This window comes from Acipenser ruthenus, chromosome 40 (assembly GCF_902713425.1).
Source record: "Acipenser ruthenus chromosome 40, fAciRut3.2 maternal haplotype, whole genome shotgun sequence".
Classification (NCBI taxonomy): Eukaryota; Metazoa; Chordata; class Actinopteri; order Acipenseriformes; family Acipenseridae; genus Acipenser; species Acipenser ruthenus.
This window is the reverse complement of record NC_081228.1, coordinates 8,056,399-8,128,487: the sequence shown is the minus strand read 5'-3', so window position 1 is coordinate 8,128,487 and position 72,089 is coordinate 8,056,399. Positions and strand designations below refer to the sequence as shown.

Sequence of the window (72,089 nt, the reverse complement as noted above, 5' to 3'; positions counted from 1 at the left end):
CAACTCCCAGAGTGTATTACTAAACAACTGCAACTCCCAGAGTGTATTACTAAACAGCGTGACTGCAACTCCCAGAGTGCATTACTAAACAGCGCGCCTGCAACTCCCAGAGTGCATTACTAAACAACTGCAACTCCCAGAGTGCATTACTAAACAACTGCAACTCCCAGAGTGCATTACTAAACAGCTGCCACTCCCAGAGTGTATTACTAAACAGCGCGCCTGCAAGTCCCAGAGTGCATTACTAAACAACTGCAACTCCCAGAGTGCATTACTAAACAGCGTGACTGCAACTCCCAGAGTGCATTACTAAACAACTGCAACTCCCAGAGTGCATTACTAAACAGCTGCCACTCCCAGAGTGCATTACTAAACAGCGCGCCTGCAACTCCCAGAGTGCATTACTAAACAACTGCAACTCCCAGAGTGCATTACTAAACAACGCGCCTGCAACTCCCAGAGTGCATTACTAAACAGCTGCCACTCCCAGAGTGTATTACTAAACAACGCGCCTGCAAGTCCCAGAGTGCATTACTAAACAACTGCAACTCCCAGAGTGTATTACTAAACAACGCGCCTGCAACTCCCAGAGTGCATTACTAAACAACGCGCCTGCAACTCCCAGAGTGCATTACTAAACAACTGCCACTCCCAGAGTGCATTACTAAACAACGCGCCTGCAACTCCCAGAGTGCATTACTAAACAACTGCAACTCCCAGAGTGCATTACTAAACAACGCGCCTGCAAGTCCCAGAGTGCATTACTAAACAACTGCCACTCCCAGAGTGTATTACTAAACAACGCGCCTGCAAGTCCCAGAGTGCATTACTAAACAACTGCAACTCCCAGAGTGCATTACTAAACAACTGCCACTCCCAGAGTGCATTACTAAACAACGCGCCTGCAAGTCCCAGAGTGCATTACTAAACAACTGCCACTCCCAGAGTGTATTACTAAACAACGCGCCTGCAAGTCCCAGAGTGCATTACTAAACAACTGCAACTCCCAGAGTGCATTACTAAACAACTGCCACTCCCAGAGTGCATTACTAAACAACGCGCCTGCAACTCCCAGAGTGCATTACTAAACAACTGCAACTCCCAGAGTGCATTACTAAACAACTGCAACTCCCAGAGTGCATTACTAAACAACTGCCACTCCCAGAGTGTATTACTAAACAACGCGCCTGCAAGTCCCAGAGTGCATTACTAAACAACTGCCACTCCCAGAGTGTATTACTAAACAACGCGCCTGCAACTCCCAGAGTGCATTACTAAACAACTGCAACTCCCAGAGTGCATTACTAAACAACGCGCCTGCAACTCCCAGAGTGCATTACTAAACAGCTGCCACTCCCAGAGTGTATTACTAAACAACGCGCCTGCAAGTCCCAGAGTGCATTACTAAACAACTGCAACTCCCAGAGTGTATTACTAAACAACTGCAACTCCCAGAGTGCATTACTAAACAACTGCAACTCCCAGAGTGCATTACTAAACAGCGCGCCTGCAACTCCCAGAGTGCATTACTAAACAACTGCCACTCCCAGAGTGTATTACTAAACAACACGCCTGCAAGTCCCAGAGTGCATTACTAAACAACTGCCACTCCCAGAGTGCATTACTAAACAACTGCAACTCCCAGAGTGCATTACTAAACAGCGTGACTGCAACTCCCAGAGTGTATTACTAAACAACTGCAACTCCCAGAGTGTATTACTAAACAGCTGCCACTCCCAGAGTGTATTACTAAACAGAGTGACTGCAACTCCCAGAGTGCATTACTAAACAGCGCGCCTGCAACTCCCAGAGTGTATTACTAAACAACTGCAACTCCCAGAGTGTATTACTAAACAACGCGCCTGCAACTCCCAGAGTGCATTACTAAACAACTGCAACTCCCAGAGTGTATTACTAAACAACTGCAACTCCCAGAGTGCATTACTAAACAGAGTGACTGCAACTCCCAGAGTGCATTACTAAACAACTGCAACTCCCAGAGTGCATTACTAAACAGCGCGCCTGCAACTCCCAGAGTGCATTACTAAACAACTGCCACTCCCAGAGTGTATTACTAAACAACACGCCTGCAAGTCCCAGAGTGCATTACTAAACAACTGCCACTCCCAGAGTGCATTACTAAACAACTGCCACTCCCAGAGTGCATTACTAAACAACTGCAACTCCCAGAGTGCATTACTAAACAGCGTGACTGCAACTCCCAGAGTGTATTACTAAACAACTGCAACTCCCAGAGCGTATTACTAAACAGCTGCCACTCCCAGAGTGTATTACTAAACAGAGTGACTGCAACTCCCAGAGTGCATTACTAAACAGCGCGCCTGCAACTCCCAGAGTGTATTACTAAACAACTGCAACTCCCAGAGTGTATTACTAAACAACGCGCCTGCAACTCCCAGAGTGCATTACTAAACAACTGCAACTCCCAGAGTGTATTACTAAACAACTGCAACTCCCAGAGTGCATTACTAAACAGAGTGACTGCAACTCCCAGAGTGCATTACTAAACAACTGCAACTCCCAGAGTGCATTACTAAACAACGCGCCTGCAACTCCCAGAGTGCATTACTAAACAACTGCCACTCCCAGAGTGCATTACTAAACAGCGTGACTGCAACTCCCAGAGTGTATTACTAAACAGCGCGCCTGCAACTCCCAGAGTGCATTACTAAACAACTGCAACTCCCAGAGTGCATTACTAAACAGCGCGCCTGCAACTCCCAGAGTGCATTACTAAACAACTGCAACTCCCAGAGTGCATTACTAAACAACGCGCCTGCAACTCCCAGAGTGCATTACTAAACAACTGCCACTCCCAGAGTGCATTACTAAACAACGCGCCTGCAACTCCCAGAGTGCATTACTAAACAACGCGCCTGCAACTCCCAGAGTGTATTACTAAACAACTGCCACTCCCAGAGTGTATTACTAAACAACTGCAACTCCCAGAGTGCATTACTAAACAACTGCAACTCCCAGAGTGCATTACTAAACAACTGCAACTCCCAGAGTGCATTACTAAACAACTGCAACTCCCAGAGTGCATTACTAAACAACTGCAACTCCCAGAGTGCATTACTAAACAACTGCAACTCCCAGAGTGCATTACTAAACAACTGCAACTCCCAGAGTGCATTACTAAACAACTGCAACTCCCAGAGTGCATTACTAAACAACTGCAACTCCCAGAGTGTATTACTAAACAACTGCCACTCCCAGAGTGCATTACTAAACAACGCGCCTGCAACTCCCAGAGTGCATTACTAAACAACTGCAACTCCCAGAGTGCATTACTAAACAGCGCGGGACTTTATTCATGCATCAAGTCACAGTTAGAATACTGTGTTGACATGGTGGTATAAAAGAAGATTAGAGAAGTGGACGATATCTAACACCAGTAACACAGAGTCCCGATACTGAGATTTATATGAGGTGGAAAAAAGGTGCTTCAGGCAGGAAAGCTGCAGCATTGAAACAGATCCAGATGAAACAATCAGTATTGCATTTAATTTGCAAAAATAACGAATGATAATGCGATTAAAAAAAAAAATAATTGAACAAGTCAATGCTCTATCCAGAACCCTGGTTAATGGAAGAAAAGCAATATATAGGCGACAGGTAAGTGTGTTCCAAAATGTTAAAAGCTGAATTTCACACGGTGATCCTTATATACAGAGAAATGAGTGTTATTGAGAAAATCTAATACAAGATGTCAGTAGTATTTAGAATTGCGCTTTATAAAGTAATATAACATTATTCTATGAGAACTTATTTTATGTTTCGGGGGGGGGGGGGGGGGGTTGTTGTTCAAGCAAATGTAGAACAAAAACAAACAAAAATCGGCCACATGACAACCAAGTGCTGCTTGAATCCTAATTCAGGTTTTAGTTAATTTATAAATTTACAGAACATTACAAATACAACCAGCATACTGTTGCTGATAAAAACACAGAATTCTCACTAGAAAACAGACAACCAATCAACAAAACACTCGTGTACTTACTGCATATAGAAATCCGTGCTTTGACACTTTCACTCTCGTTATTCTGTTCCCCTGTTTTTTCCATCCCTGAAAGAAATCAAGATAATGTTTATCATGCACTTGAGAAGCAAAGCTACCTTTGTACAATACACTGTAATCTTATCATCACCCCCGCTACCCTGGGTCATTATGTTAATGGAGTAAATATAATACTTTCAATTTCCCTTCTATGAAAAACTTTCCAACATTTATATATATATATATATATATATATATATATATATATTTATATATAAAAAAAACTGTGGAATTCGTGCTTCAGTTAAAGACGAAATAAATGGATCATAATGAAATAAAGTCAGGTTAAACTGTTTGCCTTACTATACATTTAGAATGTTTTGCTATTTATGAACAGACGGTTCTGCAGAGTAGATTTTTTACTACATAAGTAAATACATTAGAAATTAACAATGAGATACTCACCCACACCACTCAGTCGCGCTACACTCCTATCAACACTTAGTACTGGGACTCGAGTCTCGCACTTGCAAGGTGCAGCTGATGTTCTGCTGTCAGAGCTGCTGCCGAGTGTGATATACTTCAGGGCGGGGAAGCAAAATGACTTGACACTGCACATTTTCCCTTGTCATGGTTTTAGATCTATGTTAAATCTTGAAATGCTAAGCAGCTATACATCTGTAGTGTTGTTCAAAAAGCATCCTGCAATCCCAATACTTACTATGATGTGTTGGGTGGCACTAAAAGGACCACAGCTGATCTCAAACAGTTTGGCTCAAAATCTGATCCTAATCTGATTCTAGACAGTATCAGATTGAGCTAAAAATGATTGATTGTTTAACAAAAAAAATAGGCAAATCACTGTCGTGAGTATGGACTGTCAAAAAGCATGATTGGAACATATAAAAAAACAGAGCACTTGTCTATAAAGTCGACACTGACCAAGGACTGTCGCAAAAGAAATGAAGAAAATCTGATGACAAAGATGCAGTCTTTTTGTGGTTCCAGCAGCAATGGTAATCCTGCATGAGGATCGATTGTGAAAAAGAAAACATGCTGGCAAAGCAAATGCATCCTGAAACAACATTCAAAATTCATCTGATGGTTGGCTGTGTCAATTTTAAAAAAGGTCCCGTTCATGCGATGACGAGGCTGTAGATAGCTTTCTCCCAAAACTAAAGCAACTTTTGATAGAAGGAGGTTATACGCTGGAGCAGATATACAATGGGTTGTCTTGGAAATGTGTGCCTGACAGGACATTGTCCCATAGGGGAGATACAGTGAAGGGATATGAAGTGCCAGAGGAAAGGGTGACGTTTCTGGTCTGTACAAATGCAAGTGGAAGTCACAAGATGACCCCGCTTTGCATTGGAAAGTCACGACAGCCACGATGCTTTCATCACATTAATATGAAGTCACTTCCAGTGAGTTACAAGAACTCCAGAAAAGCCAGGATGACGGGGGACATTTTTAAACATTTTTTTAGGACTTTGTCCCTAGTGTGAAGAAACATCAATGTCCAGCGCATCCAGATGGGAGAGCCCTGTTACTCCTGGATCAATGTCCAGCGCATCCAGATGGGAGAGCCCTGTTACTCCTGGATCAATGTACAGCGCTTCCAGATGGGAGAGCCCTGTTACTCCTGGATCAATGTCCAGTGCATCCAGATGGGAGAGTCCTGTTACTCCTGGATCAATGTCCAGCGCATCAAGATGGGAGAGCCCTGTTACTCATGGATCACTGTCCAGCGCATCCAGATGGGAGAGCCCTGTTACTCCTGGATCACTGTCCAGCGCATCCAGATGGGAGAGCCCTGTTACTCCGGGATCAATGTCAAGCGCATCCAGATGGGAGAGCCCTGTTACTCCTGGATCAATGTCCAGCCCATCCAGATGGGAGAGCCCTGTTACTCCTGGATCAATGTCCAGCGCATCCAGATGGGAGAGCCCTGTTACTCCTGGATCAATGTCCAGCGCTTCCAGATGGGAGAGTCCTGTTACTCCTGGATCAATGTCCAGTGCATCCAGATGGGAGAGTCCTGTTACTCCTGGATCACTGTCCAGCGCATCCAGATGGGAGAGCCCTGTTACTCCTGGATCACTGTCCAGCGCATCCAGATGGGAGAGCCCTGTTACTCCTGGATCAATGTCAAGCACATCCAGATGGGAGAGCCCTGTTACTCCTGGATCAATGTCAAGCGCATCCAGATGAGAGAGCCCTGTTACTCCGGGATCAATGTCCAGCGCATCCAGATGGGAGAGCCCTGTTACTCCTGGATCAATGTCCAGTGCATCCAGATGGGAGAGTCCTGTTACTCCTGGATCAATGTCTAGCGCATCCAGATGGGAGAGCCCTGTTACTCCTGGATCAATGTCCAGTGCTTCCAGATGGGAGAGCCCTGTTACTCCTGGATCAATGTCCAGTGCATCCAGATGGGAGAGTCCTGTTACTCCTGGATCAATGTCAAGCGCATCCAGATGGGACAGCCCTGTTACTCATGGATCACTGTCCAGCGCATCCAGATGGGAGAGCCCTGTTACTCCTGGATCACTGTCCAGCGCATCCAGATGGGAGAGCCCTGTTACTCCGGGATCAATGTCAAGCGCATCCAGATGGGAGAGCCCTGTTACTCCTGGATCAATGTCAAGCACATCCAGATGGGAGAGCCCTGTTACTCCTGGATCAATGTCAAGCGCATCCAGATGAGAGAGCCCTGTTACTCCGGGATCAATGTCCAGCGCATCCAGATGGGAGAGCCCTGTTACTCCTGGATCAATGTCAAGAGCATCCAGATGGGAGAGCCCTGTTACTCCGGGATCAATGTCAAGCGCATCCAGATGGGAGAGCCCTGTTACTCCTGGATCACTGTCCAGCGCATCCAGATGGGAGAGCCCTGTTACTCCGGGATCAATGTCAAGCGCATCCAGATGGGAGAGCCCTGTTACTCCGGGATCAATGTCAAGCGCATCCAGATGGGAGAGCCCTGTTACTCCAGGATCAATGTCAAGCGCACACGCCTGCAGAGACAAATCAACATTTGGAGTTTACATTTTTTTAATTGGAAATTTGTTGATGAGCTTTTAAATTTTTTCATATTTGACTGACTTTGAATGTTCCATTTCAATTTGGGATTTGGGTTTTTTTGCAGTGTTAACGCAGGTCACATGGATGCTTATCACAAACTGAGTAATTCTAGTTGGATTCACAATCTCATTATTATTATTATTATTATTATTATTATTATTATTATTATTATTATTATTATTATTATTATTATTATTATTATTATTAACTCAATTTATTCAAGGTGACTTGTGGCAGGGCAGGGCCCTGCCTGTAAATAATATTATTGTATGGTGATTTGGTGGTGGTTGGCAGGGATGGGGTTAATTTCCTATCCCTGCCAAAATACATGTAAGAATGTGGCTGGAGCTAATTGAGTAATTGATAATTAGGCTCCAGCCACATGGTATAAAAAAGGGGAAATTCCTTTGTTTGGTGGAGGTGTTTTGGGGTGGTTGGTTGGTTGGTTGGTTTGTTGGTTGGTTGGTGCTGTGTTTTATTTTTGAAAAAGAACTATAGTAAAAGCGAATGCTCAGCCTACATGTTTGTATTTTGTTTAAACCTTTTGTTTTGGCCCTTGCGCCAGTTATTTTGTAAGTTTTATGGTGAAAGTTTTGTTATTGTTTAACTGTTTTGTTTTTGCTCTGTGAGCGTGTTTTGTTTGAGTTTTTGATTTACTTTTGTTGATTAAACCGCGCAGCAGCGCTTTAACTGCAGTTCCTTGTCTCTGAGTCTCTTTGCCTGTCGAATAACATCTGGGCCCACGCCGCTACCCTGTCACATATGGTGTCAGAAGTGGGATAGCGCCCCCTAGAGACTCGGAGCGGGACTGTAGTTTTAAAAAAAAATGGGAAAGAAGCAACAGCAGAAGCAGCAGCGCGGGGCTGGTCGCAAGCCTCACCGTGCATCTGGCAAGGTGGACGTCTGCATGACCTGCTTGAGGGGGGAGGAGTGTTGTTTTGAAGTTGGCGAGGTCAGGCACGTGTCGCCCGACTACTACCACTCCCCACCTCAGGAAGAAGAGGCGGAACCAGAGCCACAGCCACAGGAGGAGGATGGCTGGGAAGCCCTCCTCCACAGCATGGGTGTACAGTATTGTTGCTGCATCTGTGGGGAGTGGGGCCATTTCCCAGCTAACTGCCCCCTCCCACCAGAAGAATGCCTGCTGCCTCTGCATCCACCACTGCCACCAGCAGAGGGAGAGAGCCTGCTGGTCCCGCCTCTGCCAGCAGAGGGAGCATGCCTGCTGGTCCCCCTGCTGCAGCCAGAAGGGGAGGAGCCCCTGCCACCTTCGCAGCCAGAAGGGGAGGAGCCCCTGCCGCCTTCGCAGCCAGAAGGGGAGGAGCCCCTGCCGCCTTCGCAGCCAGAAGGGGAGGAGCCCCTGCCGCCTTTGCCATCAAGAGGAGAGGAGCAGGAGCTACCTCTACCTCCAACACCACCATTGGGTGAAGTGGAGCTCCTGCTGCCGCCTTCATGGCCAGGGGCTCTTCTCCCACCGTCGCCATCGCCTGGGGTCACTGCAGGCATCGCTTTGCTTGGGGTCGCTGTCAGCCCTTCATGGCAGCAAGGAATACTGTGGCCGGAGCCGCACAAAGGGGAGCTACCGGCTACGAAGAAGTGGGGGGAGGTGACGAGACCATTCCACCACAGCCCCGACCACCACCCCACCACCAGCCCGGCGCCTGGGGGTTGGTTCCCTCAACCTGGGCTCCCAGACACCCAGGCTGCATGTCTGGACCTCTGGTCGCTGGGCCTGACTCCCAGGTCGCAGCACCACCAGGCACAGGAGGTCGTCTGGTCTCCTGCTCCGCTCCCCCTGGTTGCCCAGACGTCGCTTCATAATCGCCTGGGCTCGCACCTCTGCCTGGGGCTGCAACCGACTGCTCGCCTGCCTGCGCTCCTGACGCCCCATCCACTACGCCTGGGTCCCCTGTCGCCGGGTCTCGGTCCCGCCAGGAAGGCACCGGACTATGGACTAACCCTCCCTCAAGGATGGGAGAGGAAAGACAATAGGGGACTTGAGGGAGGGTGGATGGCTTTCAAAGGGGGGGGGGACCATGTGTGCTGCGCACAAGGTGGGGGGGAAATGTGGCAGGGCAGGGCCCTGCCTGTAAATAATATTATTGTATGGTGATTTGGTGGTGGTTGGCAGGGATGGGGTTAATTTCCTATCCCTGCCAAAATACATGTGAGAATGTGGCTGGAGCTAATTGAGTAATTGATAATTAGGCTCCAGCCACATGGTATAAAAAGGGGAAATTCCTTTGTTTGGTGGAGGTGTTTTGGGGTGAGTGGTTGTTTGGTGATGCTGTGTTTTATTTTTGAAAAAGAACTGTAGTGAAAGCGAATGCTCAGCCTACATGTTTGTATTTTGTTTAAACCTTTTGTTTTGGCCCTTGCACCAGTTATTTTGTAAGTTTTATGGTGAAAGTTTTGTTTTTGTTTAACTGTTTTATTTTTGCTCTGTGAGCGTGTTTTGTTTGAGTTTTTGATTTACTTTTGTTGATTAAACCGCGCAGCAGCGCTTTAACTGCAGTTCCTTGTCTCTGAGTCTCTTTGCCTGCCGAATAACATCTGGGCCCACGACGCTACCCTGTCACACGACTTCATTAACTTACTCCGACAGTTTATAGTTTGTTTTGATTGACTTTCTGCTGTAGCAAACACATAGCTTGGACCTCCACAGGTCTGTTAGAATGAGGGTGTGCTGTAGTTGATTTTAGGCATGGGGGTGTCCCCAGGATGCCGTTGAGAGCCACGGCCCTATCACATGAAGCTTTCATTTTGCACAGGTTATCCGCCTCCTAGCGTCTGCAATGGACTACTTTAATCTGAACCCAAGGGTCGTCTTCCTCTCCAGAGCGCGGTTAATTGTAGTATTGAAAACGTTTTCAAAAGTCCAACTAAAAATACAAATAGTTGTACTCTCCAGTTGCCAGTAACAAACAATTTAGTCTTATCAGTTCAATTTCTAAGTCCAAAGGCTTAGCTTGTATTTATTATCACATTGTTTTATGGCAGCTATATAAATGGCAGACAAAGTAGAAAGATGTTACAAAACTGAAAGTTCATGAATTCATGAATAATCATTTATGACGATCTACATGTAACAATACCATGTGTGTTGTCCTTTAGTACAATCAGACCCTGGTATTCTGCTTGGCACTGTACATTAAAGATGAAACAAAACAACAATAAAAAGATTTCTTTTAGCAGAAATCAGCCATGTCTAAGAAAGTTAATATTTGTATTGTTTTTCTGCTGGCAGTCCTGTGCAATGTGATATTTTGCTGCATTAGATTTTGATAAATCAATGTTTTTCCAATGTTTTCTTAGAGAAATCAAGGGAAGTAATAGCTTTTAATAGTGATGAGATGCAGAAAATGTGTAAGTGTGACAGAGAGGCCTATGAGAGACGTGCTTCAGATCGTTGTTGCTTTGATAGAACAGTTTTCTAAATCTTCCACATATATTTATCATTACGAATGAACTTTTCTGTTCATTGTATTTCATAGTTACAGAACGATGCACTTGCAATCACACCAGTTACAATCTGGCAGGGTGAAGCGTGTATGGTTGATATATACTTTTGGCAGGGTGAAGCGTGTATGGTTGATATATACGTTTGGCAGGGTGAAGCGTGTATGGTTGATATATACGTTTGGCAGGGTGAAGCGTGTATGGTTGATATATACGTTTGGCAGGGCTGAAGCGTGTATGGTTGATATATACGTTTGGCAGGGTGAAGCGTGTATGGTTGATATATACGTTTGGCAGGGTGAAGCGTGTATGGTTGATATATACGTTTGGCAGGGTGAAGCGTGTATGGTTGATATATACGTTTGGCAGGGTGAAGCGTGTACAGGTTGATATATACGTTTGGCAGGGTGAAGCGTGTATGGTTGATATATACGTTTGGCAGGGGTGAAGCGTGTATGGTTGATAAATACGTTTGGCAGGGTGAAGCGTGTATGGTTGATATATACGTTTGGCAGGGTGAAGCGTGTATGGTTGATATATACGTTTGGCAGGGTGAAGCGTGTATGGTTGATATATACGTTTGGCAGGGTGAAGCGTGTATGGTTGATATATACTTTTGGCGGGTGAAGCGTGTATGGTTGATATATACGTTTGGCAGGGTGAAGCGTGTATGGTTGATATATACGTTTGGCTGGGTGAAGCGTGTATGGTTGATATATACGTTTGGCAGGGTGAAGCGTGTATGGTTGATATATACGTTTGGCAGGGTGAAGCGTGTATGGTTGATATATACGTTTGGCAGGGTGAAGCGTGTATGGTTGATATATACGTTTGGCAGGGTGAAGCGTGTATGGTTGATATATACTTTTGGCGGGTGAAGCGTGTATGGTTGATATATACGTTTGGCAGGGTGAAGCGTGTATGGTTGATATATACTTTTGGCGGGTGAAGCGTGTATGGTTGATATATACGTTTGGCAGGGTGAAGCGTGTATGGTTGATATATACGTTTGGCAGGGTGAAGTGTGTATGGTTGTGTGGAAGGGTGAGGGTATTCACTGACACGGGAGACAGAAGATTTTATTTGGAAACACCGCACAGGTGCCCAGATTTATTTATTTATTTTTTTTTCTGCTACTTGTTTTATTTACTTTAGCCCGCAGAGGGCGCTGTTGTCCGTGGTCTGGATACTGTCGACAGTAAACCAGGACCACGGGGTTACCAACACAGGTATCCCAGTCCGTGCACCTTCAAGTGCTCCAAAATAATAATGAAAACAGAAGGCGAAAGAAAAAGGGAAAATAAAACACAGTAATAAAACTACAAACAAAAGTGCTGCTTATGCAGTGCCCCCACTGCCGCTAAGCCGGTCAGCACGGGTCTCCGTCCTACACTCCGCTGTGCTTATACAGTGGGGTTGGCCAGGGTTCCCCGTATATCTATACACGTCCCCGCGGGTACGTAATTATTTCTTTTATTTATTTCTTTTCTAAATTATTTTTACAGACGGCTGTCCCCTCAGTCGGGCTCGCCTGCTCCTTATTTCACGCTGACCTCTTCCGCCAGCGACACTGTACTTTCCCCAACCCGGCCACCCGAGTGCATAACCAAGCCAGTTCTTATGGGCCGAGCAGTCTCCCAGGGCCCGCCCCCCAGCCACTCAGAGAGAGGGAAAGCACACACACACTCTTCCCCACCTCTCCGTGTCATCGCCATGGCCGACAGGCGGATCCCACGAGACTGCTGCCCTCCACCTGCAGTAATACGGATGTGCCAGACAGTCAGTCCAGATCTCCCCTGTTACAGGTTGATATATACGTTTGGCAGGGTGAAGCGTGTATGGTTGATATATACGTTTGGCAGGGTGAAGCGTGTATGGTTGATATATACTTTTGGCAGGGTGAAGCATGTATGGTTGATATATACGTTTGGCAGTGTGAAGCGTGTACAGGTTGATATATACGTTTGGCAGGGTGAAGCGTGTATGGTTGATATATACGTTTGGCAGGGCTGAAGCGTGTATGGTTGATATATACGTTTGGCAGGGTGAAGCGTGTATGGTTGATATATACTTTTGGCAGGGTGAAGCGTGTATGGTTGATATATACGTTTGGCAGGGTGAAGCGTGTACAGGTTGATATATACGTTTGGCAGGGTGAAGCGTATATGGTTGATATATACTTTTGGCAGGGTGAAGCGTGTATGGTTGATATATACGTTTGGCAGGGTGAAGCGTGTATAGGTTGATATATACGTTTGGCAGGGTGAAGCGTATATGGTTGATATTTACTTTTGGCAGGGTGAAGCGTGTATGGTTGATATATACGTTTGGCAGGGCTGAAGCGTGTATGGTTGATATATACGTTTGGCAGGGTGAAGCGTGTATGGTTGATATATACGTTTGGCAGGGCTGAAGCGTGTATGGTTGATATATACTTTTGGCAGGGTGAAGCGTGTATGGTTGATATATACTTTTGGCAGGGTGAAGCGTGTACAGGTTGATATATACGTTTGGCAGGGTGAAGCGTGTATGGTTGATATATACGTTTGGCAGGGTGAAGCGTGTATGGTTGATATATACGTTTGGCAGGGTGAAGCGTGTATGGTTGATATATACGTTTGGCAGGGTGAAGCGTGTATGGTTGATATATACGTTTGGCAGGGCTGAAGCGTGTATGGTTGATATATACGTTTGGCAGGGTGAAGCGTGTATGGTTGATATATACGTTTGGCAGGGTGAAGCTTGTATGGTTGATATATACGTTTGGCAGGGCTGAAGCGTGTACAGGTTGATATATACGTTTGGCAGGGTGAAGCGTGTATGGTTGATATATACGTTTGGCAGGGCTGAAGCGTGTATGGTTGATATATACTTTTGGCAGGGTGAAGCGTGTATGGTTGATATATACTTTTGGCAGGGTGAAGCGTGTACAGGTTGATATATACGTTTGGCAGGGTGAAGCGTGTATGGTTGATATATACGTTTGGCAGGGTGAAGCGTGTATGGTTGATATATACGTTTGGCAGGGTGAAGCGTGTATGGTTGATATATACGTTTGGCAGGGTGAAGCGTGTATGGTTGATATATACGTTTGGCAGGGCTGAAGCGTGTATGGTTGATATATACGTTTGGCAGGGTGAAGCGTGTATGGTTGATATATACGTTTGGCAGGGTGAAGCTTGTATGGTTGATATATACGTTTGGCAGGGCTGAAGCGTGTACAGGTTGATATATACGTTTGGCAGGGTGAAGCGTATATGGTTGATATATACGTTTGGCAGGGTGAAGCGTGTATGGTTGATATATACGTTTGGCAGGGTGAAGCTTGTATGGTTGATATATACGTTTGGCAGGGTGAAGCGTGTATGGTTGATATATACGTTTGGCAGGGTGAAGTGTGTATGGTTGATATATACGTTTGGCAGGGTGAAGCGTGTATGGTTGATATATACGTTTGGCAGGGTGAAGCGTGTATGGTTGATATATACTTTTGGCGGGTGAAGCGTGTATGGTTGATATATACGTTTGGCAGGGTGAAGCGTGTATGGTTGATATATACGTTTGGCTGGGTGAAGCGTGTATGGTTGATATATACGTTTGGCAGGGTGAAGCGTGTATGGTTGATATATACGTTTGGCAGGGTGAAGCGTGTATGGTTGATATATACGTTTGGCAGGGTGAAGCGTGTATGGTTGATATATACGTTTGGCAGGGTGAAGCGTGTATGGTTGATATATACTTTTGGCGGGTGAAGCGTGTATGGTTGATATATACGTTTGGCAGGGTGAAGCGTGTATGGTTGATATATACTTTTGGCGGGTGAAGCGTGTATGGTTGATATATACGTTTGGCAGGGTGAAGCGTGTATGGTTGATATATACGTTTGGCAGGGTGAAGTGTGTATGGTTGTGTGGAAGGGTGAGGGTATTCACTGACACGGGAGACAGAAGATTTTATTTGGAAACACCGCACAGGTGCCCAGATTTATTTATTTTTTTTTTTTTCTGCTACTTGTTTTATTTACTTTAGCCCGCAGAGGGCGCTGTTGTCCGTGGTCTGGATACTGTCGACAGTAAACCAGGACCACGGGGTTACCAACACAGGTATCCCAGTCCGTGCACCTTCAAGTGCTCCAAAATAATAATGAAAACAGAAGGCGAAAGAAAAAGGGAAAATAAAACACAGTAATAAAACTACAAACAAAAGTGCTGCTTATGCAGTGCCCCCACTGCCGCTAAGCCGGTCAGCACGGGTCTCCGTCCTACACTCCGCTGTGCTTATACAGTGGGGTTGGCCAGGGTTCCCCGTATATCTATACACGTCCCCGCGGGTACGTAATTATTTCTTTTATTTATTTCTTTTCTAAATTATTTTTACAGACGGCTGTCCCCTCAGTCGGGCTCGCCTGCTCCTTATTTCACGCTGACCTCTTCCGCCAGCGACACTGTACTTTCCCCAACCCGGCCACCCGAGTGCATAACCAAGCCAGTTCTTATGGGCCGAGCAGTCTCCCAGGGCCCGCCCCCCAGCCACTCAGAGAGAGGGAAAGCACACACACACTCTTCCCCACCTCTCCGTGTCATCGCCATGGCCGACAGGCGGATCCCACGAGACTGCTGCCCTCCACCTGCAGTAATACGGATGTGCCAGACAGTCAGTCCAGATCTCCCCTGTTACAGGTTGATATATACGTTTGGCAGGGTGAAGCGTGTATGGTTGATATATACGTTTGGCAGGGTGAAGCGTGTATGGTTGATATATACTTTTGGCAGGGTGAAGCATGTATGGTTGATATATACGTTTGGCAGTGTGAAGCGTGTACAGGTTGATATATACGTTTGGCAGGGTGAAGCGTGTATGGTTGATATATACGTTTGGCAGGGCTGAAGCGTGTATGGTTGATATATACGTTTGGCAGGGTGAAGCGTGTATGGTTGATATATACTTTTGGCAGGGTGAAGCGTGTATGGTTGATATATACGTTTGGCAGGGTGAAGCGTGTACAGGTTGATATATACGTTTGGCAGGGTGAAGCGTATATGGTTGATATATACTTTTGGCAGGGTGAAGCGTGTATGGTTGATATATACGTTTGGCAGGGTGAAGCGTGTATAGGTTGATATATACGTTTGGCAGGGTGAAGCGTATATGGTTGATATTTACTTTTGGCAGGGTGAAGCGTGTATGGTTGATATATACGTTTGGCAGGGCTGAAGCGTGTATGGTTGATATATACTTTTGGCAGGGTGAAGCGTGTATGGTTGATATATACTTTTGGCAGGGTGAAGCGTGTATGGTTGATATATACGTTTGGCAGGGTGAAGCTTGTATGGTTGATATATACGTTTGGCAGGGCTGAAGCGTGTACAGGTTGATATATACGTTTGGCAGGGTGAAGCGTATATGGTTGATATATACGTTTGGCAGGGTGAAGCGTGTATGGTTGATATATACGTTTGGCAGGGTGAAGCTTGTATGGTTGATATATACGTTTGGCAGGGTGAAGCGTGTATGGTTGATATATACGTTTGGCAGGGTGAAGTGTGTATGGTTGATATATACGTTTGGCAGGGTGAAGCGTGTATGGTTGATATATACGTTTGGCAGGGTGAAGCGTGTATGGTTGATATATACGTTTGGCAGGGTGAAGCGTGTATGGTTGATATATACGTTTGGCAGGGTGAAGCGTGTATGGTTGATATATACTTTTGGCGGGTGAAGCGTGTATGGTTGATATATACGTTTGGCAGGGTGAAGCGTGTATGGTTGATATATACTTTTGGCGGGTGAAGCGTGTATGGTTGATATATACGTTTGGCAGGGTGAAGCGTGTATGGTTGATATATACGTTTGGCAGGGTGAAGTGTGTATGGTTGTGTGGAAGGGTGAGGGTATTCACTGACACGGGAGACAGAAGATTTTATTTGGAAACACCGCACAGGTGCCCAGATTTATTTATTTATTTTTTTTTCTGCTACTTGTTTTATTTACTTTAGCCCGCAGAGGGCGCTGTTGTCCGTGGTCTGGATACTGTCGACAGTAAACCAGGACCACGGGGTTACCAACACAGGTATCCCAGTCCGTGCACCTTCAAGTGCTCCAAAATAATAATGAAAACAGAAGGCGAAAGAAAAAGGGAAAATAAAACACAGTAATAAAACTACAAACAAAAGTGCTGCTTATGCAGTGCCCCCACTGCCGCTAAGCCGGTCAGCACGGGTCTCCGTCCTACACTCCGCTGTGCTTATACAGTGGGGTTGGCCAGGGTTCCCCGTATATCTATACACGTCCCCGCGGGTACGTAATTATTTCTTTTATTTATTTCTTTTCTAAATTATTTTTACAGACGGCTGTCCCCTCAGTCGGGCTCGCCTGCTCCTTATTTCACGCTGACCTCTTCCGCCAGCGACACTGTACTTTCCCCAACCCGGCCACCCGAGTGCATAACCAAGCCAGTTCTTATGGGCCGAGCAGTCTCCCAGGGCCCGCCCCCCAGCCACTCAGAGAGAGGGAAAGCACACACACACTCTTCCCCACCTCTCCGTGTCATCGCCATGGCCGACAGGCGGATCCCACGAGACTGCTGCCCTCCACCTGCAGTAATACGGATGTGCCAGACAGTCAGTCCAGATCTCCCCTGTTACAGGTTGATATATACGTTTGGCAGGGTGAAGCGTGTATGGTTGATATATACGTTTGGCAGGGTGAAGCGTGTATGGTTGATATATACTTTTGGCAGGGTGAAGCATGTATGGTTGATATATACGTTTGGCAGTGTGAAGCGTGTACAGGTTGATATATACGTTTGGCAGGGTGAAGCGTGTATGGTTGATATATACGTTTGGCAGGGCTGAAGCGTGTATGGTTGATATATACGTTTGGCAGGGTGAAGCGTGTATGGTTGATATATACTTTTGGCAGGGTGAAGCGTGTATGGTTGATATATACGTTTGGCAGGGTGAAGCGTGTACAGGTTGATATATACGTTTGGCAGGGTGAAGCGTATATGGTTGATATATACTTTTGGCAGGGTGAAGCGTGTATGGTTGATATATACGTTTGGCAGGGTGAAGCGTGTATAGGTTGATATATACGTTTGGCAGGGTGAAGCGTATATGGTTGATATTTACTTTTGGCAGGGTGAAGCGTGTATGGTTGATATATACGTTTGGCAGGGCTGAAGCGTGTATGGTTGATATATACTTTTGGCAGGGTGAAGCGTGTATGGTTGATATATACTTTTGGCAGGGTGAAGCGTGTATGGTTGATATATACGTTTGGCAGGGTGAAGCGTGTATGGTTGATATATACGTTTGGCAGGGCTGAAGCGTGTATGGTTGATATATACTTTTGGCAGGGTGAAGCGTGTATGGTTGATATATACTTTTGGCAGGGTGAAGCGTGTACAGGTTGATATATACGTTTGGCAGGGTGAAGCGTGTATGGTTGATATATACGTTTGGCAGGGTGAAGCGTGTATGGTTGATATATACGTTTGGCAGGGTGAAGCGTGTATGGTTGATATATACGTTTGGCAGGGTGAAGCGTGTATGGTTGATATATACGTTTGGCAGGGCTGAAGCGTGTATGGTTGATATATACGTTTGGCAGGGTGAAGCGTGTATGGTTGATATATACGTTTGGCAGGGTGAAGCTTGTATGGTTGATATATACGTTTGGCAGGGCTGAAGCGTGTACAGGTTGATATATACGTTTGGCAGGGTGAAGCGTATATGGTTGATATATACGTTTGGCAGGGTGAAGCGTGTATGGTTGATATATACGTTTGGCAGGGTGAAGCTTGTATGGTTGATATATACGTTTGGCAGGGTGAAGCGTGTATGGTTGATATATACGTTTGGCAGGGTGAAGCGTGTATGGTTGATAAATACGTTTGGCAGGGTGAAGCATGTATGGTTGATATATACGTTTGGCAGGGCTGAAGCGTGTATGGTTGATATATACTTTTGGCGGGTGAAGCGTGTATGGTTGATATATACGTTTGGCAGGGTGAAGCGTGTATGGTTGATATATACGTTTGGCAGGGCTGAAGCGTGTATGGTTGATAAATACGTTTGGCAGGGTGAAGCGTGTATGGTTGATATATACGTTTGGCAGTGTGAAGCGTGTACAGGTTGATATATACGTTTGGCAGGGCTGAAGCGTGTATGGTTGATAAATACGTTTGGCAGGGTGAAGCGTGTATGGTTGATATATACGTTTGGCAGGGTGAAGCGTGTATGGTTGATATATACTTTTGGCGGGTGAAGCGTGTATGGTTGATATATACGTTTGGCAGGGTGAAGCGTGTATGGTTGATATATACGTTTGGCAGGGTGAAGCGTGTATGGTTGTGTGGAAGGGTGAGGGTATTCACTGACACGGGAGACAGAAGATTTTATTTGGAAACACCGCACAGGTGCCCAGATTTATTTTATTTATTTTTTTTCTGCTACTTGTTTTATTTACTTTAGCCCGCAGAGGGCGCTGTTGTCCGTGGTCTGGATACTGTCGACAGTAAACCAGGACCACGGGGTTACCAACACAGGTATCCCAGTCCGTGCACCTTCAAGTGCTCCAAAATAATAATGAAAACAGAAGGCGAAAGAAAAAGGGAAAATAAAACACAGTAATAAAACTACAAACAAAAGTGCTGCTTATGCAGTGCCCCCACTGCCGCTAAGCCGGTCAGCACGGGTCTCCGTCCTACACTCCGCTGTGCTTATACAGTGGGGTTGGCCAGGGTTCCCTGTATATCTATACACGTCCCCGCGGGTACGTAATTATTTCTTTTATTTATTTCTTTTCTAAATTATTTTTACAGACGGCTGTCCCCTCAGTCGGGCTCGCCTGCTCCTTATTTCACGCTGACCTCTTCCGCCAGCGACACTGTACTTTCCCCAACCCGGCCACCCGAGTGCATAACCAAGCCAGTTCTTATGGGCCGAGCAGTCTCCCAGGGCCCGCCCCCCAGCCACTCAGAGAGAGGGAAAGCACACACACACTCTTCCCCACCTCTCCGTGTCATCGCCATGGCCGACAGGCGGATCCCACGAGACTGCTGCCCTCCACCTGCAGTAATACGGATGTGCCAGACAGTCAGTCCAGATCTCCCCTGTTACAGGTTGATATATACGTTTGGCAGGGTGAAGCGTGTATGGTTGATATATACGTTTGGCAGGGTGAAGCGTGTATGGTTGATATATACTTTTGGCAGGGTGAAGCATGTATGGTTGATATATACGTTTGGCAGTGTGAAGCGTGTACAGGTTGATATATACGTTTGGCAGGGTGAAGCGTATATGGTTGATATATACTTTTGGCAGGGTGAAGCGTGTATGGTTGATATATACGTTTGGCAGGGTGAAGCGTGTATAGGTTGATATATACGTTTGGCAGGGTGAAGCGTATATGGTTGATATATACTTTTGGCAGGGTGAAGCGTATATGGTTGATATATACGTTTGGCAGGGCTGAAGCGTGTATGGTTGATATATACGTTTGGCAGGGTGAAGCGTGTATGGTTGATATATACTTTTGGCAGGGTGAAGCGTGTATGGTTGATATATACGTTTGGCAGGGTGAAGCGTGTACAGGTTGATATATACGTTTGGCAGGGTGAAGCGTATATGGTTGATATATACTTTTGGCAGGGTGAAGCGTGTATGGTTGATATATACGTTTGGCAGGGTGAAGCGTGTATAGGTTGATATATACGTTTGGCAGGGTGAAGCGTATATGGTTGATATATACTTTTGGCAGGGTGAAGCGTGTATGGTTGATATATACGTTTGGCAGGGTGAACCGTGTATGGTTGATATATATGTTTGGCAGGGTGAAGCGTGTATGGTTGATATATACGTTTGGCAGGGTGAAGCGTGTATGGTTGATATATACGTTTGGCAGGGTGAAGCGTGTACAGGTTGATATATACGTTTGGCAGGGTGAAGCGTGTATGGTTGATATATACGTTTGGCAGGGTGAACCGTGTATGGTTGATATATACGTTTGGCAGGGTGAAGCGTGTATGGTTGATATATACGTTTGGCAGGGTGAAGCGTGTATGGTTGATATATACGTTTGGCAGGGCTGAAGCGTGTATGGTTGATATATACTTTTGGCAGGGTGAAGCGTGTATGGTTGATATATACTTTTGGCAGGGTGAAGCGTGTATGGTTGATATATACGTTTGGCAGGGTGAAGCGTGTATGGTTGATATATACGTTTGGCAGGGTGAAGCGTGTATGGTTGATATATACGTTTGGCAGGGTGAAGCGTGTATGGTTGATATATACGTTTGGCAGGGTGAAGCGTGTATGGTTGATATATACGTTTGGCTGGGTGAAGCGTGTATGGTTGATATATACGTTTGGCAGGGTGAAGCGTGTATGGTTGATATATACGTTTGGCTGGGTGAAGCGTGTATGGTTGATATATACGTTTGGCAGGGTGAAGCGTGTATGGTTGATATATACGTTTGGCAGGGTGAAGCGTGTATGGTTGATATATACGTTTGGCAGGGTGAAGCGTGTATGGTTGATATATACGTTTGGCAGGGTGAAGCGTGTATGGTTGATATATACGTTTGGCAGGGTGAAGCGTGTATGGTTGATATATACGTTTGGCAGGGTGAAGCGTGTATGGTTGATATATACGTTTGGCAGGGTGAAGCGTGTATGGTTGATATATACGTTTGGCAGGGTGAAGCGTGTATGGTTGATATATACGTTTGGCAGGGTGAAGCGTGTATGGTTGTGTGGAAGGGTGAGGGTATTCACTGACACGGGAGACAGAAGATTTTATTTGGAAACACCGCACAGGTGCCCAGATTTATTTATTTTTTTTTTTTTCTGCTACTTGTTTTATTTACTTTAGCCCGCAGAGGGCGCTGTTGTCCGTGGTCTGGATACTGTCGACAGTAAACCAGGACCACGGGGTTACCAACACAGGTATCCCAGTCCGTGCACCTTCAAGTGCTCCAAAATAATAATGAAAACAGAAGGCGAAAGAAAAAGGGAAAATAAAACACAGTAATAAAACTACAAACAAAAGTGCTGCTTATGCAGTGCCCCCACTGCCTCTAAGCCGGTCAGCACGGGTCTCCGTCCTACACTCCGCTGTGCTTATACAGTGGGGTTGGCCAGGGTTCCCCGTATATCTATACACGTCCCCGCGGGTACGTAATTATTTCTTTTATTTATTTCTTTTCTAAATTATTTTTACAGACGGCTGTCCCCTCAGTCGGGCTCGCCTGCTCCTTATTTCACGCTGACCTCTTCCGCCAGCGACACTGTACTTTCCCCAACCCGGCCACCCGAGTGCATAACCAAGCCAGTTCTTATGGGCCGAGCAGTCTCCCAGGGCCCGCCCCCCAGCCACTCAGAGAGAGGGAAAGCACACACACACTCTTCCCCACCTCTCCGTGTCATCGCCATGGCCGACAGGCGGATCCCACGAGACTGCTGCCCTCCACCTGCAGTAATACGGATGTGCCAGACAGTCAGTCCAGATCTCCCCTGTTACAGGTTGATATATACGTTTGGCAGGGTGAAGCGTGTATGGTTGATATATACGTTTGGCAGGGTGAAGCGTGTATGGTTGATATATACTTTTGGCAGGGTGAAGCATGTATGGTTGATATATACGTTTGGCAGTGTGAAGCGTGTACAGGTTGATATATACGTTTGGCAGGGTGAAGCGTATATGGTTGATATATACTTTTGGCAGGGTGAAGCGTGTATGGTTGATATATACGTTTGGCAGGGTGAAGCGTGTATAGGTTGATATATACGTTTGGCAGGGTGAAGCGTATATGGTTGATATATACTTTTGGCAGGGTGAAGCGTATATGGTTGATATATACGTTTGGCAGGGCTGAAGCGTGTATGGTTGATATATACGTTTGGCAGGGTGAAGCGTGTATGGTTGATATATACTTTTGGCAGGGTGAAGCGTGTATGGTTGATATATACGTTTGGCAGGGTGAAGCGTGTATGGCTGATATATACGTTTGGCAGGGTGAAGCGTGTATGGTTGATATATACTTTTGGCAGGGTGAAGCATGTATGGTTGATATATACGTTTGGCAGTGTGAAGCGTGTACAGGTTGATATATACGTTTGGCAGGGTGAAGCGTATATGGTTGATATATACTTTTGGCAGGGTGAAGCGTGTATGGTTGATATATACGTTTGGCAGGGTGAAGCGTGTATAGGTTGATATATACGTTTGGCAGGGTGAAGCGTATATGGTTGATATATACTTTTGGCAGGGTGAAGCGTATATGGTTGATATATACGTTTGGCAGGGCTGAAGCGTGTATGGTTGATATATACGTTTGGCAGGGTGAAGCGTGTATGGTTGATATATACTTTTGGCAGGGTGAAGCGTGTATGGTTGATATATACGTTTGGCAGGGTGAAGCGTGTACAGGTTGATATATACGTTTGGCAGGGTGAAGCGTATATGGTTGATATATACTTTTGGCAGGGTGAAGCGTGTATGGTTGATATATACGTTTGGCAGGGTGAAGCGTATATGGTTGATATATACTTTTGGCAGGGTGAAGCGTGTATGGTTGATATATACGTTTGGCAGGGCTGAAGCGTGTATGGTTGATATATACGTTTGGCAGGGTGAAGCATGTACAGGTTGATATATACGTTTGGCAGGGTGAAGCGTGTACAGGTTGATATATACGTTTGGCAGGGTGAAGCGTGTATGGTTGATATATACGTTTGGCAGGGTGAAGCGTGTATGGTTGATATATACGTTTGGCAGGGCTGAAGCGTGTATGGTTGATATATACGTTTGGCAGGGCTGAAGCGTGTATGGTTGATATATACTTTTGGCAGGTTGAAGCGTGTATGGTTGATATATACTTTTGGCAGGGTGAAGTGTGTATGGTTGATATATACGTTTGGCAGGGTGAAGCGTGTATGGTTGATATATACGTTTGGCAGGGTGAAGCGTGTATGGTTGATATATACGTTTGGCAGGGTGAAGCGTGTATGGTTGATATATACGTTTGGCAGGGGTGAAGCGTGTATGGTTGATAAATACGTTTGGCAGGGTGAAGCGTGTACAGGTTGATATATACGTTTGGCAGGGCTGAAGCGTGTATGGTTGATATATACGTTTGGCAGGGTGAAGCGTGTATGGTTGATATATACGTTTGGCAGGGGTGAAGCGTGTATGGTTGATAAATACGTTTGGCAGGGTGAAGCGTGTACAGGTTGATATATACGTTTGGCAGGGCTGAAGCGTGTATGGTTGATATATACGTTTGGCAGGGTGAAGCGTGTATGGTTGATATATACGTTTGGCAGGGGTGAAGCGTGTATGGTTGATAAATACGTTTGGCAGGGTGAAGCGTGTATGGTTGATATATACGTTTGGCAGGGCTGAAGCGTGTATGGTTGATATATACGTTTGGCAGGGCTGAAGCGTGTATGGTTGATATATACGTTTGGCAGGGTGAAGCGTGTATGGTTGATATATACGTTTGGCAGGGTGAAGCGTGTATGGTTGATATATACGTTTGGCAGGGTGAAGCGTATATGGTTGATATATACTTTTGGCAGGGTGAAGCGTGTATGGTTGATATATACGTTTGGCAGGGTGAAGCGTGTATAGGTTGATATATACGTTTGGCAGGGTGAAGCGTATATGGTTGATATATACTTTTGGCAGGGTGAAGCGTATATGGTTGATATATACGTTTGGCAGGGCTGAAGCGTGTATGGTTGATATATACGTTTGGCAGGGTGAAGCGTGTATGGTTGATATATACTTTTGGCAGGGTGAAGCGTGTATGGTTGATATATACGTTTGGCAGGGTGAAGCGTGTACAGGTTGATATATACGTTTGGCAGGGTGAAGCGTATATGGTTGATATATACTTTTGGCAGGGTGAAGCGTGTATGGTTGATATATACGTTTGGCAGGGTGAAGCGTATATGGTTGATATATACTTTTGGCAGGGTGAAGCGTGTATGGTTGATATATACGTTTGGCAGGGCTGAAGCGTGTATGGTTGATATATACGTTTGGCAGGGTGAAGCGTGTACAGGTTGATATATACGTTTGGCAGGGTGAAGCGTGTACAGGTTGATATATACGTTTGGCAGGGTGAAGCGTGTATGGTTGATATATACGTTTGGCAGGGTGAAGCGTGTATGGTTGATATATACGTTTGGCAGGGCTGAAGCGTGTATGGTTGATATATACGTTTGGCAGGGCTGAAGCGTGTATGGTTGATATATACTTTTGGCAGGGTGAAGCGTGTATGGTTGATATATACTTTTGGCAGGGTGAAGCGTGTATGGTTGATATATACGTTTGGCAGGGTGAAGCGTGTATGGTTGATATATACGTTTGGCAGGGTGAAGCGTGTATGGTTGATATATACGTTTGGCAGGGTGAAGCGTGTATGGTTGATATATACGTTTGGCAGGGGTGAAGCGTGTATGGTTGATAAATACGTTTGGCAGGGTGAAGCGTGTACAGGTTGATATATACGTTTGGCAGGGCTGAAGCGTGTATGGTTGATATATACGTTTGGCAGGGTGAAGCGTGTATGGTTGATATATACGTTTGGCAGGGGTGAAGCGTGTATGGTTGATAAATACGTTTGGCAGGGTGAAGCGTGTACAGGTTGATATATACGTTTGGCAGGGCTGAAGCGTGTATGGTTGATATATACGTTTGGCAGGGTGAAGCGTGTATGGTTGATATATACGTTTGGCAGGGGTGAAGCGTGTATGGTTGATAAATACGTTTGGCAGGGTGAAGCGTGTATGGTTGATATATACGTTTGGCAGGGCTGAAGCGTGTATGGTTGATATATACGTTTGGCAGGGCTGAAGCGTGTATGGTTGATATATACGTTTGGCAGGGTGAAGCGTGTATGGTTGATATATACGTTTGGCAGGGTGAAGCGTGTATGGTTGATATATACGTTTGGCAGGGTGAAGCGTGTATGGTTGATATATACGTTTGGCAGGGTGAAGCGTGTATGGTTGATATATACTTTTGGCAGGGTGAAGCATGTATGGTTGATATATACGTTTGGCAGTGTGAAGCGTGTACAGGTTGATATATACGTTTGGCAGGGCTGAAGCGTGTATGGTTGATATATACGTTTGGCAGGGTGAAGCGTGTATGGTTGATATATACGTTTGGCAGGGTGAAGCGTGTATGGTTGATATATACGTTTGGCAGGGTGAAGCGTGTATGGTTGATATATACGTTTGGCAGGGTGAAGCGTGTATGGTTGATATATACGTTTGGCAGGGTGAAGCGTGTATGGTTGATATATACGTTTGGCAGGGTGAAGCGTGTATGGTTGATATATACGTTTGGCAGGGTGAAGCGTGTATGGTTGATATATACTTTTGGCAGGGTGAAGCATGTATGGTTGATATATACGTTTGGCAGTGTGAAGCGTGTACAGGTTGATATATACGTTTGGCAGGGCTGAAGCGTGTATGGTTGATATATACGTTTGGCAGGGTGAAGCGTGTATGGTTGATATATACGTTTGGCAGGGTGAAGCGTGTATGGTTGATATATACGTTTGGCAGGGTGAAGCGTGTATGGTTGATATATACGTTTGGCAGGGTGAAGCGTGTATGGTTGATATATACGTTTGGCAGGGTGAAGCGTGTATGGTTGATATATACGTTTGGCAGGGTGAAGCGTGTATGGTTGATATATAGATTTGGCAGGGTGAAGCGTGTATGGCTGATATATACGTTTGTGTGTGGCTGAGGTGACAGACCTGCTGCACCTGTGAGTCCAGGTGAGTATGTGGTTGGGTTGATTGAATAATTGATTGGCAATCAACCCAACCACATGGTATAAAAGAGAGCTCTTTGTTTAGAGATGTCGCGGCGAGAGGTGAATTAACCAAATACCTCATAAGAATATAGCCAGACTGGGGGCTCCCGAGTGGAGCATCCAGTAAAGGCGCTCCACGTGGAGTGCAGGATGCGCTCTATAGTCTGGACATTGCGAGTTTGAGTCCAGGCTATTCCTTTGCCGACCGAGGACGGGAGCTTCCATGGGGTGGCGCTCAATTGGCCGAGCGTCGCCCGGGGGGAGGGAGGGTTAAGTCGGCCAGGGAGTCCTCGGCTCAGAGCGCACCAGCGACCCCTGTGGTCTGGCCGGGCGCCTTCAGGCTTGCCTGTAAGCTGCGTTGTCCTCAGACGCTGTAGCTCTGAGGTAGCTGCATGGTGAGTACGCAGTGTGAAAAAAGCGGTCGGCTGACGGCACACGCTTCGGAGGACAGTGTGTGTTCGTCTTCGCCCTCCCGAGTCAGCGTAGGGGTGGTAGCGGTGAGCTGAGCCTAAAAATAATTGGCCATTTCCAAATTGGGGAGAAAATAATAAAAATAATTGGCAACGACTAAATTTATAAAAAATATATATATATAGCCAGACTACGCCATATTATGTTTAAAGAAAATAAGGAGTTCTATCTAATTAGATTTTATTTGTATTATAACACACAGGTTCGAGGCATCAGAGGGGAGGCAGCAACCAGCCCACAACCACACCAAGGAGGACAACGATCATATAAATCAACTGTTTTTTTTATTTAGAAAGAATACATTTGATAAAAACAGTAATCCACATGTTGGAGGATTATTGGTCAGAGGGGGGATACAAACAGGTAGAGATTACACAGAAACAAATCGCGGTTGAATGTTGCACTTGCCCTGGCTGGATCGTCGATGGGGACGTGGCTCCAGTCTCCTGCCACCCGAATTTAGTATCGCCAATTACCCTTTCCCCAGCAGGGGGCGCCACTCCATCACCGAGTCCGAGCCGGCAGACTAATGAACCCTCAGCAGACAGCGCGATCGATGGTTGGATCGGGTTCAGTGGGGTGGTGGTTCAGTCAGTATTCTATCAGGGCTGGGCCTCCACTTCCGAGTTCAGAGCTTTTAGATAAAGCACAGTCAGCTCCTTAAATAAGGAACAAAGTAAGAAAGGTGCATTTACTTTCCAGGCCGGGTAATGTTTCTTTATCTCTGTAATACAGTCACATACATTATTCTCTTTGTTCAAGCAAATGTAGAACAAAAACAAACAAAAATCGGCCACATGACAACCAAGTGCTGCTTGAATCCTAATTCAGGTTTTACGTTAATTTATAAATTTGCAGTACATTACAAATACAATGTGTAGTACGTGTGCACACACCAGCAGACTGTTGCTGATAAAAACACAGAATTCTCACTAGAAAACAGACAACCAATCAACAAAACACTTGTGTACTTACTGCATATAGAAATCCGTGCTTTGACACTTTCACTCTCGTTATTCTGTTCCCCTGTTTTTTCCATCCCTGAAAGAAATCAAGATAATGTTTATCATGCACTTGAGAAGCAAAGCTACCTTTGTACAATACACTGTAATCTTATCATCACCCCCGCTGCCCTGGGGCATTATGTTAATGGAGTAAATATAATACTTTCATTTTCCCTTCTATGAAAAACTTTCCAACATTTAGAATATATATATATATAGTTATAAAAAAAAAAAAAACTGTGGAATTCGTGCTTCAGTTAAAGACGAAATAAATGGATCATAATGAAATAAAGTCAGGTTAAACTGTTTGCCTTACTATACATTTAGAATGTTTTGCTATTTATGAACAGACGGTTCTGCAGAGTAGATTTTTTACTACATAAGTAAATACATTAGAAATTAACAATGAGATACTCACCCGCACCACTCAGTCGCGCTACACTCCTATCAACACTTAGTACTGGAACTCGAGTCTCGCACTTGCAAGGTGCAGCTGATGTTCTGCTGTCAGAGCTGCTGCAGAGTGTGATATACTTCAGGGCGGGGAAGCAAAATGGCTTGACACTGCACATTTTCCCTTGTCATGGTTTTAGATCTATGTTAAATCTTGAAATGCTAAGCAGCTATACATCTGTAGTGTTGTTCAAAAAGGATCCTGCAATCTCAATACTTACTATGATGTGTTGGGTGGCACTAAAAGGACCACAGCTGATCTCAAACATAGTTTGGCTCAAAATCTGATCCTAATCTGATTCTAGACAGTATCAGATTGAGCTAAAAATGATTGATTGTTTAACAAAAAAAATAGGCAAATCACTGTCGTGAGTATGGACTGTCAAAAAGCATGATTGGAACATATAAAAAAACAGAGCACTTGTCTATAAAGTCGACACTGACCAAGGACTGTCGCAAAAGAAATAAAGAAAATCTGATGACAATGATGCAGTCTTTTTGTGCTTCCAGCAGCAATGGTAATCCTGCATGAGGATCGATTGCGAAAAAGAAAACATGCTGGCAAAGCAAATGCATCCTGAAACAACATTCAAGATTCATCTGATGGTTGGCTGTGTCAATTTTAAAAAAGGTCCCGTTCATGCGATGACGAGGCTGTAGATAGCTTTCTCCCAAAGCTAAAGCAGCTTGTGTTAGAAGGAGGTTATCCGCTGGAGCAGATACACAATGGGTTGTCTTGGAAATGTGTGCCTGACAGGACATTGTCCCAGGGGGGAGATACAGTGAAGGGATATGAAGTGCCGGAGGAAAGGGTGACGTTTCTGGTTTGTACAAATGCAAGTGGAAGTCACAAGATGACCCCGCTTTGCATTGGAAAGTCACGACAGCCACGATGCTTTCATCACATTAATATGAAGTCACTTCCAGTGAGTTACAAGAACTCCAGAAAAGCCAGGATGGCGGGGGACATTTCTAAACATTTTTTTAGGATTTTGTCCCTAGTGTGAAGAAACATCACTGTCCAGCGCATCCAGATGGGAGAGCCCTGTTACTCCAGGATCAATGTCAAGCGCATCCAGATGGGAGAGCCCTGTTACTCCTGGATCAATGTCCAGCGCATCCAGATGGGAGAGCCCTGTTACTCCTGGATCAATGTCCAGCGCTTCCAGATGGGAGAGCCCTGTTACTCCTGGATCAATGTCCAGTGCATCCAGATGGGAGAGTCCTGTTACTCCTGGATCAATGTCCAGCGCATCCAGATGGGAGAGCCCTGTTACTCATGGATCACTGTCCAGCGCATCCAGATGGGAGAGCCCTGTTACTCCTGGATCACTGTCCAGCGCATCCAGATGGGAGAGCCCTGTTACTCCTGGATCAATGTCAAGCACATCCAGATGAGAGAGCCCTGTTACTCCTGGATCAATGTCAAGCGCATCCAGATGGGAGAGCCCTGTTACTCCGGGATCAATGTCCAGCGCATCCAGATGGGAGAGCCCTGTTACTCCTGGATCAATGTTCAGCGCATCCAGATGAGAGAGCCCTGTTACTCCTGGATCAATGTCAAGCGCATCCAGATAGGAGAGCCCTGTTACTCCGGGATCAATGTCCAGCGCATCCAGATGGGAGAGCCCTGTTACTCCGGGATCAATGTCAAGAGCATCCAGATGGGAGAGACCTGTTACTCCGGGATCAATGTCAAGCACATCCAGGTGGGAGAGCCCTGTTACTACTGGATCAATGTCAAGAGCATCCAGATGGGAGAGCCCTGTTACTCCTGGATCAATGTCCAGCGCATCCAGATGGGAGAGCCCTGTTACTCCGGGATCAATGTCAAGCACATCCAGATGGGAGAGCCCTGTTACTACTGGATCAATGTCAAGAGCATCCAGGTGGGAGAGCCCTGTTACTACTGGATCAATGTCAAGAGCATCCAGATGGGAGAGCCTTGTTACTCCTGGATCACTGTCCAGCGCATCCAGATGGGAGAGCCCTGTTACTCCTGGATCAATGTCAAGCGCATCCAGATGGGAGAGCCCTGTTACTCCTGGATCAATGTCAAGCGCATCCAGATGGGAGAGCCCTGTTACTCCTGGATCAATGTCAAGCGCATCCAGATGGGAGAGCCCTGTTACTCCTGGATCAATGTCAAGCGCATCCAGATGAGAGAGCCCTGTTACCCCTGGATCAATGTCAAGCGCATCCAGATGGGAGAGCCCTGTTACTCCTGGATCAATGTCAAGCGCACACGCCTGCAGAGACAAATCAACATTTGGAGTTTACATTTTTTTAATTGGAAATTTGTTGATGCGCTTTTAAATTTTTTCATATTTGACTGGCTTTGAATGTTCCATTTCAATTTGGGATTTGTGTTTTTTGGGGTTTTTTTGCAGTGTTAACGCAGGTCACATGGATGCTTGTCACAAACTGAGTAATTCTAGTTGGATTCACAATCTCATTATTATTATTATTATTATTATTATTATTATTATTATTATTATTATTATTATTATTAACTCAATTTATTCAAGGCGACTTGTGGCAGGGCAGGACCCTGCCTGTAAATAATATTATTGTATGGTGATTTGGTGGTGGTTGGCAGGGATGGGGTTAATTTCCTATCCCTGCCAAAATACATGTGAGAATGTGGCTGGAGCTAATTGAGTAATTGATAATTAGGCTCCAGCCACATGGTATAAAAAGGGGAAATTCCTTTGCTTGGTGGAGGTGTTTAGGGGTGAGTGGTTGTTTGTTGGTGCTGTGTTTTATTTTTGAAAAAGAACTGTAGTGAAAGCGAATGCTCAGCCTACATGTTTGTATTTTGTTTAAACCTTTTGTTTTGGCCCTTGCGCCAGTTAGAGCCACAGCCACAGGAGGAGGATGGCTGGGAAGCCCTCCTCCACAGCATGGGTGTACAGTATTGTTGCTGCATCTGTGGGGAGTGGGGCCATTTCCCAGCTAACTGCCCCCGCCCACCAGAAGAATGCCTGCTGCCTCTGCATCCACCACTGCCACCAGCAGAGGGAGAGAGCCTGCTGGTCATGCCTCTGCCAGCAGAGGGAGCATGCCTGCTGGTCCCCCTGCTGCAGCCAGAAGGGGAGGAGCCCCTGCCGCCTTTGCCATCAAGAGGAGAGGAGCAGGAGCTACCTCTACCTCCAACACCACCATTGGGTGAAGTGGAGCTCCTGCTGCCGCCTTCATGGCCAGGGGCTCTTCTCCCACCGTCGCCATCGCCTGGGGATGCCAGTTCGCCATCGCCTGGGGTCACTGCAGGCATCGCTTTGCTTGGGGTCGCTGCCAGCCCTTCATGGCAGCAGGGAATACTGTGGCCGGAGCCGCACAAAGGGGAGCTACCGGCTACGAAGAAGTGGGGGGAGGTGACGAGACCACCTCCACCACAGCCCCGACTACCACCCCTGTGCCATAGCCCGGCGCCTGGGGGTTGGTTCCCTCAACCTGGGCTCCCAGACACCCAGGCTGCATGTCTGGACCTCTGGTCGCTGGGCCTGACTCCCAGGTCGCAGCACCACCAGGCACAGGAGGTCGTCTGGTCTCCTGCTCCACTCCCCCTGGTTGCCCAGACGTAGCCTGGGCTCACACCTCTGCCTGGGGCTGCAGCCGACTGCTCGCCTGACTGCGCTCCTGATGCCCCATCCACTACGCCTGGGTCCCCTGTCGCCGGGTCTCGGTCCCGCCAGGAAGGCACCGGACTATGGACTAACCCTCCCTCAAGGATGGGAGAGGAAGGACAATAGGGGACTTGAGGGAGGGTGGATGGCTTTCAAAGGGGGGGGAGGTGGCCGTGGGGCCATGTGTGCTGCGCACAAGGGGGGGGGGGAAATGTGGCAGGGCAGGGCCCTGCCTGTAAATAATATTATTGTATGGTGATTTGGTGGTGGTTGGCAGGGATGGGGTTAATTTCCTATCCGTGCCAAAATACATGTGAGAATGTGGCTGGAGCTAATTGAAAATACATGTGAGAATGTGGCTGGAGCTAATTGAGTAATTGATAATTAGGCTCCAGCTACATGGTATAAAAAGGGGAAATTCCTTTGTTTGGTGGAGGTGTTTTGGGGTGAGTGGTTGTTTGGTGATGCTGTGTTTTATTTTTGAAAAAGAACTGTAGTGAAAGTGAATGCTCAGCCTACATGTTTGTATTTTGTTTAAACCTTTTGTTTTGGCCCTTGCGCCAGTTATTTTGTAAGTTTTATGGTGAAAGTTTTGTATTTGTTTAACTTTTTTGTTTTTGCTCTGTGAGCGTGTTTTGTTTGAGTTTTTGATTTACTTTTGTTGATTAAACCGCGCAGCAGCGCTTTAACTGCAGTTCCTTGTCTCTGAGTCTCTTTGCCTGCCGAATAACATCTGGGCCCACGACGCTACCCTGTCACATGACTTCATTAACTTACTCCGACAGTTTATAGTTTGTTTTGATTGACTTTCTGCTGTAGCAAACACATAGCTTGGACCTCCACAGGTCTGTTAGAATGAGGGTGTGCTGTAGTTGATTTTAGGCATGGGGGTGTCCCCAGGATGCCGTTGAGAGCCACGGCCCTATCACATGAAGCTTTCATTTTGCACAGGTTATCCGCCTCCTAGCGTCTGCAATGGACTACTTTAATCTGAACCCAAGGGTCGTCTTCCTCTCCAGAGCGCGGTTAATTGTAGTATTGAAAACGTTTTCAAAAGTCCAACTAAAAATACAAATAGTTGTACTCTCCAGTTGCCAGTAACAAACAATTTAGTCTTATCAGTTCAATTTCTAAGTCCAAAGGCTTAGCTTGTATTTCTTATCACATTGTTTTATGGCAGCTCTATAAATGGCAGACAAAGTAGAAAGATGTTACAAAACTGAAAGTTCATGAATTCATGAATAATCATTTATGACTGTCTGCATGTAACAATACCATGTGTGTTGTCCTTTAGTACAATCAGACCCTGGTATTCTGCTTGGCACTGTACATTACAGATGAAACAAAACAACAATAAAAAGATTTCTTTCAGCAGAAATCAGCCATGTCTAAGAAAGTTCATATTTGTTTTGTTTATCTGCTGGCAGTCCTGTGCAATGTGATATTTTGCTGCATTAGATTTTGATAAATCAATGTTTTTCCAATGTTTTCTTAGAGAAATCAAGGGAAGTAATAGCTTTTGATAGTGATGAGATGCAGAAAATGTGTAAGTGTGACAGAGAGGCCTATGAGAGACGTGCTTCAGATCGTTGTTGCTTTGATAGAACAGTTTTCCAAATCTTCCACATATATTTATCATTACGAATGAACTTTTCTGTTCATTGTATTTCATAGTTACAGAACGATGCACTTGCAATCACACCAGTTACAATCTGGCAGGGGTGAAGCGTGTATGGTTGATATATACGTTTGGCAGGGTGAAGCGTGTATGGTTGATATATACGTTTGGCAGGGTGAAGCGTGTATGGTTGATATATACGTTTGGCAGGGTGAAGCATGTATGGTTGATATATACGTTTGGCAGGGTGAAGCGTGTATGGTTGATATATACGTTTGGCAGGGTGAAGCGTGTACAGGTTGATATATACGTTTGGCAGGGTGAAGCGTGTATGGTTGATATATACGTTTGGCAGGGGTGAAGCGTGTATGGTTGATATATACTTTTGGCAGGGTGAAGCGTGTATGGTTGATATATACGTTTGGCAGGGTGAAGCGTGTATGGTTGATATATACGTTTGGCAGGGTGAAGCGTGTATGGTTGATATATACGTTTGGCAGGGTGAAGCGTGTATGGTTGATATATACGTTTGGCAGGGTGAAGCGTGTATGGTTGATATATACGTTTGGCAGGGTGAAGCGTGTACAGGTTGATATATACGTTTGGCAGGGTGAAGCGTATATGGTTGATATATACTTTTGGCAGGGTGAAGCGTGTATGGTTGATATATACATTTGGCAGGGTGAAGCGTGTATGGCTGATATATACGTTTGTGTGTGGCTGAGGTGGCAGACCTGCTGCACCTGTGAGTCCAGGTGAGTATGTGGTTGGGTTGATTGAATAATTGATTGGCAATCAACCCAACCACATGGTATAAAAGAGAGCTCTTTGTTTAGAGATGTCGCGGCGAGAGGTGAATTAACCAAATACCTCATAAGAATATAGCCAGACTGGGGGCTCCCGAGTGGCGCATCCAGTAAAGGCGCTCCACGTGGAGTGCAGGATGCGCTCTATAGTCTGGACATTGCGAGTTTGAGTCCAGGCTATTCCACAGCAGACCGAGGACAGGAGCTTCCATGGGGTGGCGCTCAATTGGCCGAGCGTCGCCCGGGGGGAGGGAGGGTTAAGTCGGCCAGGGTGTCCTCAGCTCAGAGCGCACCAGCGACCCCTGTGGTCTGGCCGGGTGCCTTCAGGCTTGCCTGTAAGCTGCGTTGTCCTCAGACGCTGTAGCTCTGAGGTAGCTGCATGGTGAGTCCACAGTGTGAAAAAAGCGGTCGGCTGACGGCACACGCTTCGGAGGACAGCGTGTGTTCGTCTTCGCCCTCCCGAGTCAGCGTAGGGGTGGTAGCGGTGAGCTGAGCCTAAAAATAATTGGCCATTTCCAAATTGGGGAGAAAATAATAAAAATAATTGGCAATGACTAAATTTATAAAAAATATATATATATAGCCAGACTACGCCATATTATGTTTAAAGAAAATAAGGAGTTGTATCTAATTAGATTTTATTTGTATTATAACACACAGGTTCGAGGCATCAGAGTGGAGTCAGCAACCAGCCCACAACAACACCAAGGAGGACAACGATCATATAAATCAACTGTTTTTTTATTTAGAAAGAATACATTTGATAAAAACAGTAATCCACATGTTGGAGGATTATTGGTCAGAGGGGGGATACAAACAGGTAGAGATTACACAGAAACAAATCGCGGTTGAATGTTGCACTTGCCCTGGCTGGATCGTCGATGGGGACGTGGCTCCAGTCTCCTGCCACCCGAATTTAGTATCGCCAATTACCCTTTCCCCAGCAGGGGGCGCCACTCCATCACCGAGTCCGAGCCGGCAGACTAATGAACCCTCAGCAGACAGCGCGATCGATGGTTGGATCGGGTTCAATGGGGTGGTGGTTCAGTCAGTATTCTATCAGGGCTGGGCCTCCACTTCCGAGTTCAGAGCTTTTAGATAAAGCACAGTCAGCTCCTTAAATAAGGAACAAAGTAAGAAAGGTGCATTTACTTTCCAGGCCGGGTAATGTTTCTTTATCTCTGTAATACAGTCACATACATTATTCTCTTTGTTCAAGCAAATGTAGAACAAAAACAAACAAAAATCGGCCACATGACAACCAAGTGCTGCTTGAATCCTAATTCAGGTTTTACGTTAATTTATAAATTTACAGTACATTACAAATACAATGTGTAGTACGTGTGCACACACCAGCAGACTGTTGCTGATAAAAACACAGAATTCTCACTAGAAAACAGACAACCAATCAACAAAACACTTGTGTACTTACTGCATATAGAAATCCGTGCTTTGACACTTTCACTCTCGTTATTCTGTTCCCCTGTTTTTTCCATCCCTGAAAGAAATCAAGATAATGTTTATCATGCACTTGAGAAGCAAAGCTACCTTTGTACAATACACTGTAATCTTATCATCACCCCCGCTGCCCTGGGGCATTATGTTAATGGAGTAAATATAATACTTTCAATTTCCCTTCTATGAAAAACTTTCCAACATTTAGAATATATATATATATTTATATATAAAAAAAACTGTGGAATTCGTGCTTCAGTTAAAGACGAAATAAATGGGTCATAATGAAATAAAGTCAGGTTAAACTGTTTGCCTTACTATACATTTAGAATGTTTTGCTATTTATGAACAGACGGTTCTGCAGAGTAGATTTTTTACTACATAAGTAAATACATTAGAAATTAACAATGAGATACTCACCCGCACCACTCAGTCGCGCTACACTCCTATCAACACTTAGTACTGGAACTCGAGTCTCGCACTTGCAAGGTTCAGCTGATGTTCTGCTGTCAGAGCTGCTGCCGAGTGTGATATACTTCAGGGAGGGGAAGCAAAATGACTTGACACTGCACATTTTCCCTTGTCATGGTTTTAGATCTATGTTAAATCTTGAAATGCTAAGCAGCTATACATCTGTAGTGTTGTTCAAAAAGGATCCTGCAATCTCAATACTTACTATGATGTGTTGGGTGGCACTAAAAGGACCACAGCTGATCTCAAACATAGTTTGGCTCAAAATCTGATCCTAATCTGATTCTAGACAGTATCAGATTGAGCTAAAAATGATTGATTGTTTAACAAAAAAAATAGGCAAATCACTGTCTTGAGTATGGACTGTCAAAAAGCATGATTGGAACATATAAAAAAACAGAGCACTTGTCTATAAAGTCGACACTGACCAAGGACTGTCGCAAAAGAAATGAAGAAAATCTGATGACAATGATGCAGTCTTTTTGTGGTTCCAGCAGCAATGGTAATCCTGCATGAGGATCGATTGCGAAAAAGAAAACATGCTGGCAAAGCAAATGCACAAACCGAGTAATTCTAGTTGGATTCACAATCTCATTATTATTATTATACTGTATTATTATTATTATTATTATTATTATTATTATTATTATTATTATTATTAACTCAATTTATTCAAGGTGACTTGTGGCAGGGCAGGGCCCTGCCTGTAAATAATATTATTGTATGGTGATTTGGTGGTGGTTGGCAGGGATGGGGTTAATTTCCTATCCCTGCCAAAATACATGTAAGAATGTGGCTGGAGCTAATTGAATAATTGATAATTAGGCTCCAGCCACATGGTATAAAAAAGGGGAAATTCCTTTGTTTGGTGGAGGTGTTTTGGGGTGAGTGGTTGTTTGGTGATGCTGTGTTTTATTTTTGAAAAAGAACTATAGTGAAAGCGAATGCTCAGCCTACATGTTTGTATTATGTTTAAACCTTTTGTTTTGGCCCTTGCGCCAGTTATTTTGTAAGTTTTATGGTGAAAGTTTTGTTTTTGTTTAACTGTTTTGTTTTTGCTCTGTGAGCGTGTTTTGTTTGAGTTTTTGATTTACTTTTGTTGATTAAACCGCGCAGCAGCGCTTTAACTGCAGTTCCTTGTCTCTGAGTCTCTTTGCCTGCCGAATAACATCTGGGCCCACGACGCTACCCTGTCACATATGGTGTCAGAAGTGGGATAGCGCCCCCTAGAGACTCGGAGCGGGGCTGTAGTTTTAAAAAAAATGGGAAAGAAGCAACGGCAGAAGCAGCAGCGCGGGGCTGGTCGCAAGCCTCACCGTGCATCTGGCAAGGTGGACGTCTGCATGACCTGCTTGAGGGGGGAGGAGTGTTGTTTTGAAGTTGGCGAGGTCAGGCACGTGTCGCCCGACTACTACCACTCCCCACCTCAGGAAGAAGAGGCGGAACCAGAGCCACAGCCACAGGAGGAGGATGGCTGGGAAGCCCTCCTCCACAGCATGGGTGTACAGTATTGTTGCTGCATCTGTGGGGAGTGGGGCCATTTCCCAGCTAACTGCCCCCTCCCACCAGAAGAATGCCTGCTGCCTCTGCATCCACCACTGCCACCAGCAGAGGGAGAGAGCCTGCTGGTCCCGCCTCTGCCAGCAGAGGGAGCATGCCTGCTGGTCCCCCTGCTGCAGCCAGAAGGGGAGGAGCCCCTGCCGCCTTCGCAGCCAGAAGGGGAGGAGCCCCTGCCGCCTTCGCAGCCAGAAGGGGAGGAGCCCCTGCCGCCTTCGCAGCCAGAAGGGGAGGAGCCCCTGCCGCCTTCGCAGCCAGAAGGGGAGGATCCCCTGCCGCCTTCGCAGCCAGAAGGGGAGGAGCCCCTGCCGCCTTCGCAGCCATAAGGGGGGGAGCCCCTGCCGCCTTTGCCATGAAGAGGAGAGGAGCAGGAGCTACCTCTACCTCCAACACCACCATTGGGTGAAGTGGAGCTCCTGCTGCCGCCTTCATGGCCAGGGGCTCTTCTCCCACCGTCGCCATCGCCTGGGGTCACTGCAGGCATCGCTTTGCTTGGGGTCGCTGTCAGCCCTTCATGGCAGCAAGGAATACTGTGGCCGGAGCCGCACAAAGGGGAGCTACCGGCTACGAAGAAGTGGGGGGAGGTGACGAGACCATTCCACCACAGCCCCGACCACCACCCCACCACCAGCCCAGCGCCTGGGGGTTTGTTCCCTCAACCTGGGCTCCCAGACACCCAGGCTGCATGTCTGGACCTCTGGTCGCTGGGCCTGACTCCCAGGTCGCAGCACCACCAGGCACAGGAGGTCGTCTGGTCTCCTGCTCTGCTCCCCCTGGTTGCCCAGACGTCGCTCCACAGTCGCCTGGGCTCGCACCTCTGCCTGGGGCTGCAGCCGACTGCTCGCCTGCCTGCGCTCCTGACGCCCCATCCACTACGCCTGGGTCCCCTGTCGCCGGGTCTCGGTCCCGCCAGGAAGGCACCGGAATATGGACTAACCCTCCCTCAAGGATGGGAGAGGAAGGACAATAGGGGACTTGAGGGAGGGTGGATGGCTTTCAAAGGGGGGGGGGAGGTAGCCGTGGGGCCATGTGTGCTGCGCACAAGGTGGGGGGGAAGTGTGGCAGGGCAGGGCCCTGCCTGTAAATAATATTATTGTATGGTGATTTGGTGGTGGTTGGCAGGGATGGGGTTAATTTCCTATCCCTGCCAAAATACATGTGAGAATGTGGCTGGAGCTAATTGAGTAATTGATAATTAGGCTCCAGCTACATGGTATAAAAAGGGGAAATTCCTTTGTTTGGTGGAGGTGTTTAGGGGTGAGTGGTTGTTTGTTGGTGCTGTGTTTTATTTTTGAAAAAGAACTGTAGTGAAAGCGAATGCTCAGCCTACATGTTTGTATTTTGTTTAAACCTTTTGTTTTGGCCCTTGCGCCAGTTATTTTGTAAGTTTTATGGTGAAAGTTTTGTTTTTGTTTAACTGTTTTGTTTTTGCTCTGTGAGCGTGTTTTGTTTGAGTTTTTGATTTACTTTTGTTGATTAAACCGCGCAGCAGCGCTTTAACTGCAGTTCCTTGTCTCTGAGTCTCTTTGCCTGCCGAATAACATCTGGGCCCACGACGCTACCCTGTTAATATTTGTATTGTTTTTCTGCTGGCAGTCCTGTGCAATGTGATATTTTGCTGCATTAGATTTTGATAAATCAATGTTTTTCCAATGTTTTCTTAGAGAAATCAAGGGAAGTAATAGCTTTTGATAGTGATGAGATGCAGAAAATGTGTAAGTGTGACAGAGAGGCCTATGAGAGACGTGCTTCAGATCGTTGTTGCTTTGATAGAACAGTTTTCTAAATCTTCCACATATATTTATCATTACGAATGAACTTTTCTGTTCATTGTATTTCATAGTTACAGAACGATGCACTTGCAATCACACCAGTTACAATCTGGCAGGGGTGAAGCGTGTATGGTTGATATATACGTTTGGCAGGGTGAAGCGTGTATGGTTGATATATACGTTTGGCAGGGTGAAGCATGTATGGTTGATATATACGTTTGGCAGGGTGAAGCGTGTATGGTTGATATATACGTTTGGCAGGGTGAAGCGTGTATGGTTGATATATACGTTTGGCAGGGTGAAGCGTGTATGGTTGATATATACGTTTGGCAGGGGTGAAGCGTGTATGATTGATATATACGTTTGGCAGGGTGAAGCATGTATGGTTGATATATACGTTTGGCAGGGTGAAGCGTGTATGGTTGATATATACGTTTGGCAGGGTGAAGCGTGTATGGTTGATATATACGTTTGGCAGGGGTGAAGCGTGTATGGTTGATATATACGTTTGGCAGGGTGAAGCGTGTATGGTTGATATATACGTTTGGCAGGGTGAAGCGTGTATGGTTGATATATACTTTTGGCAGGGTGAAGCGTGTATGGTTGATATATACGTTTGGCAGGGTGAAGCGTGTATGGTTGATATATACGTTTGGCAGGGTGAAGTGTGTATGGTTGATATATACGTTTGGCAGGGTGAAGCGTGTATGGTTGATATATACGTTTGGCAGGGTGAAGCGTGTACAGGTTGATATATACGTTTGGCAGGGTGAAGCGTATATGGTTGATATATACTTTTGGCAGGGTGAAGCGTGTATGGTTGATATATACATTTGGCAGGGTGAAGCGTGTATGGCTGATATATACGTTTGTGTGTGGCTGAGGTGGCAGACCTGCTGCACCTGTGAGTCCAGGTGAGTATGTGGTTGGGTTGATTGAATAATTGATTGGCAATCAACCCAACCACATGGTATAAAAGAGAGCTCTTTGTTTAGAGATGTCGCGGCGAGAGGTGAATTAACCAAATACCTCATAAGAATATAGCCAGACTGGGGGCTCCCGAGTGGCGCATCCAGTAAAGGCGCTCCACGTGGAGTGCAGGATGCGCTCTATAGTCTGGACATTGCGAGTTTGAGTCCAGGCTATTCCACAGCAGACCGAGGACAGGAGCTTCCATGGGGTGGCGCTCAATTGGCCGAGCGTCGCCCGGGGGGAGGGAGGGTTAAGTCGGCCAGGGTGTCCTCAGCTCAGAGCGCACCAGCGACCCCTGTGGTCTGGCCGGGTGCCTTCAGGCTTGCCTGTAAGCTGCGTTGTCCTCAGACGCTGTAGCTCTGAGGTAGCTGCATGGTGAGTCCACAGTGTGAAAAAAGCGGTCGGCTGACGGCACACGCTTCGGAGGACAGCGTGTGTTCGTCTTCGCCCTCCCGAGTCAGCGTAGGGGTGGTAGCGGTGAGCTGAGCCTAAAAATAATTGGCCATTTCCAAATTGGGGAGAAAATAATAAAAATAATTGGCAACGACTAAATTTATAAAAAATATATATATATATAGCCAGACTACGCCATATTATGTTTAAAGAAAATAAGGAGTTCTATCTAATTAGATTTTATTTGTATTATAACACACAGGTTCGAGGCATCAGAGTGGAGTCAGCAACCAGCCCACAACCACACCAAGGAGGACAACGATCATATAAATCAACTGTTTTTTTATTTAGAAAGAATACATTTGATAAAAACAGTAATCCACATGTTGGAGGATTATTGGTCAGAGGGGGGATACAAACAGGTAGAGATTACACAGAAACAAATCGCGGTTGAATGTTGCACTTGCCCTGGCTGGATCGTCGATGGGGACGTGGCTCCAGTCTCCTGCCACCCGAATTTAGTATCTCCAATTACCCTTTCCCCAGCAGGGGGCGCCACTCCATCACCGAGTCCGAGCCGGCAGACTAATGAACCCTCAGCAGACAGCGCGATCGATGGTTGGATCGGGTTCAATGGGGTGGTGGTTCAGTCAGTATTCTATCAGGGCTGGGCCTCCACTTCCGAGTTCAGAGCTTTTAGATAAAGCACAGTCAGCTCCTTAAATAAGGAACAAAGTAAGAAAGGTGCATTTACTTTCCAGGCCGGGTAATGTTTCTTTATCTCTGTAATACAGTCACATACATTATTCTCTTTGTTCAAGCAAATGTAGAACAAAAACAAACAAAAATCGGCCACATGACAACCAAGTGCTGCTTGAATCCTAATTCAGGTTTTAGTTCATTTATAAATTTACAGTACATTACAAATACAATGTGTAGTACGTGTGCACACACCAGCAGACTGTTGCTGATAAAAACACAGAATTCTCACTAGAAAACAGACAACCAATCAACAAAACACTTGTGTACTTACTGCATATAGAAATCCGTGCTTTGACACTTTCACTCTCGTTATTCTGTTCCCCTGTTTTTTCCATCCCTGAAAGAAATCAAGATAATGTTTATCATGCACTTGAGAAGCAAAGCTACCTTTGTACAATACACTGTAATCTTATCATCACCCCCGCTGCCCTGGGGCATTATGTTAATGGAGTAAATATAATACTTTCATTTTCCCTTCTATGAAAAACTTTCCAACATTTAGAATATATATATATATAGTTATATATAAAAAAAAAACTGTGGAATTCGTGCTTCAGTTAAAGACGAAATAAATGGATCATAATGAAATAAAGTCAGGTTAAACTGTTTGCCTTACTATACATTTAGAATGTTTTGCTATTTATGAACAGACGGTTCTGCAGAGTAGATTTTTTACTACATAAGTAAATACATTAGAAATTAACAATGAGATACTCACCCGCACCACTCAGTCGCGCTACACTCCTATCAACACTTAGTACTGGAACTCGAGTCTCGCACTTGCAAGGTGCAGCTGATGTTCTGCTGTCAGAGCTGCTGCAGAGTGTGATATACTTCAGGGCGGGGAAGCAAAATGGCTTGACACTGCACATTTTCCCTTGTCATGGTTTTAAATCTATGTTAAATCTTGAAATGCTAAGCAGCTATACATCTGTAGTGTTGTTCAAAAAGGATCCTGCAATCTCAATACTTACTATGATGTGTTGGGTGGCACTAAAAGGACCACAGCTGATCTCAAACATAGTTTGGCTCAAAATCTGATCCTAATCTGATTCTAGACAGTATCAGATTGAGCTAAAAATGATTGATTGTTTAACAAAAAAAATAGGCAAATCACTGTCGTGAGTATGGACTGTCAAAAAGCATGATTGGAACATATAAAAAAACAGAGCACTTGTCTATAAAGTCGACACTGACCAAGGACTGTCGCAAAAGAAATAAAGAAAATCTGATGACAATGATGCAGTCTTTTTGTGCTTCCAGCAGCAATGGTAATCCTGCATGAGGATCGATTGCGAAAAAGAAAACATGCTGGCAAAGCAAATGCATCCTGAAACAACATTCAAGATTCATCTGATGGTTGGCTGTGTCAATTTTAAAAAAGGTCCCGTTCATGCGATGACGAGGCTGTAGATAGCTTTCTCCCAAAGCTAAAGCAGCTTGTGTTAGAAGGAGGTTATCCGCTGGAGCAGATACACAATGGGTTGTCTTGGAAATGTGTGCCTGACAGGACATTGTCCCAGGGGGGAGATACAGTGAAGGCATATGAAGTGCCGGAGGAAAGGGTGACGTTTCTGGTCTGTACAAATGCAAGTGGAAGTCACAAGATGACCCCGCTTTGCATTGGAAAGTCACGACAGCCACGATGCTTTCATCACATTAATATGAAGTCACTTCCAGTGAGTTACAAGAACTCCAGAAAAGCCAGGATGACGGGGGACATTTCTAAACATTTTTTTAGGATTTTGTCCCTAGTGTGAAGAAACATCACTGTCCAGCGCATCCAGATGGGAGAGCCCTGTTACTCCAGGATCAATGTCAAGCGCATCCAGATGGGAGAGCCCTGTTACTCCTGGATCAATGTCCAGCGCATCCAGATGGGAGAGCCCTGTTACTCCTGGATCAATGTCCAGCGCATCCAGATGGGAGAGCCCTGTTACTCATGGATCACTGTCCAGCGCATCCAGATGGGAGAGCCCTGTTACTCCTGGATCACTGTCCAGCGCATCCAGATGGGAGAGCCCTGTTACTCCTGGATCAATGTCAAGCACATCCAGATGAGAGAGCCCTGTTACTCCTGGATCAATGTCAAGCGCATCCAGATGGGAGAGCCCTGTTACTCCGGGATCAATGTCCAGCGCATCCAGATGGGAGAGCCCTGTTACTCCTGGATCAATGTTCAGCGCATCCAGATGAGAGAGCCCTGTTACTCCTGGATCAATGTCAAGCGCATCCAGATAGGAGAGCCCTGTTACTCCGGGATCAATGTCCAGCGCATCCAGATGGGAGAGCCCTGTTACTCCGGGATCAATGTCAAGAGCATCCAGATGGGAGAGCCCTGTTACTCCGGGATCAATGTCAAGCACATCCAGATGGGAGAGCCATGTTACTACTGGATCAATGTCAAGAGCATCCAGATGGGAGAGCCCTGTTACTCCTGGATCAATGTCCAGCGCATCCAGATGGGAGAGCCCTGTTACTCCGGGATCAATGTCAAGCACATCCAGATGGGAGAGCCCTGTTACTACTGGATCAATGTCAAGAGCATCCAGGTGGGAGAGCCCTGTTACTACTGGATCAATGTCAAGAGCATCCAGATGGGAGAGCCTTGTTACTCCTGGATCACTGTCCAGCGCATCCAGATGGGAGAGCCCTGTTACTCCTGGATCAATGTCAAGCGCATCCAGATGGGAGAGCCCTGTTACTCCTGGATCAATGTCAAGCGCAACCAGATGAGAGAGCCCTGTTACTCCTGGATCAATGTCAAGCGCATCCAGATGGGAGAGCCCTGTTACTCCTGGATCAATGTCAAGCGCATCCAGATGAGAGAGCCCTGTTACTCCTGGATCAATGTCAAGCGCATCCAGATGGGAGAGCCCTGTTACTCCTGGATCAATGTCAAGCGCACACGCCTGCAGAGACAAATCAACATTTGGAGTTTACATTTTTTTAATTGGAAATTTGTTGATGCGCTTTTAAATTTTTTCATATTTGACTGGCTTTGAATGTTCCATTTCAATTTGGGATTTGGGTTTTTTGGGGTTTTTTTGCAGTGTTAACGCAGGTCACATGGATGCTTGTCACAAACTGAGTAATTCTAGTTGGATTCACAATCTCATTATTATTATTATTATTATTATTATTATTATTATTATTATTATTATTATTATTAACTCAATTTATTCAAGGCGACTTGTGGCAGTTCAGGACCCTGCCTGTAAATAATATTATTGTATGGTGATTTGGTGGTGGTTGGCAGGGATGGGGTTAATTTCCTATCCCTGCCAAAATACATGTGAGAATGTGGCTGGAGCTAATTGAGTAATTGATAATTAGGCTCCAGCCACATGGTATAAAAAGGGGAAATTCCTTTGCTTGGTGGAGGTGTTTAGGGGTGAGTGGTTGTTTGTTGGTGCTGTGTTTTATTTTTGAAAAAGAACTGTAGTGAAAGCGAATGCTCAGCCTACATGTTTGTATTTTGTTTAAACCTTTTGTTTTGGCCCTTGCGCCAGTTATTTTGTAAGTTTTATGGTGAAAGTTTTGTTTTTGTTTAACTGTTTTGTTTTTGCTCTGTGAGCGTGTTTTGTTTGAGTTTTTGATTTACTTTTGTTGATTAAACCGCGCAGCAGCGCTTTAACTGCAGTTCCTTGTCTCTGAGTCTCTTTGCCTGCCGAATAACATCTGGGCCCACGACGCTACCCTGTCACATATGGTGTCAGAAGTGGGATAGCGCCCCCTAGAGACTCGGAGCGGGGCTGTAGTTTTTAAAAAAAATGGGAAAGAAGCAGCGGCAGAAGCAGCAGTGCGGGGCTGGTCGCAAGCCTCACCGTGCATCTGGCAAGGTGGACGTCTGCATGACCTGCTTGAGGGGGGAGGAGTGTTGTTTTGAAGTTGGCGAGGTCGGGCACGTGTCGCCCGACTACTACCACTCCCCACCTCAGGAAGAAGAGGCGGAACCAGAGCCACAGCCACAGGAGGAGGATGGCTGGGAAGCCCTCCTCCACAGCATGGGTGTACAGTATTGTTGCTGCATCTGTGGGGAGTGGGGCCATTTCCCAGCTAACTGCCCCCTCCCACCAGAAGAATGCCTGCTGCCTCTGCATCCACCACTGCCACCAGCAGAGGGAGAGAGCCTGCTGGTCATGCCTCTGCCAGCAGAGGGAGCATGCCTGCTGGTCCCCCTGCTGCAGCCAGAAGGGGAGGAGCCCCTGCCGCCTTTGCCATCAAGAGGAGAGGAGCAGGAGCTACCTCTACCTCCAACACCACCATTGGGAGAAGTGGAGCTCCTGCTGCCGCCTTCATGGCCAGGGGCTCTTCTCCCACCGTCGCCATCGCCTGGGGATGCCAGTTCGCCATCGCCTGGGGTCACTGCAGGCATCGCTTTGCTTGGGGTCGCTGCCAGCCCTTCATGGCAGCAGGGAATACTGTGGCCGGAGCCGCACAAAGGGGAGCTACCGGCTACGAAGAAGTGGGGGGAGGTGACGAGACCACCTCCACCACAGCCCCGACTACCACCCCTGTGCCATAGCCCGGCGCCTGGGGGTTGGTTCCCTCAACCTGGGCTCCCAGACACCCAGGCTGCATGTCTGGACCTCTGGTCGCTGGGCCTGACTCCCAGGTCGCAGCACCACCAGGCACAGGAGGTCGTCTGGTCTCCTGCTCCACTCCCCCTGGTTGCCCAGACGTAGCCTGTGCTCACACCTCTGCCTGGGGCTGCAGCCGACTGCTTGCCTGACTGCGCTCCTGACGCCCCATCCACTACGCCTGGGTCCCCTGTCGCCAGGTCTCGGTCCCGCCAGGAAGGCACCGGACTATGGACTAACCCTCCCTCAAGGATGGGAGAGGAAGGACAATAGGGGACTTGAGGGAGGGTGGATGGCTTTCAAAGGGGGGGGAGGTGGCCGTGGGGCCATGTGTGCTGCGCACAAGGGGGGGGGGAAATGTGGCAGGGCAGGGCCCTGCCTGTAAATAATATTATTGTATGGTGATTTGGTGGTGGTTGGCAGGGATGGGGTTAATTTCCTATCCGTGCCAAAATACATGTGAGAATGTGGCTGGAGCTAATTGAAAATACATGTGAGAATGTGGCTGGAGCTAATTGAGTAATTGATAATTAGGCTCCAGCTACATGGTATAAAAAGGGGAAATTCCTTTGTTTGGTGGAGGTGTTTTGGGGTGAGTGGTTGTTTGGTGATGCTGTGTTTTATTTTTGAAAAAGAACTGTAGTGAAAGCGAATGCTCAGCCTACATGTTTGTATTTTGTTTAAACCTTTTGTTTTGGCCCTTGCGCCAGTTATTTTGTAAGTTTTATGGTGAAAGTTTTGTATTTGTTTAACTTTTTTGTTTTTGCTCTGTGAGCGTGTTTTGTTTGAGTTTTTGATTTACTTTTGTTGATTAAACCGCGCAGCAGCGCTTTAACTGCAGTTCCTTGTCTCTGAGTCTCTTTGCCTGCCGAATAACATCTGGGCCCACGACGCTACCCTGTCACACGACTTCATTAACTTACTCCGACAGTTTATAGTTTGTTTTGATTGACTTTCTGCTGTAGCAAACACATAGCTTGGACCTCCACAGGTCTGTTAGAATGAGGGTGTGCTGTAGTTGATTTTAGGCATGGGGGTGTCCCCAGGATGCCGTTGAGAGCCACGGCCCTATCACATGAAGCTTTCATTTTGCACAGGTTATCCGCCTCCTAGCGTCTGCAATGGACTACTTTAATCTGAACCCAAGGGTCGTCTTCCTCTCCAGAGCGCGGTTAATTGTAGTATTGAAAACGTTTTCAAAAGTCCAACTAAAAATACAAATAGTTGTACTCTCCAGTTGCCAGTAACAAACAACTTAGTCTTATCAGTTCAATTTCTAAGTCCAAAGGCTTAGCTTGTATTTCTTATCACATTGTTTTATGGCAGCTCTATAAATGGCAGACAAAGTAGAAAGATGTTACAAAACTGAAAGTTCATGAATTCATGAATAATCATTTATGACTGTCTGCATGTAACAATACCATGTGTGTTGTCCTTTAGTACAATCAGACCCTGGTATTCTGCTTGGCACTGTACATTACAGATGAAACAAAACAACAATAAAAAGATTTCTTTCAGCAGAAATCAGCCATGTCTAAGAAAGTTCATATTTGTTTTGTTTATCTGCTGGCAGTCCTGTGCAATGTGATATTTTGCTGCATTAGATTTTGATAAATCAATGTTTTTCCAATGTTTTCTTAGAGAAATCAAGGGAAGTAATAGCTTTTAATAGTGATGAGATGCAGAAAATGTGTAAGTGTGACAGAGAGGCCTATGAGAGACGTGCTTCAGATCGTTGTTGCTTTGATAGAACAGTTTTGTAAATCTTCCACATATATTTATCATTACGAATGAACTTTTCTGTTCATTGTATTTCATAGTTACAGAACGATGCACTTGCAATCACACCAGTTACAATCTAGCAGGGTGAAGCGTGTACAGGTTGATATATACGTTTGGCAGGGTGAAGCGTGTATGGGTTGATATATACGTTTGGCAGGGTGAAGCGTGTATGGTTGATATATACGTTTGGCAGGGTGAAGCGTGTATGGTTGATATATACGTTTGGCAGGGTGAAGCGTGTATGGTTGATATATACGTTTGGCAGGGTGAAGCGTGTATGGTTGATATATACGTTTGGCAGGGTGAAGCGTGTATGGTTGATATATACGTTTGGCAGGGTGAAGCGTGCATGGTTGATATATACGTTTGGCAGGGTGAAGCGTGTATGGTTGATATATATGTTTGGCAGGGTGAAGCGTGTATGGTTGATATATATGTTTGGCAGGGTGAAGCGTGTATGGTTGATATATACTTTTGGCAGGGTGAAGCGTGTATGGTTGATATATACGTTTGGCAGGGTGAAGCGTGTATGGTTGATATATATGTTTGGCAGGGGTGAAGCGTGTATGGTTGATATATACGTTTGGCAGGGTGAAGCGTGTATGGTTGATATATATGTTTGGCAGGGTGAAGCGTGTATGGTTGATATATATGTTTGGCAGGGTGAAGCGTGTATGGTTGATATATACTTTTGGCAGGGTGAAGCGTGTATGGTTGATATATACGTTTGGCAGGGTGAAGCGTGTATGGTTGATATATACGTTTGGCAGGGTGAAGCGTGTATGGTTGATATATACGTTTGGCAGGGTGAAGCTTGTATGGTTGATATATACGTTTGGCAGGGTGAAGCGTGTATGGTTGATATATATGTTTGGCAGGGTGAAGCGTGTATGGTTGATACATACGTTTGGCAGGGTGAAGCGTGTACACGTTGATATATACGTTTGTGTGTGGCTGAGGTAACAGACCTGCTGCACCTGTGAGTCCAGGTGAGTATGTGGTTGGGTTGATTGAATAATTGATTGGCAATTAACCCAACCACATGGTATAATAGAGAGCTCTTTGTTTAGAGATGTCGCGGCGAGAGGTGAATTAACCAAATACCTCATAAGAATATAGCCAGACTGGGGGCTCCCGAGTGGCGCATCCAGTAAAGGCGCTCCACGTGGAGTGCAGGATGCGCTCTATAGTCTGGACATTGCGAGTTCGAGTCCAGGCTATTCCTTTGCCAACCGAGGACGGGAGCTTCCATGGGGTGGCGCTAAATTGGCCGAGCGCCGCCCGGGGCGAGGGAGGGTTAAGTCGGCCAGGGTGTCCTCGGCTCAGAGCGCACCAGCGACCCCTGTAGTCTGGCCGGGTGCCTTCAGGCTTGCCTGTAAGCTGTGTTGTCCTCAGACGCTGTAGCTCTGAGGTAGCTGCATGGTGAGTCCGCAGTGTGAAAAAAGCGCGTGTGTTCGTCTTCGCCCTCCCGAGTCAGCGCAGGGGTGGTAGCGGTGAGCTGAGCCTAAAAATAATTGGCCATTTCCAAATTGGGGAGAAAATAATAAAAATAATTGGCAACGACTAAATTTATAAAATATATATATATAGCCAGACTACGCCATATTATGTTTAAAGAAAATAAGGAGTTGTATCTAATTAGATTTTATTTGTATTATAACACACAGGTTCGAGGCATCAGAGGGGAGGCAGCAACCAGCCCACAACCACACCAAGGAGGACAACAATCATATAAATCAATTGTTTTTTTTTATTTAGAAAGAATACATTTGATAAAAACAGTAATCCACATGTTGGAGGATTATTGGTCAGAGGGGGGGGATACAAAGAGGTAGAGATTACACAGAAACAAATCGCGGTTGAATGTTGCACTTGCCCTGGCTGGATCGTCGATGGGGACGTGGCTCCAGTCTCCTGCCACCCGAATTTAGTATCTCCAATTACCCTTTCCCCAGCAGGGGGCGCCACTCCATCACCGAGTCCGAGCCGGCAGACTAATGAACCCTCAGCAGACAGCGCGATCGATGGTTGGATCGGGTTCAGTGGGGTGGTGGTTCAGTCAGTATTCTATCAGGGCTGGGCCTCCACTTCCGAGTTCAGAGCTTTTAGATAAAGCACAGTCAGCTCCTTAAATAAGGAACAAAGTAAGAAAGGTGCGTTTACTTTCCAGGTCGGGTAATGTTTATTTATCTCTGTAGTACAGTCACATACATTATTCTCTTCTCCTTCCAAATGTACAGTAACCTCCCCTCGATTCACAGAGATTACAAATCAGTATAAAAACACAACAACTCATTCCAATTACTAACAACGCGATCGCTATGGTTAAAAATAGAATAGGTATCCTCTCCCAAAACGAGTTCATGACTAATGAAATTTTTAGCAGCAAGTATATCTAGCAGCAGTAAGAAAGTGCAAGTTGGAAATATAACCAGTTGAGATTACGAGTGGAAAGTGCTTATCTTAGACAACCACCAGCAGCAGCAGAACAAATATATAGCCTCAACATATACCAGTGGTTTGGAAACGCTTAGCTTTTGATTTAGCAGCTAGATACAGTATAGCAATGAATTAAAAGACTTCGCTTTTAGTTTAGCAGCTAGACGTAATCGGGCAAGGCCCCACTCCCCAGCTCTCGAGTATCCCTCTGTCCGGTGAAGTGCACAGCGTTCCCCCGCCGCATCTGCTAATCTTCCCCGCTTGTTTACAGCCGGTGGCGCATCCTCTCGCAGATTTGTTCCGCCCGGCTACAGCTTCCCTCGTTCTTTAGGAATTTTTAAATAACTTTAGCATAACAGAGGCAGTGATAAAGGGACTAGGAGCTCTTAAAATAAACAAATCACCTGGGCCGGATGAGATCCTCCCAATAGTACTCAAAGAAATGAAAGAAGTTATTTACAAACCGCTAACCAAGATCATGCAACAGTCTCTTGACACGGGTTGTACCGACAGACTGGAAAATAGCAAACGTAATACCGATCCACAAAAAGGGAGACAAAACCGAACCAGGTAACTACAGACCAATAAGCCTGACTTCTGTTATATGTAAACTTATGGAAACTATAATAAGATCCAAAATGGAAAATTACCTATATGGTAACAGTATCCTGGGAGACAGTCAGCATGGTTTTAGGAAAGGGAGATCACATCTAACTAATCCCACATAAAAGATTAATTCTCAAACTGAACACAGTAGGGATTCAAGGAAATGCATGCACATGGATTAGGGAGTGGTTAACATGTAGAAAACAGAAAGTACTGATTAGAGGAGAAACCCCAAAATGGAGCGAGGTAACCAGTGGTGTACCACAGGGATCAGTATTAGGTCCTCTGCTATTCCTAATCTACATTAATGATTTAGATTATGTTATAGTAAGCAAACTTGTCAAATTTGCAGACGACACAAAAATAGGAGGAGTGTCAAACACTGTTGCAGCAGTGTGGCAAAGTGGTGAGTGAATACAGGTGTGTGCAGTGCAGAGCTGATACAAAACAGACAGACAATGATTTCCAGGTGCAAGGGTGTTTATTGATTTAATTGACAATGTCCAGATCCTTATGACAAACACCTGTGAATAATAATGTTGGAGTGATACAGCGGCGTGGATCACTCGGTATTTGTAAATCCCTGCAACCAGAAGTCCAGTTTTACACACCAACACTAAACATGAAACACAAACACAGTTCTTAGTGATAGTGAATACGTGCAAGTGGTGTAATACAGCGCTCTGTGAAATGCAGGGGTGAAAGTGATGTCCGGGTTTATGCTGGTTTTCACTACAGCTCCGGATTGTGCTGCTGGTAGTCTATTAAAAAACAGACAACAGTTAACAAACACAAGACAAAACTCACGGTTCACAATGCTGCAACACAGACTCCTTGTAGGTTTAAAACACTAACCATTTACCAAGGAACAGATCACTTACACTACGGCCCCTATATGTACCCTCGCTCATGACCCCTAGGTTAACGAGCACATCTGCTCCTCCAATCCTCGGATGCCACATCGTTTACCATCTGGGTCATTGAGTTTGGATACCATAGCTCCACCCCTTTCCTAAATGACCGACTTCCACCTACCCTACAGAATAAATTGTTGTGCCATTTAGTTAAGGGTACTCTGTTCCTGTTACACAGTGCTCACAGGTCGAGAGGGAGATCTAACACCAAGGATCATTCGATCTCTGTCACAAGCAGCAAAGGTCATTCAAAATGATCTAGACAGCATTCAGAACTGGGCAGACACATGGCAAATTATATTTAATAAAGAAAAGTGTAAGGTACTGCACGCAGGCAATAAAAATGTGCATTATTAATATCATATGGGAGATACTGAAATTGAAGAAGAAATCTATGAAAAATACCTAGGAGTTTATGCTGACTCAGAAATGTCTTCATCTAGACAATGTGGGGAAGCTATAAAAAAGGCCAACAAGATGTTCGGATATATTGAAAAACACCTCGTTACAAAAAGTATATTGCTACTAAACTAGAAAGAGTGCAAAGAAGAGCAACCAGAATTATCCTGGGTTTAAAAGGCATGTATATGCAGTCAGGCTAAAAGAACTGAATCTATTCAGTCTTGAACAAAGAAGACTATGCAGTGATCTGATTCAAGCATTCAAAATTCTAAAAGGTATAGACAATGTCAACCCAAGGGACTTTTTCAACCTGAAAAAAAGGACCAGGGGTCACAAATGGAGATTAGATAAAGGGGCATTCAGAACAGAAAATAGGAGGCACTTTTTCACACAGAGAATTGTGAGGGTCTGGAACCAACTCCCCTGTAATGTTGTTGAAGCTGACACCCTGGGATCCTTCAAGAAGCTGCTTGATGAGATTCTGGGATCAATAAGCTACTAACAACCAAACGAGCAAGATGGGCTGAATGGCCTCCTCTCGTTTGTAAACCTTCTTATGCTCTTATGTTCTTGTCCAGCAGCAGCATGTGCACAAAGCACAAGATCAAGTAAAATAAAGAAACATACGTCAAGAGTGCTCAACATAACGATTCAACCAAAAATAAACAAATTGTGAAAAAGAGGGAAAAAATCAATTCAGTGAACCATTCAAAATCATCACAATCGTAATAAATTAAATAAGAATCCACACAGACCTTTGTCACCCAGAGCTGTGTGTGCTCAGAAGACTGATATTGCTGTGTGGTCTCAATCAGTGTTACTACATGAGTTGCTTTTATTTTATTTGGAAGAGAAAATAAAAGTGCACAGCAGTGCTTTTGAACTGCATTAATTCTGCCTCCTCTCAGTCATTACAAACGCCGCTGTCAGCCGTGCCACTAGATCACTCTCACTCAGTAGTAGTAGTTTTTGCTCCAGTATTTGAAATAAGAATAAAATGTGAAAACATAAACAAAAAAAGCAATCAAAAGCAATTGAACAATCAAAGTATAAAACAGATATTATAGTTCAATTACAGTGGAACTTGGACTCTCCTGTACTTAAGTTTTAATGAAATAAAAACTTTCTGGTGTAGTTTGCCTGTAGACGTCAGACCTAGAAAGCTTACAGTATAATTAATTTATTTCTTTCTTAGCAGATGCCCTTATCCAGGGGGACTTATAATTGTTACAATTATATCACATTATTTTTACATACAATTACCCATTTATACAGTTGGGTTTTTACTGGAGCAATCTAGGTAAAATACCTTGCTCAAGCATACAGCAGCAGTGTCCCCACCTGGGATTAAACCCACGACCCTCCTGTCAAGAGTCCAGAGTCCTAACCACTACTCTACACTGCTGCCCATAAAATGTGCACTATTTTAAACCACACAGGTAAGTACTTTGTACCATAGGCTATCAAAGTCTGCATTGGACCAAAAACTACAGAGGAGAACAGGACAGAAGAGATTGAAGGCTTTGAAAGGTAAAGTTAATTTATTATTTTTTTTACATTGTGCTGCTTATTTATATTTATTTTGAGAGTAGTCTGCATGGGATTCATATAAAGTGTTTCATTCTGTTTATACAAGATTAGAATGGGGTTGGTCCGTCACCAAATAATGAATATCTATACTGAGAGAGGTACTTAAGAAAAGAGCTAATTATTCGATAGCTGTTTTAAGGTGCATGCTGTCGTTTTAATTAAGGCTTATGCTCAACTCTTTATCAGGAAACGATACATTCATAAAACTCTAGATGTTCACAGATATCTAGGGATCAATGCTGTGTGCTCCAGTGGTTAAAGAAAAAGGGCTTGTAACCAGGGGGTCCCCCGGTTCAAATCCCACCTCAGCCACTGACTCATTGTGTGATCCTGAGCAAGTCACTTAACCTCCTTGTGCTCCGTCTTTCGGGTGAGACGTAGTTGTAAGTGACTCTGCAGCTGAAGCATAGTTCACACACCCTAGTCTCTGTAAGTCGCCTTGGATAAAAGCGTCTGCTAAATTGATAAACAAATAATAATCAATGTCTACTTTTAACAGGGACAAATGACACAAAATAAAAGGACATGTTAAGAAAGAAGAAGAATGCACTATTCTAGCAGCAGTCCTTTCTCTTTTGAATATCATGAGTGTCGGATCACTTCATCGTAGCACCGTCTCTTAGTAGTAGTAGGGGGGCAGTTAGCTTCAGAGAGAGAGACAGACAGACAGAAGCCACACCAGCCACCTAACCAGAATACCTATACAGACCTGGTGCCTGCTATCAATATCTGTATAACAGATTTGTAATAATATTTATTTCTGCACTTAAAGTTTTTGTAGAATAAAGTCACTGTTTATTAAATAAAGTGAAAGCAAGATTTAGTTTTGCAACAGTACCACAATATAATGATGGGATACATAGATAGATAGATAGATATATGGCACTCAATTAAACAGTATATGAGTAACTACAGTAATACATATATTATTGAAAACATCATAAAATGATAAGGGGAAGCATAAAATAGAGAAAGAAACTGAAATGTAAAGCTCTGTGCTCCTTAATAATGTACTTATTTCAGTTCTGAAGAAACTGAAATGTAAAGCTCTGTGCTCCGTAATAATTTACTTATTTCAGTTCTGAAGAAACTGAAATGTAAAGCTCTGTGCTCCTTAATAATTTACTTATTTCAGTTCTGAAGAAACTGAAATGTAAAGCTCTGTGCTCCTTAATAATTTACTTATTTCAGTTCTGAAGAAACTGAAATGTAAAGCTCTGTGCTCCTTAATAATTTACTTATTTCAGTTCTGTTGCAGAGACAAAACAACTGAGGAAGGAGTGGTTTAGAAGAGACAGACATGGACGTGACTTCAAAGAGAAGACACAGTTACAGCTCTGGACTTCCGATGTCAAGAGACCCTAACAGGAAGGAACCAATGGAGAAGAGCAGAACAAAGTCAGAAGGAGGGACTCAATCTCTTACAAAGGGTCATAAAAGATAAGCTTGCAACATTGCGCAGAGCTGAGCGCCTACGGAAACGCTACAAAAAGAAGGAGCGTGCGAGAGCTAACTTTTATAAAGACCCATTCAAATTTGTAAAGAAGTTATTCACCAGTGAGAAGAATGGCACACTAAAAGCATCTAAGGTTGAGCTGGAGAGATATTTGGAGGAAACACATACAGATTCAAAAAGGCAGGAGCCTATGTCAGTTCCGTCAGACATCCCACCTATCAATCCACCAGAATACCAAATGGAGGACTGTGCACCTAAGTGGAAAGAAATAGAGCAAGCTGTGAAAAAAGCAAGGGCTTCATCATCTCCAGGGCCTAATGGAGTTCCGTACAGAGTGTACAAGAGTGCTTCAGGAGTTCTACGAATTCTGTGGAAATTGATGAAAGTGGCATGGGAAAAACAGGTTGTACCAAGAGCATGGCGCCGAGCAGGTGGAGTCTTTATACCTAAAGAAAAAGATTCTACAAGCATCAGTCAGTTTCGTCCCATTTCCCTATTAAACGTAGAAGGCAAGATTTTCTTCAGCATTATTGCTCAGAGATTGTCAGCTTACCTATTAAAGAACTGCTTCATTGACACTTCAATACAAAAAGCGGGCATTCCAGGTTTCCCAGGTTGCTTAGAACACATCAATGTGATCTGGCAACAAATTCAATCAGCTAAAAAGGAGAGGAAGGAGCTCCATGTGACATTCCTGGATTTGGCTAATGCATATGGTTCAGTGCCACATGAACTACTTTGGGCAGCATTTGATTTTTTCAGTGTACCGATGACAATAACAAATTTAGTGAAAGCCTATTTTGGAGATTTGCAATTCAGTTTTTCAACTTCAGAATTCAGCACTACATGGCAATGCCTAGAGGTTGGAATAATGGCAGGATGCACCATTTCTCCACTGGCTTTTACCATGGCAATGGAAGTAATCATTAGGGCATCAAAATGGGTAGTAGGAGGAGAGCGCTTGGCTTCTGGAATGCGACTACCACCAATTCGAGCATACATGGATGACATGACAACCATGACTACAACAGTAGCCTGCACTAATCGATTATTGGGCAAATTAACCAATAACATTGAATGGGCACGAATGCAATTCAAGCCCACTAAATCAAGGAGCATCTCTATAATTAAAGGCAAAGTAGTAGATAAAACATTCTTCATTAATGGTGAGGCAATACCAACAGTGTCTGAGAAGCCAGTGAAGAGTCTTGGGAGATGGTACGACGGGGATCTAAAGGACACAGTTCGTGTGGGAGAAGTTAGACAACAAGCAGTGGAAGGGTTGAAGAGCATAGACAGCTGCGCTCTACCAGGTAAACTAAAACTCTGGTGCTTTCAGTTTGGTCTACTGCCGAGGTTGCTGTGGCCACTGACTGTGTACGAGGTTTCTTTGACAACAGTAGAGAAGCTGGAAGCTTTAATCAGTTCATACATCAGGAAATGGTTGGGAGTTCCACGCTGCCTCAGCAGAGTGGGACTTTATGGTAAAGGAATACTGCAGCTACCAGTCTCTGCTCTAACCGAGGAGTTTAAGTGCGCCAAGGTCAGACTGGAAATGACATTAGTAGAGTCACGCGATAAATGCGTAAGGGAGGCAGCACCTGTGTTGAAAACTGGAAGAAAGTGGGCGGCAAAGAAAGCTGTGGAAGATGCAAAGGCTGCCCTTCGAATTGGTGATATCATGGGGCAAGTTCAGCATGGAAGAGGGGGTCTTGGTTTCAGTTCAACTCCTCCTACATGGCACAAGGCGGCCCCAGCTCAAAGAAGGAAGCTGGTAGTCAACGAGGTGCAAAAGCAGGAGGAGAGGATGAGGTGTATAAAGGCCATTTCCCAGGCCAAACAGGGAGAATGGATGAGATGGGAGAGTGTGGAACAACGCAAGATTGGCTGGCAAGACCTATGGTCAATGGAACAGAGCAGGATCAGTTTCCTCATCAGGTCAACATATGATGTTCTCCCATCACCACAGAACCTAAACCTCTGGGTAGGAGAGGATCCCTCATGTCCTTTGTGTTCATCACCTGCAACATTAAGGCACATTTTGACAGGATGTAAGGTGGCTCTTAGCCAAGGACGGTTTACTTGGCGCCATGACCAGGTGCTGCGATGTTTGGCCTTAGCATTGGAAGACAAGCGTAACATGACCAATAAGTTGCCACCTGTTCCATCAAAACATTACACACAAAAGACAACATTCCTCCGCCCAGGAGAGCAACCACCAAGAAAAGGTGTTAAAACCAATCCTCGCCCAGGACAACTGGAAGCTGCTAGAGACTGGAATATGCTGGCAGATGTTGGTCAACGGCTTATTTTTCCACCTGAGATTGCCACCACTAACCTTCGACCAGATATTGTCTTGTGGTCTGGATCAGCACGCCTTGTTCACCTGGTAGAGTTAACAGTGCCATGGGAGGACGCTGTAGATGAGGCGTATGAGAGGAAGAAACTGCGGTATGCTCAACTAGCCACTGAAGCGGAACAGCGAGGATGGAGAGTTCGGGTTTACCCAGTGGAAGTGGGTTGTCGAGGATTTGTGGCACACTCTACAACCCGGTTTCTCAGAGACGTCGGATTCAGTGGCCAAGAGTTGCGTCGCACAGTGAAGAACTTATCTGAAGCAGCAGAGAGGAGCAGCAACTGGCTGTGGTTGAGACGGAAAGATTCTGGCTGGGGACAGGTAAGTAAGCTGGGCTGAGTTGAGTGGGGGACGGAGGGGGGTGATGCTGGGACGCCAGAATCACCGTCGAGCCCTCTTGAGGTGTCGTGGGCTAGTCGACGAAACACTGAGGATGGAAGGTGCCCACTTGAAAACCCCAGAGATGTACCCTACTTAGCTCAATCCAGACGGTTGTCATGCTGATGCGCTGGGGAGGCCGCACTTTGGTTGATCCCCGGAGCCAGCATCGCAGCCGTTGTGTGTGCTGATGCGCCAGGGAGGCAAAATAAGCTGATCCCTGGAGCCAGCATTACACTTCAGCCATTAACACCAGACAGAAGGATATCTACATCATCATATGGAAGGAAACGTAAATGGATGGAGACGCATATGGATCACATTAGTTTACTGTAAAGCTACGTCTTAGTTGGTGCTTATCTTGGCGAGAGCCGAGTTCAAATCAGCATGAAGTTTTAACATCTACTCTCGTGTAATGGAAATCATGAAGATCTGGATACGTCCAGTGACTGCTGTGAATAGTGCAGCTGGCAACAAGGGAAAGACCTTGTGACAGCCTGGAGAGACAGCTGACAGGAGGAAAGAGACCCCATTGGGGCTGGTAAGGGTTAGCTACCCTTGTCGGCAGTATCCAGCTCTGTGTTTACAGGATGCTGGAGACACCCGCCCAAGGCTTCTAAGAAATTAAAGAGAAAAATACCCCTAGAGTCTGCGAGAGCGGGGGCGGAAGATGACTCAACGTTGGACAACACGGTTAACGACTTAGGAACGGAAACGGATATGAGTATGGAGAGTACTTCACAAAAGACTAGTTCAAGATCTGCAGTTAACAAAGACATGGAACTCCAGGTTTGTGTCTGCGGCTGGAGCAAGGCGACAACTGTCAGGGGTTTGAAGATTCATCAAGGGAGAATGAAATGCTTGAGGGAGAAGGGACAAGGGCCTCGCATTGATCAGTACTTCTTACGAAGTCAGTCAAGTCAGTCGAATGAAATCCAGCGACAGGAAGCAAACCACAGTTCGCAGGATATCAGCACCCCTGTCATAGATGTGAGGAGGACTTGCATGGACACAGTTAGTGATGAACCTAATGATCCTTGTGAACCCGGTCAGACAAACCAGCATAAGAGAGAAAAGAACCTCAACGGGCACAAGCCTGGAGTTAAATGGCCAAGAGCTTGTGAGAAAACTGCATGGGACACAGTAAACACAGATCTCTGCGTTGCATTGGAAAGATTAAGTGGAACAGTTGAAAAGAAGCTGGATAAATTTGGGGACATCATCTACGCATATGGAAGTGAGAGGTTTGGAGTTGAAAAAAGGAAGGAAAAAGTACAAACTATTCCTGGAAAGTCTAGACGGCAGCAGGAGATTGAACGCTTAGTTAGAGAAAGGAGACAGCTGAGGAACCAATGGAGAAGAGCAGAACAAAGTCAGAAGGAGGGACTCAATCTCTTACAAAGGGTCATAAAAGATAAGCTTGCAACATTGCGCAGAGCTGAGCGCCTACGGAAACGCTACAAAAAGAAGGAGCGTGCGAGAGCTAACTTTTATAAAGACCCATTCAAATTTGTAAAGAAGTTATTCACCAGTGAGAAGAATGGCACACTAAAAGCATCTAAGGTTGAGCTGGAGAGATATTTGGAGGAAACACATACAGATTCAAAAAGGCAGGAGCCTATGTCAGTTCCGTCAGACATCCCACCTATCAATCCACCAGAATACCAAATGGAGGACTGTGCACCTAAGTGGAAAGAAATAGAGCAAGCTGTGAAAAAAGCAAGGGCTTCATCATCTCCAGGGCCTAATGGAGTTCCGTACAGAGTGTACAAGAGTGCTTCAGGAGTTCTACGAATTCTGTGGAAATTGATGAAAGTGGCATGGGAAAAACAGGTTGTACCAAGAGCATGGCGCCGAGCAGGTGGAGTCTTTATACCTAAAGAAAAAGATTCTACAAGCATCAGTCAGTTTCGTCCCATTTCCCTATTAAACGTAGAAGGCAAGATTTTCTTCAGCATTATTGCTCAGAGATTGTCAGCTTACCTATTAAAGAACTGCTTCATTGACACTTCAATACAAAAAGCGGGCATTCCAGGTTTCCCAGGTTGCTTAGAACACATCAATGTGATCTGGCAACAAATTCAATCAGCTAAAAAGGAGAGGAAGGAGCTCCATGTGACATTCCTGGATTTGGCTAATGCATATGGTTCAGTGCCACATGAACTACTTTGGGCAGCATTTGATTTTTTCAGTGTACCGATGACAATAACAAATTTAGTGAAAGCCTATTTTGGAGATTTGCAATTCAGTTTTTCAACTTCAGAATTCAGCACTACATGGCAATGCCTAGAGGTTGGAATAATGGCAGGATGCACCATTTCTCCACTGGCTTTTACCATGGCAATGGAAGTAATCATTAGGGCATCAAAATGGGTAGTAGGAGGAGAGCGCTTGGCTTCTGGAATGCGACTACCACCAATTCGAGCATACATGGATGACATGACAACCATGACTACAACAGTAGCCTGCACTAATCGATTATTGGGCAAATTAACCAATAACATTGAATGGGCACGAATGCAATTCAAGCCCACTAAATCAAGGAGCATCTCTATAATTAAAGGCAAAGTAGTAGATAAAACATTCTTCATTAATGGTGAGGCAATACCAACAGTGTCTGAGAAGCCAGTGAAGAGTCTTGGGAGATGGTACGACGGGGATCTAAAGGACACAGTTCGTGTGGGAGAAGTTAGACAACAAGCAGTGGAAGGGTTGAAGAGCATAGACAGCTGCGCTCTACCAGGTAAACTAAAACTCTGGTGCTTTCAGTTTGGTCTACTGCCGAGGTTGCTGTGGCCACTGACTGTGTACGAGGTTTCTTTGACAACAGTAGAGAAGCTGGAAGCTTTAATCAGTTCATACATCAGGAAATGGTTGGGAGTTCCACGCTGCCTCAGCAGAGTGGGACTTTATGGTAAAGGAATACTGCAGCTACCAGTCTCTGCTCTAACCGAGGAGTTTAAGTGCGCCAAGGTCAGACTGGAAATGACATTAGTAGAGTCACGCGATAAATGCGTAAGGGAGGCAGCACCTGTGTTGAAAACTGGAAGAAAGTGGGCGGCAAAGAAAGCTGTGGAAGATGCAAAGGCTGCCCTTCGAATTGGTGATATCATGGGGCAAGTTCAGCATGGAAGAGGGGGTCTTGGTTTCAGTTCAACTCCTCCTACATGGCACAAGGCGGCCCCAGCTCAAAGAAGGAAGCTGGTAGTCAACGAGGTGCAAAAGCAGGAGGAGAGGATGAGGTGTATAAAGGCCATTTCCCAGGCCAAACAGGGAGAATGGATGAGATGGGAGAGTGTGGAACAACGCAAGATTGGCTGGCAAGACCTATGGTCAATGGAACAGAGCAGGATCAGTTTCCTCATCAGGTCAACATATGATGTTCTCCCATCACCACAGAACCTAAACCTCTGGGTAGGAGAGGATCCCTCATGTCCTTTGTGTTCATCACCTGCAACATTAAGGCACATTTTGACAGGATGTAAGGTGGCTCTTAGCCAAGGACGGTTTACTTGGCGCCATGACCAGGTGCTGCGATGTTTGGCCTTAGCATTGGAAGACAAGCGTAACATGACCAATAAGTTGCCACCTGTTCCATCAAAACATTACACACAAAAGACAACATTCCTCCGCCCAGGAGAGCAACCACCAAGAAAAGGTGTTAAAACCAATCCTCGCCCAGGACAACTGGAAGCTGCTAGAGACTGGAATATGCTGGCAGATGTTGGTCAACGGCTTATTTTTCCACCTGAGATTGCCACCACTAACCTTCGACCAGATATTGTCTTGTGGTCTGGATCAGCACGCCTTGTTCACCTGGTAGAGTTAACAGTGCCATGGGAGGACGCTGTAGATGAGGCGTATGAGAGGAAGAAACTGCGGTATGCTCAACTAGCCACTGAAGCGGAACAGCGAGGATGGAGAGTTCGGGTTTACCCAGTGGAAGTGGGTTGTCGAGGATTTGTGGCACACTCTACAACCCGGTTTCTCAGAGACGTCGGATTCAGTGGCCAAGAGTTGCGTCGCACAGTGAAGAACTTATCTGAAGCAGCAGAGAGGAGCAGCAACTGGCTGTGGTTGAGACGGAAAGATTCTGGCTGGGGACAGGTAAGTAAGCTGGGCTGAGTTGAGTGGGGGACGGAGGGGGGTGATGCTGGGACGCCAGAATCACCGTCGAGCCCTCTTGAGGTGTCGTGGGCTAGTCGACGAAACACTGAGGATGGAAGGTGCCCACTTGAAAACCCCAGAGATGTACCCTACTTAGCTCAATCCAGACGGTTGTCATGCTGATGCGCTGGGGAGGCCGCACTTTGGTTGATCCCCGGAGCCAGCATCGCAGCCGTTGTGTGTGCTGATGCGCCAGGGAGGCAAAATAAGCTGATCCCTGGAGCCAGCATTACACTTCAGCCATTAACACCAGACAGAAGGATATCTACATCATCATATGGAAGGAAACGTAAATGGATGGAGACGCATATGGATCACATTAGTTTACTGTAAAGCTACGTCTTAGTTGGTGCTTATCTTGGCGAGAGCCGAGTTCAAATCAGCATGAAGTTTTAACATCTACTCTCGTGTAATGGAAATCATATCTCATTTCTCTGCCTGATCCAGTTTAATGACATTCCTGTTATTTCCTGATGTAATTAAAATTATGCAAGAGGTACATCATGTATTGTGCTGAATTGCACAGTATTGAAAAATAAACAGATGGAATCAAAACAACACAATACTTTGATATATATATTTTATTTTGTATCCCAATATTAGGTACTATATCTATCTATATATATATATATATATATATATATATATATATATATATATATATATATATATATAATTTTCTACTGTAAATGATTCATGTTCTGTGTGCACATCTTTGATATTTGAGGTCAGTGGTGCATCTTGAGACATTTCACCAGCTTTTTTTGCAATCTTGGGACGGTGGTTGTTATTTTTTGTTACTTTTTGCTTAATATGCGATAGTCTTCGGCAACTTCGAAGTTGCCTATAAAATGTTGTCATGTGAAAGGCTTTTGAAGCGAGTTATGGATGTAGATGTGTAGATTTGGCCGGGCAATATCAAACCACTCCCCCTTCTTCACCCAATTGCAGTGACCGCGTGATAGCTCCATTCTGGGAAAAGGGCTTGTTTTGTTTCCAGGATGTTTCACTTGGAATTTTTGTTGTGTTTTAATCCCAGGAAAGTTTCTGCGGCCTTGTTTGCAAAGCTTGATTCAGCCCTAAATGCAATGAAAGGGGAAATGACTCAAATTGTATCCCTTGAAATGTGGATACTGTACACTCGAGCATACACTACTGCACAGTAAAGTAACATTTAAAGGATGGACAGGCTATTATCCAAACATCAACATTCACTTTGTGACATGATCCGACAAAAGCAAAACTTAAGAACAAGTTTATTATCCAAACATCAACATTCACTTTGTGACATGATCCGACAAAAGCAAAACTTAAGAACAAGTTTATTATCCAAACATCAACATTCACTTTGTGACATGATCCGACAAAAGCAAAACTTAAGAACAAGTGTTCATAAAACAAACAAAATGCTAACTACTAGCTAATGTTTGAGGCTTAGTTCAGAGTATTTTCAGTGCTTTCCTTTAATCTCAGTCTTTAAGTCTACATCACCTAAACTGTTTTGTTTAGCGCATTTTCTGGTTTAAACGACTGTAACTTTGTATGTAATATATTTGGGTTATCACACCGTGCTAGGTTATTGATAAAAGGAAAAATTACAACAACTATAAGGACATATCATGTAAATAATTTGATCTTTTCTACTCTGTATGTTTCTTCCTTTATTAATGTAACTATATATTTAGTCTAGTATTCAGTATTGGTTTGATTAATTGGATTGGCTTTTATGAAAGGTGAAACTGTTATGCCTGATAACTCAAGTCTAGGTTATTCAGCAGAACCAGTTCAATGAGACTTCAAGTAACTGGGGGGCTTTAACATCAAAATGCCTTTAATGATGATGATCTAAATGTGTGTGTTTCTTCCAACAGTCTGAATGTCCAGGAGGGAGCAGAGATGTCAGATGAGGAGGAACAGGAGAGTCAGAGGAGGAAGGAAATGGAGGGGGAACAGAGGAGAATGAAGGAAAAATGGTGGATGAAGATGGTGGAAGAACAGAAACATATACGGACGAGGGAGATGGAGGAGGAATTGAAGCAATTGGAGGAGAAACAGAGGAGAGAGATGAATGATAAACTGAGAGAGGAGGGTAAGAGGATGATGATGGAGAAGGAACGGAGGAGAAAGATGGAGGAGAACATAAGGAGAGAGTTGGAGGAGAACAAGAGGAAGGAGATGGAGGAAAACAAGAGGAGGGAGATGGAGGAGAAACAGAGGGTCGGGAAACTGAAAGTGAAGGAGATGGAGGAGAAACAGAGGAGGGTGGTGGAGAAACTGAGGAGAGAAATGGAGGAGGAACAGAGGAGAGAGATAGAGGAGAAAGAGAGAAGGAAGATGGAGAAGGAAAAGAGGAGGGAGATGGAGGAGAAACATATGAGGGAGATGGAGGATAAACTGAGGGAGATGGAGGAGAGAAAGAGGAAGGAGATGGAGGAGAAGAATAGGAGGGAGGTTGAGAAACTGAGGAGAGAGATGGAAGAAACACTGAGGAGGGACATGGAGGAGAAACTGAGGAGACCGATGGAGGAAACACTGAGGAAGGAGATGGAGGAGAAACTGAGGAGAGAGATGGAAGAGGAACAGAGGAGGGAAATGGAGGAGGAAAATAAGAAGGAGAAACTGAGGAAGATGGAGAAACAGAGGAGGGAGATGGAGGAAACACTGAGGAGGGAGATGGAGGAGAAACTGAGGAAAGAGATGGAAAAGGAACAGAGGAGGGAAATGAAGGAGGAAAATAGGAAGGAGAAACTGAGGAAGATGGAGAAACAGAGGAGGGAGATGGAGGAAACACTGAGGAGGGAGATGGAGGAGAAACTGAGGAGAGATATGGAAGAGGAACAGATGAGGGAAATGGAGGAGGAAAATAGGAAGGAGAAACTGAGGAAGATGGAGAAACAGAGGTGGGAGATGGAGGAAAGACTGAGGAGGGACATGGAGGATAAACAGAGCAAGGAGATGGGGGAGCAACAGAGGAGGGAGACTGATGAACTGAGGAGAGAGATGGAGGAGAAACAGCAGTGGGAGATAGAGGAGAAACAGAAGAAGGAGATTGAGAAACTGAGGAGAGAGATGGAGGAGGAACAGCAGTGGGAGATGGAGGGGAAACAGAAGAAGGAGATTGAGAAACTGAGGAGAGAGATGGAGGAGAAACAGCAGTGGGAGATAGAGGAGAAACAGAAGGAGATTGAGAAACTGAGGAGAGAGATGGAGGAGAAACAGCAGTGGGAGATAGAGGAGAAACAGAAGAAGGAGATTGAGAAACTGAGGAGAGAGATGGAGGAGGAACAGCAGTGGGAGATGGAGGGGAAACAGAAGAAGGAGATTGAGAAACTGAGGAGAGAGATGGAGGAGGAACATGGGAGGGAGATGGAGGAGGAAAAGAGGGAGAGCAAGGAGAAAATGGGTAAGATAGAGAAACAGAGGAGGGAGATTGAGAAACTGAGGAGAGAGATGGAGGAGAAACAGAAGAAGGAGATTGAGAAACTGAGGAGAGAGATGGAGGAGGAACATGGGAGGGAGATGGAGGAGGAAAAGAGGGAAAGTAAGGAGAAACTGGGTAAGATGGAGAAACAGAGGAGGGAGATTGAGAAACTGAGGAAAGAGAGGGAGGAGAAACAGCAGTGGGAGATGGAGGAGAAACTGAGGAGGGAGACTGAGAAACTGAGGAGAGAGATAGAGGAGGAACATGGGAGGGAGATTGAGAAATTGAGGAGAGAGATGGAGGAGAAACAGCAGTGGGAGATGGAGAAGAAACAGAAGAAAGAGATTGAGAAACTGAGGAGGGAGATGGAGGAGGAACATGGGAGGGAGATTGAGAAACTGAGAAGAGAGGTGGAGGAAGAACATGGGAGGGAGATTGAGAAACTGAGGAGGGAGATGGAGGATAAACTGAGGAGAGAGATGGAGGAGAAACTGAGGAGGGAGATTGAGAAACTGAGGTGGGAAATGGAGGATAAACTGAGGAGAGAGATGGAGGATAAACTGAGGAGAGAGACTGAGAAACATGGGAGGGAGATTGAGAAACTGAGGAGGGAGATGGAGGAGGAAGATGGGAGGGAGATGGAGGAGAAACAGAAGAGAGAGGCTGAGAAACTGAGGAGAGAGATGGAGGAGGAACATGGGAGGGAGATTGGAAAACTAAGGAGGGAGATGGAGGATAAACTGAGGAGAGAGATGGAGGATAAACTGAGGAGGGAGATTGAGAAACCGAGGAGGGAGATGGAGGAGGAGCATGGGAGGGAGATTGAGAAACTGAGGAGAGAGATAGAGGAGGAACAGAGGGAAATAATGGAGGAAGAACCGAGACAGAAGGAGAAAATTAGGGAGATAGAGGAGAAAAAAAGGCGAGAGATGGAAGAAGAACTGAAAGATAGGAAGGAGAAACTGTGGGGGATGGAAGAGGAACCAAGGAGGGAGATGGAGGAGAAACTGAGAGAGGCAGATGAGAAAATGAGGGGGGTGGAGGAGAAACAGAGGAGAGAGAGGGAGGAGAAACAGGGGAGGGAGGGGGAGGAGAAACAAAGGAGAGAGAGGGAGGAGAAACAGAGGGAGAGGGAGGAGAAACAGATGAGAGAGAGAGATGAGAAACAGAGGAGGGAGATGGAGCAGAAACAGAGGAGAGAGAGGGAGGAGAAACAGGGGAGGGAGGGGGAGGAGAAACAAAAGAGAGAGAGGGAGGAGAAACAGAGGGAGAGGGAGGAGAAACAGATGAGAGAGAGGGATGAGAAACAGAGGAGGGAGATGGAAGAAAAACAAAGGATGGAGAGGGAGGGGAAACTGAGTAGAGGGATGGAGGAGAAACCAAGAAGGGAGAAGGAAAAAACAAGTTTGATGGCAAAGAAACAGAGTAGTGGGATGGAGGAGAAAAAGGGGGAGAGGGGGGAGTTGCAGGAGAAAAAGAGTAGAGAGATGGAGAAGAAATATAGAGGGATAGAGGAGAAACCAAGCAGGGAGAAGGAAAAACCAAGGTTGATGGTAAAGAACCAGAGTAGTGGGATGGAGGAGAAAAAAGGGGAGATGAGGGAGTTGCAGGAGAAAAAGAGTAGAGAGATGGAGAAGAAATATAGAGGGATAGAGGAGAAACCAAGCAGGGAGAAGGAAAAACCAAGGTTGATGGTCAAGAACCAGAGTAGTGGGATGGAGGAGAAAAAAGGGGAGATGAGGGAGTTGCAGGAGAAAAAGAGTAGAGAGATGGAGAAGAAATATAGAGGGATAGAGGAGAAACCAAGCAGGGAGAAGGAAAAACCAAGGTTGATGGTAAAGAACCAGAGTAGTGGGATGGAGGAGAAAAAAGGGGAGATGAGGGAGTTGCAGGAGAAAAAGAGTAGAGAGATGGAGAAGAAATATAGAGGGATAGAGGAGAAACCAAGCAGGGAGAAGGAAAAACCAAGGTTGATGGTCAAGAACCAGAGTAGTGGGATGGAGGAGAAAAAAGGGGAGATGAGGGAGTTGCAGGAGAAAAAGAGTAGAGAGATGGAGAAGAAATATAGAGGGATAGAGGAGAAACCAAGCAGGGAGAAGGAAAAACCAAGGTTGATGGTCAAGAACCAGAGTAGTGGGATGGAGGAGAAAAAAGGGGAGATGAGGGAGTTGCAGGAGAAAAAGAGTAGAGAGATGGAGAAGAAATATAGAGGGATAGAGGAGAAACCAAGCAGGGAGAAGGAGAAACTGAATGTCATGGTGAAGACACAGGGAAGGGAGGTGGAGAAGAAACAGAGTAGGGGTATGAAAGAGAAACATATGGAGAGGAATGAGAAACCAAGGGAGATGGAGGAGAAACAGAGAAGGGTAATGGTGCAGAAACAGAGGTGTAGGATGGAGGCAAAACCAAGAAAGGAGGAGCAACAAATGCAGCAGAAGGAGAAGAAACAGAGGAGAGGGGTGGAGGAGGGACTAGAAAATGAAGGAGAAACAGGAGAACTTGAAGAGGAAGATGGAATAGAAACTGGGGAGGGAAATGAACAAGAGGAGGGAGAAGGAGGAGAAACAGAGGAGAGAGATGAACAAGAGGAAGGAGGAGAAACAGAGGAGGGAGATGAAAAAGAGGAAGGAGGAGAAACAGAGGAGGGAGATGAACAAGAGGAAGGAGGAGAAACACAGGTGGGAGATGAACAAGAGGAAGGAGGAGAAACAGAGGAAGGAGATGAACAAGAGGAAGGAGGAGAAACAGAGGAGGGAGATGAACAAGAAAAAGATGAGGGAGATGGAGGAGAAGGAGAGGAGGGAGATGAACAAGAGGAAGGAGGAGAAACAGAGGAGGGAGATGAACAAGAGGAAGGAGGAGAAACAGAGGAGGGAGATGAACAAGAGGAAGGAGGAAAAACACAGGCGGGAGATGAACAAGAGGAAGGAGGAGAAACAGAGGAGGGAGATGAACAAGAAAAAGATGAGGGAGATGGAGGAGAAGGAGAGGAGGGAGATGAACAAGAGGAAGGAGGAGAAGGAGAGGAGGGGGATGAACAAGAGGAAGGAGGAGAAACAGAGGAGGGAGATGAACAAGAGGAAGGAGGAGAAACAGAGGAGGGGGATGAACAAGAGGAAGGAGGAGAAACAGAGGAGGGGGATGAACAAGAGGAAGGAGGAGAAACAGAGGAGGGAGATGAACAAGAGGAAGTAGGAAATACAGAGGAGGGAGATGAACAAGAGGAGGGAGAAACAGAAGAGGGAGATGAACAAGAGGAAGGAGGAGAAACAGTGGAGGGAGATGAACAAGAGGAAGTAGGAAATACAGAGGAGGGAGATGAACAAGAGGAGGGAGAAACAGAGGAGGGAGATGAACAAGAGGAAGGAGAAACAGAAGAGGGAGATGAACAAGAGGAAGGAGGAGAAACAGAGGAGGGAGATGAACAAGAGGAAGGAGGAGAAACAAAGGAGGGAGATGAACAAGAAGGAGAAACAGAAGAGGGAGATGAACAAGAGGAAGGAGGAGAAACAGAGGAGGGAGATGAACAAGAGGAAGTAGGAAATACAGAGGAGGGAGATGAACAAGAGGAGGGAGAAACAGAAGAGGGAGATGAACAAGAGGAAGGAGGAGAAACAGAGGAGGGAGATGAACAAGAGGAAGTAGGAAATACAGAGGAGGGAGATGAACAAGAGGAGGGAGATGAACAAGAGGAGGGAGATGAACAAGAGGAAGGTGAAACAGAGGAGGGAGATGAACAAGAGGAAGGAGGAGAAACAGAGGAGGGAGATGAACCAGAGGAAGGAGGAGAAACTGAGGAGGGAGATGAACCAGAGGAAGGTGGAGAAACAGAGGATGGAGATGGACAAGAGGAAGCAGAAACAGAAGAGGGAGATGAACATGAGGAAGGAGGAGAAACAGAGGAGGGAGATGAACAAGAGGAAGGAGAAACAGAGGAGGGAGATGAACAAGAGGAAGAAGGAGAAACAGAGGAGGGAGATGAACAAGAGGAAGGAGGAGAAACAGAGGAGGGAGATGAACAAGAGGAAGGTGGAGAAACAGAGGAGGGAGATGGACAAGAGGAAGGAGAAACAGAAGAGGGGGATGAACAAGAGGAAGGTGGAGAAACTGAGGAGGGAGATGAACCAGAGGAAGGTGGAGAAACAGAGGATGGAGATGGACAAGAGGAAGGAGAAACAGAAGAGGGAGATGAACAAGAGGAAGGAGGAGAAACAGAGGAGGGAGACGAACAAGAGGAAGGAGAAACAGAGGAGGGAGATGAACAGGAGGAAGGTGGAGAAACTGAGGAGGGAGATGAACCAGAGGAAGGTGGAGAAACAGAGGAGGGAGATGAACAAGAAGAAGGTGGAGAAACTGAGGAGGGAGATGAACCAGAGGAAGGTGGAGAAACAGAGGAGGGAGATGAACAAGAGGAAGTAGAAACAGAGGCAATGGAAGAAGAAAATGAGGAGGATGATGGAGGAGAATAGAGGAGGGGGGTGGAGGAGAAAGAGTAGGGGGTAGAGGGGAAAAAGGAAGAGGAAGGCAAAATGGAGGATGAACCTGAGGAAGATGGAAGAGGATTTTTTTTTCATCAGCTTCAGAATAAAGGAAAGTAGTGATTAATTTTCACTTCATGGCCAAACAAACTGGTTATGGATTAAATGCACATCCCAGTGGATATGGAAATATACTTTTAATGTTCTTATTGTTGTATCCATAGAATTTATATTTAATGATTTATTGATATTTTAAAATTGACTATTTACATGAAAAAACAAGCAAAAGAAGGAGATAGGCAGGATTTTAATGCATGATTTCAAGATTTACAATTATACGCCTGTTATCTTTGGCTTGGTGCTACAGAGCTCGTTGAAAACAGTTTGTCAGCTCAGTATTTGAGGACTTAAGATTTCGTTACAATTCTTACCTTCCTGACGCCAAGCTGAAAACGATTAACTATCCCTGGTTTCTGGTTCCAACCTGGCTTCCAGTGAATGGAAGGGGGGGGGGGGGGGTGGAGGGTTCAAAAGCTCATATTACTCTTATTAGCTGCCTTGTATTTTATGCTGAAAATAAATAAATATATAAAAAACAATATATTAAAGAATAAATCTATAAATTATTACTTGGAATAATGTATTTATTTCCACATGTATTTGTCACTATTTGACATAAACACTGCCCCTTACAAAATGAAAATCAAATAAAAATACATAAAAACTTAAAAAACATTGACAGTGTCCTCACATAAGGTACAAATGCAGACCTTGAACTCCAGAGTCATTCACACAGCCTGTGTGCCACTGCAAGCTAACATCTAGGACAGGGGCAGGCAGCCCTGGTCCTGGAGCGCCACAGACCCTCCTGGTTTTTAATTGACCCAACCCCTTTAATAACTTAACTGATTCAACGATTGGCTTCATTGGTCAGAATTGCCATTTGTTCCAGGTATTTAGCAATGGATGATTAAGAGATGCCTACAAACCTGCAGGACTGTGGCTCTCCAGGACCAGGGTTTCCTGCCCCTGATCTAGGATGATGCGCACTGGTGTCAGGCTTTAGCAGCTAGACTTCACAGACACAATTTGAGTTCCTACTCGTAGTGAAATTATAATTCATGAAGGGAAAACAAAACCTCACAATAGCCGAAATTCACTTAGCATTAACCCAGGTTGACAATTTTAAGCAAATAATGTCATTAGTGCAGACATTTTCCCATCTATAGTGTAGACAGATGTATATTTATACAAGTATATGGTACAATACAATGTTTATATTTACTCTGAAATGTATTAATAATTTTCAGGTATGCTAGGAATCCGGTTGCTGTGGAATCACACTTGTAGGCAGACGACTGTGAACACATGTAAACAAGACGAGGCCGAAACAGCAGGGCCATCGAAACACTGAAACAGACCACTGTGTGTGGATCATTTCAGGGTCTTACAACTGCCAAAGAACAGCGTGAAACTGTTTCAGATTTTGTCAAAACGTGTGTAAAAGACAACATTCCTCTGTATAAAGTGGATCAACCGGCAGTTTGTTTTACAACAGGGAACTATTTGTAATATTTGAAGTTCAAAAAAAAGTATGTTTGTTTGTTTTATTGGTTAATGGCGCTGTAACTTGCTTAGAATTTGAAAGTGTAAATATTTTTATTGTATTGATTTATTTAGCAGACGCATTTATCCAAAGCGACTCACACATCTTACACTGTAATACAAGGTTACAGTTCAAGAATAAACTAAA

General features: G+C 45.3%; 1 pseudogene; it reads left to right on the top strand.

The window, feature by feature from the left end:
• Positions 1–43,866: 43,866 nt before the first annotated feature.
• LOC117968462 (trichohyalin-like) lies at positions 43,867–70,329 on the top strand (annotated as a pseudogene).
• The last annotated feature ends 1,760 nt before the right edge of the window (positions 70,330–72,089 follow it).